Source organism: Numenius arquata, chromosome 11, assembly GCF_964106895.1.
Source record: "Numenius arquata chromosome 11, bNumArq3.hap1.1, whole genome shotgun sequence".
Classification (NCBI taxonomy): domain Eukaryota; kingdom Metazoa; phylum Chordata; class Aves; order Charadriiformes; family Scolopacidae; genus Numenius; species Numenius arquata.
Genome location: NC_133586.1, coordinates 7,034,628 through 7,093,238, shown reverse-complemented (window position 1 = coordinate 7,093,238; position 58,611 = coordinate 7,034,628). Strand labels below are relative to the sequence as shown.

The 58,611-nt window shown below is 46.4% G+C and overlaps 1 protein-coding gene across 1 annotated transcript; it reads right to left on the bottom strand.

The window, feature by feature from the left end:
• Positions 1–21,172: 21,172 nt before the first annotated feature.
• Positions 21,173–40,857, bottom strand: FAM174B (family with sequence similarity 174 member B). The gene is made up of 3 exons (XM_074156403.1): positions 40,534–40,857; positions 31,986–32,117; positions 21,173–25,138 (listed from the first exon to the last, which is right to left on the bottom strand). Exons 1-3 carry the CDS (start codon positions 40,833–40,835, stop codon positions 25,135–25,137), a joined length of 438 nt encoding a protein of 145 aa, XP_074012504.1. The 5' UTR covers positions 40,836–40,857; the 3' UTR covers positions 21,173–25,134.
• Between the last annotated feature and the right edge of the window lie 17,754 nt (positions 40,858–58,611).

The window sequence follows — 58,611 nt, the reverse complement described above, 5'->3', positions numbered from 1 at the left end:
AAAACAGCCAGCCCGGCCATGAAACCACCGATGCTGCTGAGCATCACCGCACGCTCCCTCCCGTTCTCCTCTCCCCGTGATCACGCCGGTGGTTTTGGTCCCCGCTGAAGGAAGCTCGAGGAGGGAGCCTGTCATTACCGACCTGTCCAGGCTGAACGAGGAGCCTTCAGACGAGAAGTATAATTCGGCTCTCCCCACACTCGTTGCTCTGTGTGTGCGTTGCAGAGCCGTGCAGAGGAGGAATGCATTAGCACATCACTTTTGTTCTTCCTATAAATATATATACGTATGTAGTGATGTGACTGTTGCTCTTCTGGGGGAGAGCTTGCCCGTATCTTGCACTGGCAGAGTACAGCTCCTCTGGTCAAGCTGCAGAGTTCACAGGCTCCTCTACAATTCATTCCCACTCTGCCTGATTTAAAGCTGACTTGCGTGAGTTGCGGTGGCTCCTCTGAACAGCGGTGCGGGACCCCAGCTGCCTCCATCCCCCCCCCAGCCCCTCAGCCAGGCAAGGTTGGCAGAGGCACAGCATCCTTCCCAGCTACCGAGCGAGAGGGATGGAGAGGGACCATCACCTTCCTCTGGATGTTTCATCAGCCGGGGCTTGGGGCAGGGTCAATAACCAACCCTCTGTTTCCATCACAGCCCAGATAATTAGTGAACAAAGTGCAAATAGTCCTTGTGAACCAAATTACTTTTTTTTTAATATTTTTTCAAGCTGCCTGAGGGTTTTTTTCAGTGGTAGGATACAACTGAATCATCTTTCTTTTTTTTTTTTTTTGAGATACCAGTCTGAAGAAGACGAGAAAGACACAATAATTTATTTGTTTTGAAGGTATGATGAAAATTGTTTTCATTTTTACATTGCATTTTAGATACTGCTTGGGAATAACACTGAATACTGCGGACTTCAGTCAGTCTCACTTAAATGACATAAATGGTTTCAGTTGATCCCAATATGAATTCATTTTGAATTTTGTGCAAAATAGTCTCAAAAAGGTTGCACTATCTACAGATCTTAATATATAGATGTTATTTTTTGACCACCATGCCTTTTAAAAATTTAAACACTCTAATTTCATGCTAGAGAGGCTTGAAACTATGGAAATTGAAGCTTAAAGCTTTCAGAGCCCCACAGGGAACAGCAGGGAAGTGGTTTGCTCTAGAGTGCCCCTCAATGTCAGGAGGTGAAACCAGGCACATAACCACGGTCTCCAGTACAATACTTTGTTAAACCACACTTTTTTTTAACTCTTTTAGTGTTTTAGTTTCTTTATTTTTTAGGTTTCTCACATTTACGAGTGGTTTTTTAACACATATTTTCACCTCTAAATGGCACTCTATTGCCTTTGGCAGCAGATAGTGGAATTTCACTTTGGGGTCCCCGCTTTTGACCACATCAAGCTCTTTCTAGTTTTCCCTTTTCTCACCTCTACTGAATCTTATTTTTCCCTATGAAAACAACTGAACACCCACGAGCTGGCAAGTCTCCTCTGCAACTCCAGTACCGTCATGGGACGGCTGGCGTCCAAGCTCCACATTGGGTCATCTCCTCACTGTGGATACTACAGGACTCCCAGCTTAAGCTCCAGGTTGGAGAGGCCACCACCAGTGGGGAACAGACTACATGTCTTATTTCTCCACCCGCTAGACAGTTGCGTGTCTTGCATGTACGTGAAAAAAGACCTGGGACAGAGGCTTGAATGACAACCAAAAAAATTATCATCCTCTCCAGAGGATGGCCTTCTCTCCCACTATTAGCAACATCAAGGCATTCAGCAATAAGCTCCTTTTCCAGCTGGGAATAATTCCTGTTCAGCTCCATCAAACCTAGCCCGATGCAGAGCAAAGCCGTCACATGCCAATTACATTCACAATCCAGCTGAAGGCAGATGCATTTAGCTGCTTAACATCATCTCCAAGCAAATCTACAAGTGCTTCTACAAGAATCACAATCAGCACCCACCAACCCTTCCCACCATGATGCTCTCACGACCTTGTGCGTGAGCTGAGAATAAGCAGGAAGGTAACAGCATGGATGGAAATACCTCCCTCTCGGTTAGCGTAGGAATCCTCATCACCCAGCCAGCAGCAGCTGCCTCCAACCTTATTAAAAAGGCACAGGGCAGGAGAAGGACACTCACCCAGCTCTCCAGGGACAGCCAGGAAGGTGCCATCTTAAAGGAGATACCGACCTCTTTTAATATTGCACAGTGCAGGCACTGAATTTACTTCTCACATGCTCAAAACGGGACCGAGCTGTATCTATCTGTTGCATTGTATCGATGAGAAAAACAAGGAGTTTGAGCAAGGATTAGGCACCAGGACAAACTGCATCCTTGAATGCTGAAAAGCAGCTGGGGGTGTTGTCCCCCCGCAAAGCGCCTGGCCAGAACAAACCTGCCAGCGCTGCCGGGGGAGTGCAGCCAGCAGTAAAAATTAAGTCCCTCTGTGTTGAAATGGTGGCAGTCCATCTGATACTAATCCTGTGTGCCTCCAGCAAACAAAACCTCCCGGGCGTTGTGAAACATCCACAGCTATTTGCCGGTTTGGTTGCCTGGAGAAATTCCTCCAGCCGGGGCCGATGAAGCACTCCGTGTTCTTGCACGACCCCGGCAGCAAAGGTTAAAGCACATCGTAGGAATGTAATGGGGTTTTTAACTAGCATTCTGGAAGGCCTGACGCGCCGCTTTCTAGAAAATGTTGCAATTTAGGCTTCAGCAGGAACCACGGAGCAAGGAAAATATTACACTTGGACCATCAGTCTTGTAGTGTCTTGCTGCACGGGTTCCGGATGAACTTGCTTAACTCGGCTTGTGTCTGAAAATGACTTTGGATTTGCGATTGCTAGCAAAGAGGAGAAGAGGCATGCTCTATTCCTGGACTGCATATTAGTGTTCCATATGGGTGCAGAGCCAAAGCATATGGACCTCCATCTGTTAGGCAGGCCTGGCCTGGCCCCATGGATGGTTTATAATGCGCGTAGATTCATCCAGATTTGGGATTCCTCCAAAGCAAGAGGCGAGCCAATGACTCAAATATTGTGTAAAGCCATTGAATCTAATAGCACTAAACAACAGTCATTTGTCTCCTGTTTGATTTTACTTGCTGTAAAATAATGAATTAGTTACGGGGGTGGGTGAATGTTGTGTTATGGATGGAAGCTTTGAAAGAAACATGGTTAAAAGAAAACAAAACAGAAATCATCCTACTTATTCTGTATCAGCTTAGTGCAATGTATTACTCCCCAGAAAGTAAGCTGTGTCCTTCAATTTCAATAACAAGGCATTTATGTTCCATCTGTGACCAGATTTAAAGAGGTTTGCAAACATAATTCAGGAAATCTTCAATGACAAATTCAAGGAAGATGGAGAAAGGACCCTTGAAGTTCTTCCATAACTAAGACAACTCCAGGAAAAATGAACTTTGCACCTACAAGCTCTATATTAACCACAAGCCCTGGACTTGAGTGTTTGGTTTTTTCCTTTGAAACAAATAATGAGCCCAAACAGACTCCAAGTCTTAGCATGCAATGCTGTTCCTTCCATCGAGAAGCCAAGCATGTGGTGGGACAGGTCCTGACCTCTCCGAAGTCAAGAGGCAACTTCCACTGAGCCCAGCAGCACCACGATTTCACCTACTGCTTCAGAAGGTGACATCTCCGTTTGGAAGGATGGACCTCGGCAGCTCAATTTCAGGCACCATGCTGGAAAAATTTCTGCTGAATTTTCCTGCGGAATTGTGTGCGACACATGATTAAAGCCATGGGATGACCGCCAAGGAGATGGGCTATTGTGTCAGCCCCTGGGAGAGCTCATAGCAGAAAAAAAAAAAACCCTCTCTCCACTAAAAGAATTAATTACCATGCGTGTTAGCTCTGTGGTTTGGGGAAATTACTGTGGCTTGATTTCCTTCAGCGCTTTTATTCCTGGCTGGAGACCAGGGGAGTTGTTGAGGTTGCTGACTTAAGACACCGTAACAAATGCCTAGAAATGACTGGGCAGGAGTTATGATTTGTAACCTGTCTCCAGTCTCACCTGCCTCCAGTACGGGCTTCACGGCATCTTTTCTCAGGATTTTATGGATGGGGCAGATTTACAAGCCCGCCAGGCTGCTCCTGGGCTTTCCAGGAGAGACCAGGAAAGCACAAATTTCTTGGCCGAAAACCATCCGAGAAGCCAGGCAGCTCTGAACATCCTGTGCTTTACTTTTGGAAAGAAGTCATTTTGGTAATTGCACGTGTTCAATGAAATGCAATTAGGGCTGGAGAGAAGGTGTTACGTGTGTGTTGGAAGAGGAGCCAGCTCCCGGCCAAAGGGTCTGTTAAAACCATGGACCCCTGGAGTGTGCCTCAGGGCAAAGGGGGCAGAGAGGAGGTGCTGTAGGGGAGCACGGTTATTTATGAGTGTTTAATGTGAAACGGGGTATGGAAACACTTGCGTCTGTGATGTGTCTTTTACGGTCTTCCCAAGGTTTTAATTAAAAACCCAATAAAAGCACAACTATAGGAAACCAGGATGTTTTTAAAAAATCATCTGCTATAAATTGTTTTGTAGGGGAAGGGGAGAAAAATCAAAGAACAATTGTTTGTATAAAAGTGTTCAGGACACTGAGTTCACAAGGAGAAATAAACCCTTTGGGAAAGGTTTTCCTGTTAGGAAGCACGTGCTGCACAGGACAATAAAGCGCAGGGGGCTCCTGTGCCGCCACGGGGATCTGCCGAGCGGCTGTTTCCCCATCGGATACATCTGGCCACCAGAAACCCTGTGCCTGCCAGAGGATGGGGAGAGGGACCACGTGCCAGGAGATGGGATGCGGAGGAGGTTAGGATGATTTTTGGATGGCTCAGAGGGGTTTTAGCTGTAATTTCCGAGATGATACAGCACGATGCATTTTGTGCTCGGTGACAGACACCCTAAAACCATTTCGTGCGGCAACTCTGACAGAGTCCACAGCAGGGAAACACTGGCACATGATGGAAGGGAGGTAATGAGGCCTGGAGAGGCTGCCGCAGAGCATGCAGGCATCATCTCTGGCTGTTTTAAAGGGATTATATGAGGTTGGGGTAGTTCACAGTCTTGGAAGGGATCAGGGGTTTGTTGCCTCCTGCTGTGTGTGCCCAGTCGGTCTGGAGATAAATGCAGTGGACACCTCTGTGAGCTGGACCCCTTCCTCATGCCTGTGTGTATTCACCTCAGCGCTCCCTGGCTCTTTCTCCATCACTCCCATGACCTTGGCGCCTTTAGACCTGAGTTCTCACTGTGCGTGCTACTTGGCTTTTTGCAAGAAAAGAACTGCCTGAGCCCAGAAACGGTCCTTGTTGCTCCCGCAGAAGCATCCTGGATGGGTTTTCTCTCTGCCTTCCAGGTAAATTCAATGAAAGCCCACAACAGCCACGGCTCCAAGCAGCCCCAGAGGACCAAGATTCCCTGAGCTTGTAGTTTAAACGGAGATTAGCTTCTAAAATTTAACGAGGATCTCTGTGAAAACAGAGTCCCAAGGATAAAACAACAACCGAAAAAAAGAAGACCATTGAATACCCATCCAATTAGGGCTTCCAACTGATCCTCATTAAACATCCGCTCCTGACATTTGACAGCGCAGTTTAGATTAGAGCGGTGAAAAATCCCCTTGAAAAGGCAGATTGACATTTTGCAGAGGAGTGTTTTCATGGTAATACTAATGGCTTTAAACCCCCAGCTTTTACCCTAACATGAAAAAAAAAAAAAAAAAGCTTTGGGCTTGGCAAAGGAGTAAGGAATGGCCACGCTGGCTGGCAGGGAAACTCCTGGTGACCAAACTCCTCGCCGCAGTGAACCCCTGGCCTTGGCTCTCCACATGTAGGGTCGTCAAAAGGGAGCATTTAATAAGATACAGAAGCTGGATTTTTTTTGGCTGAGCTGAATATGAAATCGCCATGGCAACCTTTCTTCTGAGGTGATCCAAGTCAGGTAGCAACAGCAGAGATGAGTTAAAGGTCATCCCTGCAGAGGAAGATGGGCACTGATGAAGCACTTTAACAAGTCCCAGGGGAGGTGGCATTTAAAAGCCACCCGGAGGGCTCAGCCAGATTCGTGAAGGGAGAGAAATCCGAGAGCAGCAGTGATTTGGGATGCTCCTGGCTGAGAAGCCAGCAGCGTCTACCGGCCAGTCAGCCTAGAGGTCATTCCCATGGGGCACAGGGAGCCATGAGATGTGGGTCCAGTGCCAGGTATCCAGCACCTGGAGAAGGGCTCGCTTAGCAGCTGGGGAAAACCTTTGCAAGCGAATGCTCCTGCTCCAGAGTGAAAGCAATAGCCACGTGCAAAAAATGAGACCTCGCGCTCCACTAGGGAGATATAAGGGGAAAATAATTTCAAAAACCATCTAAGACTAATTGCAAACTGATTTTCAATGGGACTTACACTTCCAAATGCCTGAGGTTCTTCGAGAAACATCCATTCACGCCTCGAACGAAGGGCTCAAGATGATTCATAATGATGAGACGATGCTATTATCCTCACTCCACAGATAAGGAAAACAGAGGCATGAAGGGTTTTACCATCATCTCCATAGCTAAAGCCAGGCCCTTAAAAATATAGCTTGGTGTTCAGCGAAGGCAAGTGCCCTGTATTTCTGCAAACTTAGCCAAGTGCTCACACACGATGTTTTGGACATTTCAGGGTCAAGATGGCTTGGTCCAGGTGACCCACTGCAGATCAGACAGCAAGTTAGTGGCAGGACCAGAGACAAAACCCCAGGTTTCCTGGCTTCTGGTCCACTCCTTTTTTTACACAAAAATATCCTTTCCAGGTGGCAGCCACCAGACAGAGGCATGTGGCAGAGACAGCCCAGTCTCTGCCAGCCCTGGGCATGCTGCGTATCCGGGGACATTCACCTCCACCTTGGCTGGGTCATCACAACCCAGAGTAGGGGGTGGGAGGACAGTGCAAACACCCATGAAACACTCCTACCATTTTGGGATGCTTCTCTCTCCTCGGAAGGAAGTACAGGCTCTGGAGCTGATAACCCCTGACTTCAATCTTCCTCCCAAATCACAGAATTATTTCAGAATAATACCTGTGGGAATCTTTCTGTATGCCATCTATTTTTAATTTTGTTATGTTTCTCAGGGTCCTTTTTCAAGCTTTTTCCCTGTAACCGTGAGGGCTAGAAACTCACAGCTTTTGTTGTAGTAATGAAAGCTGAGCATCTCAAATAATCTCAAGTTCAAGAGCTGTGACTTCAAAAACCCCACGTATCATATGACCAGTGAAAAAAGTTGTGCAAGCTCACAGCACTCCTCTTCCCCATCGCTGCAGAGCTCAGCTTTCACCCGGAGCTCACATCACACTCTCAGCCATAACTTACTTTCATCTTTTCCATGGCTGCAGCGCTTGGGTCAGGACCTTCACTGTTAGGAATCAGGTAGGAAAATCTCCTCAGGATAAGCCCCATGACTGGGAGAGAAACCAGAGGTTCAGGAGACGTGAAGAGCTTGGTCTTGCTGCTGTAGTGCTGGGGGCAGAGACCTTGGGAGCCAGAGCCCCCAGCAGCAGTTTTAAACAAGCCCCAAATGGAAACTCCTACCACCTCCAGCCCTCAGTCTCCAAGCCCCTTTGCTTCCTGCACACATTCCAAAGCCTGCCTGCAGACGTTACCCCAGTGGATTTGTCCAATCCAATGCATATTTACTGCCAACAAAAATGTCTGCCTAGCTCTATTTTGGAGGAAGGAGATCAAGAAGAGGTGGGTCTGAAGTAAAGCCCAAAGAAAGGGCATTGGGGAGACCGTGGTCTACAAAACACGCAGAGGTTGCAACCTCCCCAGACCCCAGGAGTTTTGCTGGTTCTTGCTGAGATTTCTGCCTCTCTACCCAAAGCCACGTGCTTGCTGCTGGCCCCAGATCTCCTGGCTGCAAACCCATCTGAACACAGCATTGTACAACTGCTTTGTGCCTGTTCCTCTTCTCAGAAATCGGGACAAAATAAACCATTCTGCTCGGCTTGCGAGAAGGGTCAACCTGCACCTTGCTCAGCCATTAGAAGCTGGAGTTGCCATTCGACTTGTCATCAGAGCTGCTCTAATTTGAACTAATGACTGGGAAACTCATTGCTGATTACAGGGCACTGCCAGGCTCCTTGCTGCCAGTGTGCAACCACGACAAAAAAACAATCTCACACACACACACCCCCCGAGCTTAGTAGGATAATATTTCATAGCATTGCCAAAATGGACCTCAGCCATTTATTTTGACAGCTGTAGTTTTAATTATTTATGATAAGATTTTACAATGTGCTGGTAAATGGACTGCAAGGCGTTTCATAAAAAAAGAAAAAGGAAAGGAAAAAGGGAAAGGGAAAGGGAAAGGGAAAGGGAAAGGGAAAGGGAAAGGGAAAGGAAAAGAAAAAGGGAAAGGGAAAGGGAAAGAAAAAGGGAAAGAAAAAGGGAAAGAAAAAGAAAAAAGAAAAAGAAAAAGAAAAAGAAAAAGAAAAAAAAAGAAAAAGAAAAAGAAAAAGAAAAAGAAAAAGAAAAAGAAAAAGAAAAAGAAAAAGAAAAAGAAAAAGAAAAAGAAAAAGAAAAAGAAAAAGAAAAAGAAAAAGAAAAAGAAAAAGAAAAAGAAAAAGAATGAAGTCTTGCAGTGGGGTTGTCTCAGGGCTGTAATAAACCAGGAGGGAGACATGGGGAAAGGTTGTGCTGAAGGACCCGGAGTAGCGGTCTTCTACAGAGCACAAGGAAAAGCTGCTTTCCTCTGTAGTTATCATAAAGCTGAGCATGAGAACAGTTCAAAACTTTGAGGCAAGACACAACTTTACTCTTTTTTAAGAGCACAGACGCGTTGCAGGAGGGAGAGGACCTTTCAGCAGGAAAATCAGTGTGCTCCATTCCTCTCCAGCTTTAATCCCACCCTGCCCACCGGGCAGAAGAGCATTCCCACTGCAGTGTCTCAGCATCAGCTTCCTCGAGGAACGAAGACAAAAGCCACAATTTTCACAGAAGAGAAAGCTACTCAAACGCACACACACGAGGATTTAGAAAGACTAAAAAGCTTTCAGCCCGTCTGACATTCACCCGTGTCGCTGAAATGCCCCACTGGCATCACCATTTGGAAATAACATGCCCTGGTGCTCCTTTGCTAACCGCAACGTTTCACTGTGGGGCTGCAGGGTCCAGAAGACACCTCTGGGTTAGACAAACAGGCCTGAAATTTGCAGGTTGGATCATCTTGACGTGACTTGTTTTTTCCTCAGTCAAGGACAGCTGTAAAAATCACGTTGTTCCCATGGAAAACTTCAAGCACACAGAACTGAGAATTTTATCAGAAGTATATTTAACGGGATTTTTTTTTCCTGGTGGTACCAGGCAGGCCTTAAAATGTGTGAACTTGAGGAGATAATTTAGTATCTCTGCTGCAGCTCTTCATTTCCTAAAGGAGGAGAGAAACAGTAGCCCACCTTGTTAAAGTTCTTGGAGATAGATTGCTGGAGAACATTAAATAAAAGCTTACTGTTATACAAGGGGGCATTCGAGGTCTTGCCATTCTCTTGTGAGGTTGAATTTGCACCGTTAACTGGTGCTTGATTAATCTGTGCCCATCGCAAAGGTTGTCCCAGAGACCCTGCAATCATGACTTTAGTATTAGTCTGAGGGGACCCATCACTTCAGAGTTGATTATAAAGAGGCACATGAAATGATCTGAGACTTAACACCTGCACATCAGGAGAAGATAGACGTAAAAAATAAATCGGTATATCAGGCAGGAGGTCAGGCTAGTCACCTGCAGGTTCTGTTTGCTTGGGGGTGCTTCTAACACAGCAACCAGGCTAGATTTTGCCCGTGTTGAAAATAAAAGCAAGCTGGCATGTCTGAATCTTTGAGGCAGGATTGAGGAGAGATCCTTGCTCTGGCAAGTGCCTTCTGCCATGGTTTTTCTCGCATGAGATACCTCTTTGCAGCGAGACACGGCCATCCCCACGCCGAAGGACAGCAGCGACGTTCCAACTCCGAGCCGACCAGACTTCAATCGCTGGCTGAGCCACCCCTGATCGGTGTGTGCCCATCTCCGCTGGCCTCCATCTTCTGTGGTCAATTTACAGCAGTTCAAAGTCCCACCAGGTCATTTCCATGGCCATGTTGAATTGATATAAATGACTGCAGAATATGCAGGGCAGAGGAGACTCTGCCGACCGGCACTCGGCAAAGCGTTCTGCAAAGAGGATTAGCAGCTGTGGGGGGATGATTATTATCATTAATGATGTCAGAAGGGAGGCAAGCGGAGAGTTCAGTATTTAGTATTTTGACAAAAGCCACAGGGTCCAGATTTGCAGTCAAATTCCACAAATTGTTCTACCCTGAGGCTTAAAAAAACAAGGCAAAATGTTTATTATACTAATAATTCTTCAGTTAACGTCAAGACAGGTGAACAGGGTATCTAACACTTGATCCCCTACTAAGGTTTTGGCAATTGCAAAGTCTAAAAAAGACCGATGAGATTACACAGGTTGCACAGACGTAGCAGCACACAGGCTGCTGGGGATTCAAAAAGGGCTGCTAATTGCCCAAACCTGCCAAGAAACTCTTTGTGCTCTGGCTCTTGACCTCCACGCAGCCTGAAATCCAGCATGCTCCGTCTCTCCGACATCAAACACGCACCCAGGAGGATGCATTTGGACCGGGCACGGCAGCTCTGGATCCCGCACTGATGGCCTCAGCGTGCCTCTGCAGAAGACCGTGATCCTCCTCTGAGGCTCATATGGCTTCAAAGGTTTTCTTTTTTTTCCTGCAGCTCCAGCTCCTGAACCTGAGTCCATGCTCAGTTTTCATTTTCAAAACCTGAACTAGAAGACCTTGCAGATGGCAGGGTGCGTGGAGAAGTGTGCAAATGGGTGTCCACTGAGATAGTCTAATTAATTAGGAGACAAGCCTATATAAAACACAATAAAGTACCAATGAATAAGCAAATAAGCTTAATTTTGGATGTTTTCAAATCCTTTCAAGCTTTGGCTTTTGGGTGCTTGAGTGTCTGAGGAGGGGCAGGACCATCAGAAGTGCAGAACATGAGTCTGGAGGCAATGCGTGGAAGGGAAACAGAACTGAGTCAAAGAGGGGAGCAGGACTTGCCTAGAGAGGGATCCTGATTCACTTCTGTGCCCTGCTGGAAACCAACCTGCTTGACCTAGGGAAAGCCATTTAAGTTTTTCCATAGTAGTAAGCCTTGATTGTTGCTGGAAGGGTGACATGCATCTCCGACTGCCACCCCAGGCATCCTTGGTTCCTTACATGACAGCCACTCCAGGGTCCTCACAGCCCTTTCAGTGCGAGCACAACACTGGCTCACAAACTCTATTTCCAAGCCAGTCTAGTGCATCTCAATTTTCCCTAAAATAGGCCGTCTCTCCCCCTACTCTGGATCTTTGAGGCTGGTTTCCCTCACCTCGAGGAAAGTAGCAGGACGGTGGCAGGGCTCCAACGACTGTTACTTTATTCTGCAATTTCAAACCTGGGAAATGTAGGTCACTGATCTTCAGCGTGACCTACATTCACAGCTCCAAATAAGCCCGTTTTGCCAGTGTTGATGTTTCCTAGCTTCAGGTTGAGTCTGGAATACACACATGAATGCCCTGTTTGGCCTGGGTGTCCAAGGAGGGAAGTTGTGACCGTGCACAAGCAGATGCTGCCTAGACCAGCCGTGTCCTGCACACATGGCTGCAGTGATGCCCTGCCCAAGCCAACAGCAAACCCAGGTCCCTCTGTAAAGGTCTCCGCTCCCACAGGACTATGTGTATTTTTGCCTTACAAGAGAAGGATGGATAACAACAGGAATTTTATCATTCCTGTTATCTTTCTAATACATTCAATGGGGCTGGCAGGAGCAAACGAAGGTGCACCCACCGCATGGCAGCCCCTGGCAGAGGCAGATTCCAGCTGTGGCAACTGCAGCAGAGACGTCCTGGCTTGGCTGCCATCAGTGGTACTCCTGCTGTTGGCTTCTCTGGAGGCAAGTTTTCCTTCCAGGTTTCTTCTCTCATGTAGGGGAGGAAAAAAAAACCTGGCAGGTGCTTTTTGCGAATAAGGGAATTCTTCGTATGCTTCATCCATCTTTTACTGGAGCGCCATCTTCGCTGATCCCTTCAGACCTCATCTTCACTCCATCCATCATGTCATCTCAACACCTAGAGTATTTTTTGTCTTGAGAAAATAAGAATAATACTGACTGGATTTTGTGCACAGGGAAAAAGGAAAAGCCCTCATGCCTGCTACATTCCCTAGGTTTGGGAGAACGTTTGAAATGGTGCTAGACTATTGATAAGTAACCCCTTCCACAGGGGAAACAAGAAGAAAGAGGTAAAATAGTCTGAAGGAAAAGGAATGGGGTGAGAAGAGGATGGAAACAGAAAAGGGGGCATCCTTGTACATCCTTTACTGAAAGGGTTATCAGGCATTGGAATGGGCTGCCCAGGGAGGTGGTGGAGTCACCATCCCTGGAGGTATTTAAGAAACGTGTAGACATGGTTCTTCAGGGCATGCTCTAGTGTCCAAGATTACTGGTTTGTGGTGGGGTGCTGTGTGGGTGGGTGATGGTTTTTGGTTTGGTTGTTGTTGTTGTGTGTTCAGGTGGTGGGTGGTGGTTTTGTTTGTGGTGGGTTTTTTTGTTTGTTTTTTTTTGTTTGTTTGTTTTTTGTTTTTTTTTTTACTGTTGGTTGGACTCGATGGTCTCTGAGGTCCCTTCCAACCACTACGATTCTGATTCTGATTCTGATTTTGTATGCTCTGGGGACAAGGTATAGAAAAGCCATCATTCCTGGTGCCCACATGCCTTGGAGAAGGCATGTAATAGCTAACAGCAGCAGCCACCCAGGTCACCTAGTTGTGCTTGGTGGCCTTTGAGAGAGACAGTAACATCTGAAGGGAGAATGACGTTCACCCAAGGCATGTATCCAAACGTAGGTTAGCCTGGCATCAGGGACACAGCATGGCTTGAAGAGCTGGGGGAACGCAAATAGCCCAAGACTCAGGTGTGTTGGACAAATCACCACTGATGCTCGTCTTCTGTTCTTCCCATCAACAGCTTTCTGAGGCTGCCCAGAGAGCGCTGAATTTGTCACTGATTTCATCTTGTTATCAGCTGGCAGGAAACAGATCAGGCACCTCAGTTTGATTTAGGACCAGCACACTCAGTGCATCACTGATCCCAGCACCAAGGGCCCGGCTCCGACCAGCGCAGCCTCCAGAGCCTCCCCAGGAGCCACACACCACTCCTACCCTTCCCCAACTCTTCCATCATGTCTTGTTTACGTTTGGTCCCATAATATATCATGTACAAATGTAGGTCGTAGCAAAGACCGTGTCTCAGCAAACTGTGAAATCTCAGCTTAGCCTCTCGTCTTGTGTGCAAGAGGATTTTCTCACCTCCTATTGCCCCGGGCTGCTGCTGCACTGAGTTCTTCCTTCTCAGTGAGTCCATGCTTCCTGGCAAGTGTCAGGAAAACTCATGGCAGCAGTGATGGGAAACACCCTCTGACAGTGTAAACATTGCAGGCTGCAGACCTCCTCGGGAAGAAAAGGAGGCCGAGCTGTGACAAACCCCAGCATCTCACGTGAATATCTTTCATGCACCCGCCTATCCACCATCCCCAGCGCCACGAAAACCTCTCTTTAGCGTGTCTCCTTTCCGTGCACTGGGGTGAAAAGAAAATCAGTCTGTCTTGTATACACGAGGCATCCATATTCTTGCAAGCAGTGCAGTAACTCCACATTTGCATCCGTGGGAGCAGGATCCATCCTTCTGGCTTTTTATTGCTGGGAGGGCAAAAGTCAAAAAAACAAAACAAAGTGTCCGCGTACTGAGGATGAAATAAGGGTTTGTCGGCGGGGAACTGGCAGCGCACGAAATCCACATCTATCTCGCCACTCTCTCAGCAGCACCGCAGCTGGATGGGCTGTATTTTTGGCAGGAAAGCCTTCCTCCTCCTTTCACTTGTGGTCCTACGCGCTTCACCGAAGTCTAATGCAGGTTGAATGGCACCAAGCTGTGACACCCCCGGGGCGCTCAGAGGTGCCACACCACATTTCCAAACGCCCCGCTGACGAGGGCCGGCCAGCGGGACGTGATGAAGAGAGAGATGGATCCATCGAATGAGATGATTTAATGTATTGGCCACATTAAACATGTAGTGGTGGGGTCTGAGCTGACCTCCAAGACGGCCAAGGCAGGGGGAACAGATTCTTCCCCCAGCTCTCCAAGCCATGCTGTGTCCCCTGCATCCTCCCACCTCCTAGCCAACAAGGCTTCTAAGCCAACCTCACATGGCTTGCTCTGTGCTAAATAAAGGTGGCTCCTATCAGGGGCTCTTGGTCTCTGACCCAGCAGCTCATGCATTTTTTGGGAGGGTCAAAGACGTGGGGTGCAAAAGCCCATCGCTGCAGCACCACAACCACCGACTAACACCCCACCTGCTAAAAACTCGTTATTTGTATTCTGCATGCAGGTTTCCTTTGTTTGCACACATTTCTATTAGGCCTTAATAGGCTTCATTGAAGTATTTTCAGGTTCTGCCGAAAAACAAAATGCCAAAGGATGCCTAAAATGCTGGGTTCCTAATGTTCTTCCTCAGATTTCAGCTTTTTAGATAGCACATCAAAACAGAAACATAATGAAGCTGCTATTATTACTAATGCCTTCCACGTTATTCAAGTTGCAGGGAACAATTAAACGGCACAAACGACGTGCTGCTACACTTGGGTACGCTGCCAAACTGTGGCTCCCTTCACCTTCTCTCCTCTGCTTCTGCTCTTCCCCACCTGCTCCCTCTCAGAAGGCGAGGAGCAGCCGGTTTGCTCCGCTTCCTCTGAAATTCAAATCAAAGAAAACTCTGAGCTCCTTTCAGAAAAATAAGATAAAATGCGTGCGGAAAACGTCACCTTCCAGAGGCTTTTGCCCTGGAACAGCAGCAGCCCCTTGATGCCTCCCGCGCAGGGCAAATTGCACAGCAGCTCTCCGTGCCAGGACGAGACCCACCTTCTGCCTGGCTGCCTGTTCTGCTGCTGAAGACCCCGGCAGGTCTCCTCAGTTCTCTGGCCAAGCTTTTACGAGCCAGACTCATTAATCACCTTGTCCTTACCAAGAGAGACCTCGTTACACGCTCCCTGATTGCCAGCTCCGGATCAGAAAGGGAGGGATGCGGTTCCTGGGCTTTTGACCTGAGTTTTCTTGGAGCTTTAGGTTTTGCAGCCCCCTGTGAAGGATGGTTGTGTCCTGTCTGACCTGGGAAGCACCTGGTTAAGAGACGGAGCTCTGCGAGGTCTTTCCCTTGGTTCGGGCTGCACAGGTTGGCACGAGCTGCAAGCTCAGGCTCGCAGAAAGCCAGCCGGCCCTGCAGTGGGTAGCGATGCCAAGCCCAGCCGCACGGTTCAACGCCTGAATAACGCTGCCCTGGCACGGGGTACTGAGCGTCCTTCATTTTATGGCTGGAAGCAGCCAGGAGAAAGCATCTTTTAGGGCTAGGAAATGCACGCAACTCCACTGAAGCTGTTGGAGGGGTTTGACTTGTATCGTGAAGTTCTGGACATGTGGCTTCCAAAAATAACATGTTCCACCAGTGCCCCAGGGGAAGCATGGGGATACCCTCAGCATTCTTGGGGCATGATCTGGAGACTCTGCATAACTCAGGAACCTTCATCCCTCAACTACATCTTTACGCAAGCTGCCAACTCTGTTTTGGATCTGTAGCCTTATGCCTTCTTCATTGGGCTTCCTTCTCCACCTGGGTCTGACAGATGAAGACTGGGGTGGGAGGAGTATCTTTAGCAAGGAAGGCACCTGGCAGGCGTTGGGTCACTTGATGAGATGGGGGAAGGAGGGAGGAGTGGTCAAGACCAGAAAATTATAAAGGGCACAAGGTGAGTAAGCACCGCAAGTGGTAGAAGGTGGTTGGAAGATGATTTATTAGCAAAGAGCTCATGGACACCGGAGCTTGGCACTCTCAACAAGGATGGATCTCCAGGGGCTTCTTGCAGACAAGTAAGGTAGAAAAAGGAGATCAGAGGTTTTTTTCTGAGTGCCTAAAAAGTGTTTTGGTTTTATCTTTAAGTGAAGCAATGGTGGTATCAGAAACCTTACATGTACATATGTTTGTTTGTTCCTGGCTCCTGTCTCTGACTAGTTTGGTAGTGCTCTGGGTGGAAAAATCCAGCTTTGATAGTGGCAATTGGTGAGTGGTCTCTGACTTCCACCATTAGTGGGGTGGAATGCGGAGAGCTGATGGGAGACTTGTATCTGATCTTTAGGCTTAAATCCACCATGGAGGGCATCAGCACTTTCTTCAAAGCTCCTGAAGCTAAAAATACCTGGAGGTGGAGTGGCCGAGTGCAGTAATGGCAACTTGGAGAGCGGGGACATGGTGTGTTGAACCTGTGCTCTTGCACGGCTCTGGGGCTGCACTATGTTCTTGTGGGTTTATACCAAACAGAGCAGGGAATTGAAACATCTTGAGTGCCATATTCTGTGTTTGACATCTAATGTGGTTTTTTTAGCCTTCTTGTGTGCACATAGTCATTCTCAGAAAAGGCTCTTGCCTGTTTGCTTTAACACTAATGAGGTATTCTCCCTCATTTCTTTGTTACGCCAGCTCTAATTTCCAACTCTTTGACATGAGCAACCATTTTTCTCTGAAAGGCTGAGATCACATGGCAGGATTATAAATTTACTCCTGAAATGTCCCATTAATAAATAATAAAGTGTTTATAAATATGCAAAACAGATTATTAGTCAATTCTACAAAATCTTGGCTACAGGAGCATAAAAGTGTGCCCTGCAGCTTGTATATCTATTATAAAAAAGAGGAAGAAACTAGAAAGAAATTTAGATTCCTTTTTTAACTTCCAAGCAGCAAATGCTGAATAACTTACTTCTGATGGTGATTATGTTAAAAGCAAATCATTTGTTTCCTTGAACAGTAGAAAACAACGTGCTGCAAATATGTGATTTTAAAAATATTAAGTTTACGCAGAGGGAGAAGAGTAAGTTGTTCGTTTGAACAGCTCATTAAATAGCAGCTCTTCAGCAAAAACCTTGCCCTGTCTGCAAGTATCCTGAGAGGTATTATTGTTTTATTTAAGCTTAGTGAGCTTCAGGAATGCTAATACCACTCGAATAGAACTGAGTCTTGGCTACAGGAGCCCGGACTGGAACTTTGAATTAAGTCACACTGAAGTTTCCTCTTTACCAGGCGGTCCTGGCCAAAGGATGGTCCATGGTCGTGCAAGAGGAGAAGCGAGTGATGACTTAGGACCATGCTCATTGGGGTGCACAGACCATGGCAAATGTCACCTCTGAGTGTTTCCATTTACGGTGTAGCACAGCCTCTGCGTTCCCCACCTGCTGTACCCAAGCCTGTGGTGGTTTTAGGGATGGGTTTAGAGCTGGAGCACCAAATGGTTGACCTCCGCCAGGGGATAGATATTCATTGCTGGGGCTTCGAGCAACCTGGTCTAGTGGGAGGTGTCCCTGCCCATGGCAGGGGCGCCGGAACTTGATGACCTTTAAGGTCCCTTCCAACCCAAACCATTCTATGATTGCTGCTGTACAGGCTGGGCACGTGCCTTTTATTAGCTGGTGGGTTTGTGTCGTTGAGTCAGTCTTGGGAAATAGTGGGTCCTGAGGATCCTCTGGCCAATGTCTGCTTTTCTAGCATGGCCCATCCCTGTCAGTAGGTTGTTGCAGCAACGTTTTGCCGCGTTTCTGAAAAAGAAACAGCCTTATTTGCCATAGATTTATCTATAAGGGCATCACTAATCTGTGGTAAACCACAATGACTGCGGGTGGGAGTAAGGTAACTGGGAAGGTGGTGGCAGGGATATCAGAGGAAGCTGGGTGGTGTTCACTTCTGAGCTCTGACAGCATTGCTTCACTGTCAACAGGAGGAATTGGTCCCACTCAACAACAAAATTTATCAGATCAAGGAAAGGAAACGGGAGAAACTGCCTAGATAGGCTGTTTTTTTTTCTGTTTATCTAAGAAACATCTTGATGCCACCGGGATCTGTACCACAGGGGTCCCTGCTCAAGGAGAGGGAGAGAGCTGGGTAATTCCAGACACAGTCCGAGAGGAGCTGCTGAGACAACTCTGCTGACAGACAGGCAGAAATGAAGTGGGGAAATGTCAAATGTGCTTGACCTGAGCTTGAACCTTTACGAATTGAGGGCAGGAGGAGAGGAAAAGTGTCTGTAAAGAAGAGCTTCTCTTCAGGTAAATATGTTTGTGTCAGGGCAGAGGCAGCCTGGAAACTCATGGCAGGGGGGTAACACCTGATGGGGGGGAGGCAAAGGCTTTATAAGAGATGTCTCAGGGAACTGATGATGATTTGAAGCATTTTATTTATTCTTTTTTTGCTCAGCAACAGCACAGTGATTATTCTGGGCTGGCATCAGAGCTGACGAGGACCAGCCACATCAAGCCAGGCCCTCTCGTATCTCCCCTAACAGAGTCCAGGCAGCAAAAAAACTTGTCACCTGGTGACAAAGGCGGCCCTGAAGCTCCCAGCTGAGGATTTACTGTGAGCAGGGCCAGCAAGTCTGGAGGAGAGAGTTTGGCTTCTGTGATGCTATAGCCCAGAGCGAGTGGCTCTCCCGCCTGTGTGTAAGTGGGAGTGCTGCCACGGTTATTTCACTGGCTTTTAGACCTGGTGGAGGAGTCCCCAGGGGTGTTCTGTGCTGCCTAACGCTGGTCAGAGAAGACGGCCAAACTGGCTCATTTGGGTTTTGGAACTGGTAAAGGTCCTGAGCAGGTATCTGTTGCTAAACTGCTGCTAGGCCAGGATAACAACATGGGCATTAGATTAAATTATCTAGAAAGTGCCAGTGGAAGAAGCCCAGAGGAGTCAGGAAGAGCTTTAAGTAGATGATGTGTTACCTTTCATAGAAAAGCCTTAAAATAAACCAAGCTGGCTGAAATGGCACAGTAGGTCATCTAATCTTTATCCCTCCTCATCTTTCAAACCAACAGTCCCCCACCGGCACAAACCCTGGCCAGGAAGTTCTAGTCCTTGCTTCACGTGTAGATCAGTGGGAGGGCAGCGACAGGCAACAACAAGTGTGTCCTCAAGCCAGGGCTGGCAGCCTTTAAAGGCTGGCGTTTAAGATTGCAATCTCTTCCAAAACAGAGATTGAACATGCTGCTTGAAGCTGCAAAGCAGCTGTTCAAGCCCCTCAGGACCTGCCTCCCCCTGCCTTGTCCACCTGCAGCCTAAGCAGGTTCTCCCCTTGGAGCCAGGAGGAGTTCCTCAACATGGAAGGATGCAATTGAACCAAATGGCTTATGAGAAACCAGCAGGGGGGGAGCAAAAAGTCTAGAAACCAGCTTTATGCCTCATGAGCCATCCAGAACTGCATCTGGATTTTTAAGATCCTTTGCTGCTTAGCTTTAAAAGCAATGCCCACCCCTTCCATACGGCTTTCTTGAACTGAAGAGTTGCTTTTCATGAGATAGAAGTGCTGTTTTAAATTACATTCAGCTTATTTAATATGCCATGAGCAAGCGGTCACTAGAGAAGCAAGCCAAGCGGGAGCTTAGTTGGCTGAGCTCTGAGGAGTAGGTGTCTGTTAGAAACCGGAGGAAGGGAGCAGAGTTTCTGGTCTTGTACAAATTGGTAATTGCCAGCTGATAGGGAGATGAACTATCTTCGATGATGTTTTTGTGCAGCCTAGTTACAGACTACTTGGTCTTAAGCAATTAGAGCTATTCCTGTTTCATACTCTTAATAGAGCTCATTGTCAGGCATAATTCAAATTATCCGGGTTAAGCTAACACCTCTCTGATAGCACTTGCCAAACGTCGCTGACAATTTTGCAGTTATCAGTATCAAGGCATCCAAAGATCACTGACATTAAGTCACTGACACAAGAAAGGCACCCCCTCCCTTTTCCAGAGTTATAAATGTCTTCGATAAATTTATTTAACCTCACAATTGTGCACAGACTTGCTAATAAGAGCAGCAGGTTGTATGGAGGTGGCAACAGCCATGTACAGGAGAGAATGGAAGTCATGCTATACCCTGGCCAAAGCAGAACTCATCTAGATATTGGAAAAATAACCCCTTAATAAGATCAATTTAAACAAATATGTATCTGAAGACTTGTCTGAGAAAATCTTTGTTGTGCAAAAGCTTAGTTGTAGCTTCATGCTTCCCCTGTCAAAATTCAGAAAGGGCTAAACTGAGCCTTGCCCTTTCTGCCCAGAGCCCCAGCTGCAATCAGCCTCATCAAGCTCTAGCTTTCCAGCTCTTAATTAGCTAATAATTTACACCAGATTTTTGGTCATTTGCTCATCTTCCACTTGAGATCTTATCACAAACGTAAGTACACCCAGAGATTGCAGCCATCACATGGCATCTTCACTTTTGCAGCCTATGCTAAGGGGGGGTCCTGTCCTGTTTAGCCACAGCTCCGTGTTTGGTTGGGGCTCACCTTGATGGGTCTTGGACTTCCTACACAAACCAGCTTTGTTGCACAACAGTTGGCTTGTGGTCCCATAGCATTTTGATAAGTCTTTTGAAATAGATTGAGCTTTACTCTATTGACAGAACATAATTTAAAAGGCGTTGGCTGGATAGTAGCTGCCTTCTCTCTAGAAGACCGAATTACTCTTAGACTCTTACTGAAGAGATGAAGACATCAAGGCAGGAGCAATCACATGGGAGAAAAGAGGGGCAGATTCATGTATGGGGTACTAGATCAGTCAACCTTGTAGCTGCTCCGGGGTCTAGGAGTGTCTGCAATCCTTGTGAAAATAGTGCAAGAGGGAAACAGTCTTCAGAGCACTGCTAAAATGGGCACAAAACAAACAAGTGAGCCTCAGATTGCCCTGGTCCTTATCTCCCGCATCTCAGCATCTCACCCTGCCCCGAAAGCCACAAGGCAAAATTGCTTCAGAGACAGGGAACTTGGTCAAGCAAGACCGAAGTGGAAGTCAGTCTGCTTAACGGCTGTGGTGTGACCTTGCCACCCCGGGAGGGGACATGGCTTGATTCACTCAACTGGCCTTGGAGCAGGTCTGCAGCTTGTGGGCTCCAAGGTACCAAAGCCTCCAAGGAGGGATCATGCAAGGCTCCCAAATTCACCAAACTTCAACAAGCAACTTCAACAATCCCTTTCCCATTCCCTCCCTAAACACAACAAACAAGACAAGGGAGATTTCAAGAACACGTTTAATGATGGCAGTTTCTGCTGAAACATCAGAAGTCCATTCAAACTAGTCTTACCATTTTTTTTCTTAAAAAGAAGCTTTGGTCACAATGACAAATTCTCTCAAACATTTTTAAACAAAGTTCAAGCAATTGCAGAAAACAAAATGCATGGTCCTGATACCTCCTCACACAAAAACTGCAGCAGCAGAAACTCATCTAACAGAAATAATAAAAAACCCTAATGAAAACCATAGTCTGTCACCCTGCAGAGATTATACCACGTACAGTGAATTAGAGGGAATGGTTACGAACAAAACATTCAAATGCATTCGTGCTTGTATGTTCCAGCTTCATTAGTGCTTGTAGAGCTCTAGAAGTTAGCTTGAGCTAGAGATAAGCACCAGGATAGCGAAAGTTAGTATGCTAAACGAGCATCTGCAGTCATCTCCACATCTTCCAGGGGGAAAAGGGGAAAAAAAGAAACACCCCAAAACCCAAATACAAAGTTATCTGTGCACTTCTGACTTCATTCTGCAGGCAAGCACAGCACAGCAACCGCTGGCTTCTCAAATGTGACCTCCAGTGACAGGGCTCTGGCGGGAGCAAAGAAGCTGCAATTCTGTGCAGAGTTTTCCCCCCACAGCACACACGAATAGGAAAGTCTCTAATTTCCTTGCTCCCTTTGACTCTGCTACCAGTGGGTGGATTTTGTAAGCAATGAGAAAGCTACAGGCAGACATCTGTAATAATGTTTCTCTTTTCATTTTCTGTAACAAAAAAAAATACGCATTTAAAAATGCTCTTGAACAAAGCAAGTTTGACTGCGCAACGCAAAACAGCAGCGGATACTAAGACACATTACAGTCACAATGAGATTAAATCTGCAGTGTAAGATACACAGAACATTAAGGTAAAACATTCATGTAGTGGTTAATGGCTATTTCTTCTCCAACGAGCTCCTAGAACTACCTGAACCAAACAGTCCAAATTATATAAACTATGTTTTAAACTAATTCCTACCATTAAAAAAATATTCATATATATATACACTATTAGATGAGTCACGTCAAGTGCTCTTAAAATCTTAACTAAATATAGCTATAGAATATTTAACCAGACACTTTAAATCACATACAGCAACTTTTGTAGAGGTAAACATTGCCTCACATTTGCAACAGCAACTGAGTATCAAACAAAGCATTCTGATTATTGTCAAGACCACAAGCAACTGGTGAGGTTGGCCTTTTATTTCCACCAAGCAGCTGCTGCTTCCCCATAAGCGCTTTTTAGCTTATGGCACACAGTTTGGGACCTTCCCCGAGGAGCCGGAGCATCCCAGCAGCAGTTGGGCACCTCCATCTTCAACGTCTTAAATACCTGGTCCCTGTCTACCATTGATGTTTTGCCACGTTATGGAAACAGGGGGAACTTTTAGCCCCAAGCAAGGAAAGCTGCTGGCTTTTGCGAGCCCAGCTCAACAAGTGACCTCAAGTTGGTGGAAGAACTTCCGATTTCAAGGACTGACTCACCCTTGGAAAGGAGAAGTGCCCTTTATCCACCTTTACCTCTCATCTATCTCCTACATAACTTGGTCTCTCCTTTCTTTTGTGCACAGAGAAGGCTTCATTCCCTCTCCACCACTCTTCCTTCCAGCATGGCTGGTGCTCAGTTTAATGAGTTTGGCAGAAGAGTGGACATGACCACGTTGCCATGGTGTCTGCTCAGCCAGGGCAGCCACCTCACTCCATCGCCTCCTTCCACAAACGCAAACAGAAGCTTTTAACCTCTCTCTCTCCTCTCAGCTTTGCCACTTCTCTGACTTCAAAAGGACTTGGTCTGCCTAAGAAGTTCAATTCCCGGTCTTCAAAGTACTTTAGTCCTGAAAAGACACAATATTTCCTTCAGAATCATCCAGCCTAAGTCTGAAACTTGTTTTACCTCGTCAGGGAAAGAGCTCGAGATCTTATCTCAACCCAGAGAATCATTCAGCTCACTGGTCCCTGCGATTCCCCACCAGGAACACAACCTGCTCGGCCCCATCCTCACCTCACAGGCGAAACGTTAAATATTGCTTAGTAACGGTAATACAGAATGACTCCAATTCATTCCATGAATGAAAATAACACAGCATTTTTATATTGCCTCGATGACTAATATTAACACAACAGTCTGCTGTGGGATTTTTTCCATCCGGGGCGAGTGGGCTGTTTGCAAAGCTTCTGCTGAGTCACGGTAAGGGAAAGCAAGCTGTGATACGGGAGCTGCTTTGAGGAAAGCACAATGCTGCTGGAAAGGAGGAAAAAAAAAGAAAAATATTCAAAAAATTCCCCTTCACCTCTTTTTACTGACTGCAGGGCCCAGGGGAACCGCGCAGAACTGCCGTAGGTTGTGGTATGATGACAAAGATGACAAAGCAGCTCAGTGTTCTCAGCAAGCCTCAAATCCCAATCGGCCTTCAAAAAAAAAAAAAAAAAACAAACCCCAAAACTGGCAGCTTGCTGCAAGGATGGTGCTTTGCCAGATACTCTGCGGTCTCCTTGAGGGGCTGTAACTGCAGGAGGCCAGTAGACGGTCAAGCAAACAGTGGGACAATCCTAAAAAATTGGAAAACATGCATTCCCCAAGAAAAGCAAGGTTCCAGCCAGCTTAAAAACCCAAAATAAAAGGTGTTAAGGGGTGCAGTAAACAGAGAATAAACACGTCAAAGAGAAGCCTGAACTGCATCTGTGGTTGCTTTAACGGAAAACCACAAAGTAAAGAAACTAAACCAGTTAGGTTTGCCCTTTCTAACGATGGCCTGGAAAGCGTACACGCTTGCGGTCTTCTAAACCCAATCCATCCAGACGCAGTAATCTAATTCTCATAGTGTCATCCCACAGCTCTGACCTCTGCAGCACAAAGGACAGCAGGGAGCGATGGTTAAAAATGCATCCTTGAGTTAAATGGGATTCATCAAGCAGGTGGTAGGGAAAAACTTCCAGTTTGATACAGATTAAGATCACTTACATGAAGCTTCCGTGAAAAATAAGAGGTGTTCTTTCTGCAATCTAATCATTCCACATGAGGCCTTATTTTGCTTAGAAAAAAGGTAATATAGATGAATTGTAGACAAGTTACAGTAAGCACAGGACAGTACAAAACGCTGTTTTTACTCCCTGTGGAAGGGCAGAAAATTACAAAAATATATCTTCTTTAATCCAAGATTGTTGTAGTTTAGGGCATGCCTGATTCTTCCTATTTCCCTGTGGTCTCATTTATTCAAGTTGGTCTGATCAGAGCTCCTTGGGACAATGAGAATGTCATCACAAAAGCTTAGTGCAATTGTTTTTTTTCAAAAAAAAAAAAAAAAATCAGTAGCAAGTCAAGAAAATTTTCTATGAGTCAATCTCTCACCCCCTCCCCCAAAAATCCTACACTATACCTACAGTGTGCCTTTTCAGCATGGCTTACATTTCTACCAACTAAAGTCATAAGTCGCCTCTGTAAGTCCCAAATAATACACATTTCATTTTTTTTAAACACATGATGTGTTTACAATGACCAAAGTTTAACAGTGACTGAAGCATTGAATTAGGATTTTAGAAAATAAGTCCTTGGGGCAGCTTGGTTCAATCTTCCTTTTTTTCTTCCTTCTTCAAAACTTATTTAGACCATGATGAGCTGCAAGTACATAGGGCTGCTTTTTGTCACGCTTTAGTGATGCCACAGCCCTCCTAAAGCAAGATAGAGCTGAGTTTGCAGAGAGGAACTCTGGTCATTCCAATACAGCAGTTTGGAAATCAGGGAACCGAATGGTGACGTTTTGGTCAGAATATCCATAGCCTGCTGTACAAACAGCACCTGGAGGAGATGAGGCTTAGTTTGGTCGTAATGCTGCAGAGATGAAAGCCTCCCCTTTCACAGTTATGGCTTCAGCAGGTCCCTCGACAGCAGAATGACATCTTGCAGGGTACCAATGCTCCATGGAGCCGCTTTACCTGGAAAGCAGGAAGAATTAGTACAGCTGTAGACTTGCAAGTAAATAGCTCACAGGCAGAGATGCAAAGTGGAAAAAAAAACCCAAAAAGCCAGAAAGCAAAAGGTAGCATTATTCACTGTGATTGCTATCAGTTCTCTCCAGCAGCTGATTTCCATGGTGACACTGGACACTGATGTGATGTTAACATTGTGCCAGGAGAAGCTAGACCAAGTGAAGTAAAAAACAGAGTTACATCAGACAAAACCCAGATGCTAAAAGATCCTGTGACCAGCCCCTGTGCAGACCAGAGAAAGGAGCATGCACAGGGCAGGCCTGCAATTTCACTGCACATGAAACAGCATCTTGGACCACACAGCTTTTTTTTTTTTTTTTCCTACACCAGTGCAGCCCCTTCCTAACCAGCACACATGGACGGCCCTCCTTGCTGTGGATTCTCCTCCTGATAGCCTACTGCTTTAACTGCTTCAGGGTTCAAATAAAAAATTCTTAATAGGAACTTGCTCTACTCCATGAAGGAGGCGAGAGCCCTCCTGTAGGACTGCACCACCAGTGTGTAATTGACTGAATGGGCCAGCAGAACGCAGTGCGCTCTGCAACAACTGTTACAGCCACATGAGGAAAAAACCTGGCCTTCAAAAACCAAACAAAAATTGCTTTTTCATCACCTCTTTCCTCCCTTGCTGCAGACCCATGGGAAATCCTTAACAGCAGCACCAAAGCTTTGGCAATTTGTTGTATTTATAGTAAGCAACTGACTGTGTTAGTCATTTGCACCCCCTTCAGATGAGGATAAATGATACCCCTCCATTTACACACAACTTGTCACTGCTGCCTGCTGGGAAAAAAAGAAAAATATATATATATAAATAAAGCTGCTACAAACCCCAGCGCAATTCACCTAGCATCATCCAGAATGGCCTGAGGCTTTCGCTGGCAAAAAAAAATAAATCCATTAAAGCTGCTCCCTTGAGAGTCAACACCTTGCTGTAAGAAGCAGACAATAGCACGCTCCATTCAGAACTGCACACACAGTCAGGATCTGGAAAGGCCGTATTCAAAGAGAAGACACCAATAGTGTAACTCATATTTTACAGAGACTCCCAAAAGACTCGAGCACATCAAAGGCTGAGCCCTGCAACTGTGATGAAGATGTTTCCACAGAGTTCAATGCTATGGGAACCTGAAAAAGGGATGAATCCAGAATCCAGCCTTTACATGTGGTGCGTCTTCCCTCTAAAACATCCTGCAAGCTCTCAAAAGCCCTTCAGTCCCACAGTGGTGGAATAAATGTTCCTCTTCCCTCTGCCTGCCACCACTCCTTACGCATAAATCTTCTCTGCTTTCAAGAGCACTTTGGAAGATGCATTCCTAAAATGCTTCTGCGTTTTACTGGTGCTGCCGCTGTTAGAGGGAAAACTGACAATCCATGTGGAAAACAAACTGAGGAATTTCACTTAGCCAACAGGAAGGACGGGGGCTTCAGTCAGCCCCAAGAAAAACTTGAGGCTTTTTTTCAGTATTTATTTAGAAGCCTGACATTGGGGTTGGGACAATTCCAACTCTAGCATTTAAATTCCAAGTTCTTCCTTGACCCCAGGGTCTCATGTATTACCCTGGACTGGAAACGCTCTGCGGGGACGGTTGTGAAATTCACCCAGCTGGGCTGGGCAAGCACAGCCGGAGCAGAAGGCTCTGCCTCCACCAGCTGCGAGTCAGCGGGGAGAGGAGACACTGCTGATATCCCAGATTACTGAAGTGCTTTGAAAGCCTTTCATGTGCAAGGCACCACAGAATTTATTCAGTACTTGTTTTCAGTTTTCTATTGAAGCTGACAAGAAATCCCCCAATGAGCTACGCTAGCGTTAATAAGCTTAATAAGCTAACAATTTTATTTACCTTTTCAAAAACTGGGTTTTTTTGCAGCTGTTTTAATCTCTTTTCTCTACTTACACAAAACAAGCAGAGTGCTCTGTGATGGGGGATGGCTGCTAACACCAGTTTGTTGGGGACATTTGCCCATAACCTACTCTACTTCAGTCCTCTCTCTTGAGTATCACCCAGTGCCAACTGTCTGGTGAATCAGTGACCTACCCCATCGAGTAGAAGATCATGAAACCTGTGCAACTTTCCCTTGCCTTCTTGGAAGAAAGTGCTAAAGTGGAAAAAGAGGAGAGGGAAACCTTAAAATCAAGATCTCTCAGCGGGATGAGAAAGAGTACACTTGGAAGATGGGATTTAGGTTTCCACTAACTCATTTTCCAAGATGCGCAGCAAGCGTAATCCCATATAAAACATGAAAAAGTATCTGTCATCTGGAAAATGATGATGAATACAGTTCATATGGTCCAAAAAAAAAAAAAAATCAATTGGACAGGGATACCTTTTGGCCTTCAGCAGCACAGATTGAACTGGCGATGAAGAAACAAACATCCTTCCATGTTCAGTTTGCTTTTTTCTGTAGCTCTATAATAATTTCAGAACAATTCTTGAACTTCTTATCCAAATGCCTCTTTCAATACCAGAGCAAATACACACAGAAAACCATCCTCCATATTAAAAAAAAAAAATCATTTCCACAAAGCTTTTCAAGGAGGTGTTAATGTCAGAGTGATGTGGCATCTTTGCTCTATGACAATCTTTGATTTAGTCTTTCAGCCTCTTGTCACACGGAAATTGTGCTTGCAGGATTAGAGAAGCCATCGACAGAACCGCTTCCCTGCTACTGAAATGAGATGGCAAAGGGGATATCTAATCCGGCACATGCACGGCTCTGCGTTTGTCAGAGGCAGGCAGTGGGTGGCTTTTGCATCCACAGAAAGGACCGTGTTTGGTTAAGATTTTGAAGCGGTCTCATTATCCTGCTTTACGGGAGGAAGGTGGTTATTTCTCATTGCTCCACCGCCCAAGGGAAGTCGGGGGTGGGATCTACCAGGAGACCAAAACCTTAAAGCCTCCTGAAAAAAAGTGTGGGGTTTTTTTTTTCAAAAAAAAAAGGAAGTAACAACCTTCATCCAACAGCCCGATTTACAGAGTCTGCTGTTCTTTGGTGCCGCATGTAAGACTGGAAACAAATACACACAAGGACAAAGCATTACAGGAAAGAAAATTAACTGCATGAGAACAATTGGAGAGGTATATGTCGCTTCTCCCCTGTTGCTGCTAGACACCAACTGCCTTTTAATTAGAGCACTGTTTGCATTACATGGGGGAGACGGCACAGAATCTCAATTACTCCCCCGAACACACATGCAAATGCCAGTATAGATCTTCCAAGGATGGGAGGGGACCTCAAACAAACCAGCCCAGAGCCTACCCACATACTGCTCAGCAAAGACTTATGCATAAACCCAAAACAAGACTCTATTTATGACCTGTATATCAGTCACAGTAGGTTAATATTGGGGTAATGAACTTAATATCGTGCACAGGAGATACCTAATGTCATGGTACTCCAGCCAGCTCTTCAGATTTCTCCTTACTGCCATGCTGGTGGTAACCCTAGGGACCTGAAAGCACAGGATGGTCTTACAGTACATGTAAGTAACACTTGAATTGAATAATGCTTATAGTCCATCACAGCCAACATGTCCCTACTCCGTTGCTCCTTGGAAAACTGGTTCCCTTTTCACTCTATTCTCACGTTTTCCCAGAAGCCTGTATTTTAAAAATATTTTTGGTGCCTTTCTAGTGGAAAGCACTGAGCAAACGCCATTGCAAATCATCACTTCATGAAGAATGGACCCTCTTCCCCCCTAGTTTCACAGCCTTTAAATCAAAAATGAACAGGACAAAAGATTCCAGCTAATTTCAATGTGATATTCAGGAGCCAAGGAGACTTTGAAAATTGTAGGTTTAAATGGCCGCATAAAGTTGGTTTCTGACGGCAGCATGTATGTTACAACAACGAATGATGGCCAGTCTGGCCCACAGGCAAATCTTTCGGTGCCAGCGTGTCACACAGAAATAAAGAATCAAGGAAATCAAAATAATGGCTCGTCAGCCATGGCACTGCACCAGTGGATCGTGCTGCAGCACGGGGCTGCACGAGGTTCAGCCTCTCAGAAAACAATCCCAGTCCTGGTACAGTCACCAAAGCAGCACCTGGTCAAAGTCCCCTTGCCAAGGCTTGGTAGCACAGACAGGCCAGAATTCTGTCATGCCATGAGCCAAGTCAGTGCCGCTGCTGGGAGGCTGCTTGAATAAACCCGAACAGCCGCCACAACTCATACTGACGGCTGGCAAGGATGCACCTTCATTTGAATTAAAAAACAAACAGAAGAGAGAGTGCAGAATATTCTAGCCCATGGGTACTCATCAGGAGACACCTGTCACTCCTCTGTCCCCACTGCAACTGCTTCCAGGTTGCCGCAACTCATGACATATTGCTTTAGTTGGCCAACAAGCTGAAAGAGCAGTATCACCCCTTTCTTTCCTTATGGATCAGCCCTAGTGATACCTCTGCAAGTTCACCTGATGCATCTGCACAACTTTTGGTTTTTTGAGGTAATGGAGAGGGGAAGTAGTTTTCCTGACTTAGCTATTAACAAAGGCTCTTTTAAAACCGTAGGCACTTGCTGAATATCCAAAACCTGTCTCTCCAGTTGTATGGCTACCTGCATGTATTTATAACTCCCATTAACGACAGAGAAGGATAAAGTTACCTCTCCTTACCCTGTTTTCCTGGAATCTGCGCCCAGCTGCAAAAAACAACAGAAGCCTTAGATGACACAAGGCAACTATTGCCTGAATGCCAGTTCTGGGGGCGGAGGGACACTGGGGAAGGAACCCCAACAGAAGACCTGGCAGAAGTTCACTGACTTACTGTGGGCATGTCAGAGGTGCCCCTTCTGCAGTTCTAGACCTCTCTTCCCATCTGAACACAAGCACCCATGAAGGACCTCCTGACTGGTTTAATGGGGATGTCAATGGTCAAACTCAGCAATTCACATTTGCAAAGAAGTGTCTTTACCGGTGACAGGAGATAGGAACTGTTTGGGGATGTAGTCTCTGAGCTGCACAAAGGACACTGAGAGCTTGATACCTTTTACAGAAAATGTATCCTCAAAGAAGCTTTCCCAAAATCACTACTGCTGAGGGCTTGGCTGTAAGATGATCTCCCCCTCTAAACTGAGGCAGCTCTGTTTGACCTAAACAAATGTATGCCTGAAACAGCATGGACTTGAGAAAGTGTGGAATTTAATAACTGTTACACTGTGGCAGAAAGGAATCATTCCCACAGCTGAAGAAAGGACTAGTTGGCTAAGAACCAAAAACCCCTACGGTCTCTGAACAGAGCATCACACAAGGTGAAGAGCCATTTGTACTGTGGAGGAAGCCAAGAAGACCAAATACCTTTCATGAAAGCATCAGCACAGTGTGTGCTCCAGGGAAGCAATGTCAGATAACACAACTACAGCTCTCATGAGTCAGATGGTTTCCAGCAAGCTCTCTTCTTTGTGTATCTAGTATTTTACTATTAAACATCTTATCCTGAAGCACTGCCTTGATGGAGAATCTTCTGTTCCCACTCTTCGGAAAACCCCTCTGGTCTCGCTACCGAAAGTTCACAGAGAAAGTACTCAGTTAAGAGCAAGAGGGGCAGGAGACATGGACTGTTAAAGCAGCCATGGTGAGACAGATCTCTGCACTCTGGGTTTAACCGAGCTCGATCCCAAAGTAAAAACCGCCTAAGCTGAAACTACTAGAGCAAACACAGGGCAACGACAGACAATGGCAACAGTCAGGCAAGAACTGACAGGAGTCTTCTAATTCAAGAATTAATTATTTACACATAAAGGCACGACTCACACCCTTCATTGTTTCACGGCTCCAACGACTGCTTGACTTTTACAGAGAAATAACGTTGTTATTTTGAAAACAACCAGCAGAGCATGTGGTGGTATGTGTTTTAGATGCTGGCACACATGTGCTTAGAGAAAATGTGTTGTCCCCTTCCAAAGTTAGGACACGGGCAACACGAGTAAAGTCTGTAAAGTCTCCAGTTAGGAGTTGTCAAGATCTGTGGTTTTATAATTATGAGAGCTTATTTCAGCCAAAGTGAGACAGATTTTAGAGTAGGCCTTATTTGGATGAGAATGCAACTCAAATGCGGTGGATGGCTTGATGCAAACAAAAACAAGAGATGCATATATCCCGATGCCATAAATCAATGCACATCATCTTCATGTGCTGAGTGGTTGCTATAAATCTCAGACCCAGGATAGGCACCAAAAGTTTTGGGTTGTCACACCGCTTCTTTTTCAAAAAGGGAAACACTTTTAAAGAAAGTTTGTTGTTAAGGGATAACCGCTAACAACATCAGCGAGGGACCGCAGTCCTCTCTCAGTCACAGAACAACATGAGAGTACTCTGGTACAAACCCAGGGACTAGTGGAGACTCACCATCCCTTCCCTCCCAGGCTCAGGGCAACAGCAGCGCCTGGGAAAGCAGCCCTTGATCCACAGCCCTCCATCCAGCATGCGTGGAGGCTGAGAGCGCACAGGAACGACTGCCAGCAGCTGCCCGAGAGGGGAAGTTCAGTCTGTTAAACCTTATTAGCTATTTGGGGCATATGTATCCCCTTGTGCTGCTCCGCAGAGCAAAGAGGAGGGCAGACAGCCCTAGGGGTAGCACTGGGGTTATTACAAGAGCAGGAGAGTACAGGAACGTGTGCTGAGAACAGGCAGAGGGGCTGTAACGGAGAGTGATTGTGCTTACACTAAGCGAAAGGGAGGTTGCGACTGCCTCATCTCTGCCAAGCTGGCCCAGCAGAGGAAAGAAAAGAGCTGTCTTCACTAATAAGTACTCAGAGATCAAACCTAACCAGACGGGCTGGCAGCAGTACCTGTATTTCACATCAAACACTGTTGAGTCTTCATCCTCATCGTCTTCTTCATTCAGAGGAGCCATTTCTACCCGCTCGGCTGGAGTGGTGATTATGTCGTACTTCCTGGTCTTCTTAATCCTCTTGCCAGACCTGAAACACAGAGATGGGAAGGGAAGGATGGTCGTTATACAGTATTTCTTGGAGAGGCTGAAGCTGTTCCCACCAACACTGAACCACTGCCCTGCGTAATTCAGATCCCCCCACGTGAAGGCCGTGGAGCCAGCCTGCGTCCCCTCCCGCTGCCTTTCCAAGGCCACCATTTGTCCCCGTCAGTGTAGAGCAGTTTCTTGTCAGCTGCAATCCAGATCAACGTCAGTCTTTTGGCCGCTGACAAATCGGAGATCCTCGGGCACCCCGGGCAGGCATATGAGTACCGCAGCCCACTGCATCCTCCTGCTGCCATGCTCAATAAGCGAGACGTGGGCTTAATCAGCTGAAGCAGCCAAGGGTTTAGTTTTAGATTAGGAAGCCCAGGTTAAGCCCTGCTGAGACAAGGGAATGTTCTAGGTAGGATTATAAGGAGCAAAGGGGTGGCGATGTTTGGGTACAAACAGCCTGCTCTTTTTTCTTGCCATCAGGCCAAGTTCAGGACTCCCAGAGCAACAACCTTGAGCCTTGTCTGAGAATTTTCATGCTCCATGCTGTGTAAGTGCTATGAAAAATTATCAACTATCATTCAAAGCTAACTGTACCTACCACCTCTCCTCCTACAGATGCCAGCCTTACTTTCCTTTGGAGAGGCTCAAGCGCCTGCATGTCCCACGGTTTTGAGAGATCTATTTTCTATCACTTACTTTCAATTAACAAACAATTGGGCATGGCTTTTCAACGAATTTCCTGCCTCTAGCTTGAATTGTGCGAGTCCTTTCTATTTCACCCACTCCTTTCATGCATATTAGGAGGGTCACACTGCTCATGCATGAATCCAGTTTGTGATTATACATTAACGAAGGGGCTGATGCGTATAGCTAGACTTCAGGGAGAAAACTGGATGGTTTTGGTTAACAAACTGCAGAATTTTCCCCTTCACCTTTTATAAAACAAAACTGGCAACTGCCAAGCATGGGAAGGGAGCTGGTGCAGGCACAAGCAAGCAGCCCCTAAATTTTGGTACTCACAACTACTGCTCCAAGCAGACAGCACGTCATGAGTACACTTTCACCCTCAAGAATTCTTGCCTTGGCACATCACACAAGGTGTGCCAGATTCAACACTCCCATTTTTGCATCAAGAATGCAACCTTTTAAAGAGTTACACAGCAGCAAGAACCGAGGTGTGAGCATCACAGAGAGACTGGGACTCAAGCCCTGTGTTTGCATCTCCACCGCAATGGTGTCTCCCAGGCTGAAAGTAAAGAAAATTTAAACCAGTGACCAGCTCAGACGTGGAAGTCTCAGTGCCTCTGCCCAGCATTGCTTTTGGGCAGTTGTCCAAGGCTGAACAAACACGTCCCAGCCCTTGGGATGCAGCAGTTTGCATTTCCTCCCCGCTCTGAAGGCTAAGGTCGCATCAGGAGCGAGAAGAAAGACGTCTCCTGTCGTCTAATCTTTATAGCAATCTCTGCCGCTGTGTCACGTAGAGCACAGGGTGGTTCGTTCTATTACTGCTGTTGTTGAAACAAGCAATTTTATATCCAATACAGTAGGACTCAACCCAAACACTTGAAAATCCTTTTGAAAACACTTCTCTGTATTATTCTGCTTCTCAGCCAAGACCTAGCAGCAAAGTGATGCAGGGAGGTCTCATCTTACAAGTAATGCATTGCTTTTACAAGAAACATTTACTCATGCTGTGAAGCCCAAACACAGACCAAACCTAACCTGTGTCTACCTGTCAGAACAAACCACGCACAACTTCACTTACCACTCTGCCTTTCATGTACAGCCCGCAAGGGGTTTCCAGAGGTTCACTCATTTAAGACCTTACCTCCGTATCAGGCCCACTTTATTGAGAGATACCCTCCCTCGTTCCCTCCATTAGGAACCATAACTTATTCTATGGAGTTCAGTTAATTTACAGGAATTCAGTTAACTTACAACAGTTAATTTTGGAGTATTTGAAGCAATTACTGCAGAATAGGTATTTTTAGAAATCGGAAACTAGAACCCTTTACCCTCCAGCCATTAATTAGTCTATTTGGGCTACATTTTAAAGAGGACCTCGAGCAGAACTTGCTGCACGGTGATCTATTAATCCTCCACAACCCTCCCTTAACCACAGTGCTCAATTAGAAAAGGGAGAAGGCCCATTTTGCTGCTGGGTTTTGGCTAAGCCACTGCTATCAGTTGTTTGCCATTGGGAGAGAAAAGGGTCTTTCCTTGCCTCCTCATCCTCAATTAATTCTACACGAGATTACCTAGCTAATTTGTCAATAATCTGCACTTTTCAGTGGTCCATTTTCTCACACTTGCTCATTTGAATGACCCCCATAGGCTTCATATACACTAGAAGAACCACTTGAGCTCAGTTTAAAGGAAAGCCTTGGGAGCGTCCACACACACACGCAAAACAAGCTGGCCATCAGGAAACCACTGCACATCAAAACTCCCGAACCTCAGTAGGATCCCTGTAATTATCAGTGACAACAACACAAAAGGAAAAGCACTTTATCTAGAGGGTGGGAAGAGGCCGTATCTTTTGTTTGCAGACAGAGAGCAGAGTCAGCACAGGGCAGGAACTACAGAATACAAATGTTTCCTGAACTTTGGAGACCTCCTGGACAGGATCAGGACAGGCGAGCCCTCATGGGCAAAGAGAGGATCCCCTTTCCAGCCATGTTCATTTTTCTTGGGGGTTTTTTAAAGCAAACAAGAAGCGTGCTGGAAGCTGTGGTCAGAAGAGTATGCCCCTTGCACAACGACATACTGAAATGCTCTCCGAGTGGTTTAGCCAGGGTAGAAGTGGGACTGGGTATTTCAGCACAGAAAACTGTCTTCCACTTAAAAAAAAAAAAAAAAAAAAATTTAAAAAAATCACATTGCTTCTGCTGTCTGACTTCAGCCACCCCCTGTAATTAGAAGGGGCTGCTACAGGTCTTGCACTGAATCATCATGAGGAAGAAAAAAAAACCAATTTAACTGCTGCCGGGATTATTAACCTTTCACTTTAGACCCAGTGCTGCTCCCACCAAAACAAACTCACTGGTGTTAGCAGAAGGCAGGTGCAGCGAGCACAGCGCTTCACCGAGAGAAGATTTAGAATACTTTATTGGAGGTGGGGGCCTGTTTCCAGTTCCTCCTGAGCTGTTTGGCCGCAGTGATGTTCGTACACTGGTACTGCCCTTGGGCTCGAATGCCTGCAGCACCGCGTACCACGCTAGGATTGGGTCCATTAGAAATCATATGGACCCCTTCCCTTCCACTGCGCCGTGCAGGGAGGGACAACACATGGAGACGGGCTGGAGCAGAACGCTGACTTTGTGTCTCTGTGTTTTGACCAGGGGCTATTTTGATCAAGCACCAGTCATGTGCAGTACTTCATCCTCCTTTCCGAGGCATCATGTGGTGGAGTAAATGCTCAAGTCAACTCACTAGTTCACTATATTATTTATGCCTCTCATCTATTTTAGTCAACAAGCCTGATATTCAAAGATAATGCTTTTCTTGACCCAGAGAGAGAGGTCTCTGCATTTCTAATCTAGCATTAACGCTTCCTGCCAAAAGATGCAGAGAGAGGGGACCTGGAAGAAAAGAAAAACAAACAAACAAAAGAAAAAACCCTATCCCTTCTTAGCAGTGCTTATTAGAAGTTTAATTAAGCCAGCAACAACCTTCCTCTTAGAACTGCAGCATTGTTATATTGGGAATGGAATCGGGACTGGTTTATTTGCTGTTAATGGGGTCCCTTAGCCATTTAAAAAAAAAGTTATGGAAATATAAACCTGGGGAAACTCCAGGCTTATTACCAGCTGATGAATTAGATCTGCAATATTCCCCTACTGTTGATCTGTCTGGGTATCCCTGCTGTCTGGATGGTGCTGTATATAACAAAGTTAAACCATGAAGCTAAGTCCTCACGTGTTTTCTGGATATACATCTTGCTGTAGCAAACTGAAGGTGCTGCGTTTTCTAACAACCAACTCCTTAAGGTGGAATATATGCGACCACAAAGAGCTGAAGCGTCCTCTTGTTTAACTGTGCTGCTAATAGGAGGGATGGATCAGAGACTGCTACTGGGAATAACTTCAGAAACACCTAAATGGGATATTGTTGTGGTTCAATGAAGCAGTGATGCCTGTATAATTAAAACACAGCCACTCACATCTGGTGGTCAGTACCAGTGCCAGCCTGTACTTCCAAACATTACAGCACAGTCAGACCAATATCATCTGAGGTGTGCTCAAGAAGTATCCTTCGTTTATACAACAGAGCACCAGAAACTTTTGTGATTTACCCAAACTCTTCAAGGCAGCACATCCTACATGAAGAAACAGCATTCATCCTCTGTTGTGACTGCTCACATCAGAGCTGTAAAGAGCCCAGGACAGTATGAGACAGCGATTCCCTCTCCCTTCCTTCTGCCACTTTGCTGTCACGTTCACACCAAGACCAGTCTTCCCAAAGATGGGACCTCTGAGACCCAGGACTAGTGTCCCATCTGTCATTCTTTGTGGCCCTAACTAAACTACTTGCAGCTTAAATTTAGCTTTCAACATAGGTCACAAATATATGCTTCAGGGCTCATTGCTTTATTGGGGTTTTCTTCTTCTCCATTTAAGGTCATTTTAATGGTGAGTTTTTCTTTCCTGTTCCTGGCAGAGGTCTTGTCACTGCTGGAGTACTCTAAATGGTTATAATACAATTAATTATAAATCAGTCAAACTCTCTGGGGTTAAGCCTTGGATGGCCCGGAGCTACTGCCCAGCTCATAGAACAATGGGTCTTGTATCCTATGATCATATGTTTGAACCTCTCTCCTCAATTTCAGTAATTTATATCAGTTTTGCAATTACTGGAAAACTAAGCTTAAAGTGGTATTTGAGGAAGAAATCAAAACTGAACAACAATAAATGTAACAAAGCAATGAGATACAACATAAACAGGTAGCTTCTCTCTAAAAATCGAGATAAATAGCAGCCTTTTCCAGCCTGGATTCTGTTCATTCAAGGACAGGTCAAGACACGCAGCAAACACTTATTGCACACAGTTTTCTGCAACTAAAGCTTTGGGCTGCTTTCAGCTGGCCCATTTGAGCAGAAATAACTTATGCAGTTTCCCTAGAAGGCATATAGTCTACCAGCAAGAGATAGCCCCATCTGAAAAAATCATGTTTCCTGGGAGATGATCCCAAGAATTGCATTGCAACGAAATGAACTGAGCTGCATCAGGAGAGAGAAATAGGGCAGAACATGGGGGTAGAAAGGCAAAAATCAAAAACACAGATCAAAGACTGAATTCAGCCACATGAACTGTTCATAAGCTGTTGCAAGACGCTGCATTTCTTGGTAATGCAACTTACTCAACTATTTGACTGAGAATAACACGAAATTTGGTCTGCTGTGGAAACGGTTTTGGGTTGGGAACACGCAGTGCCCAGGGGTATAGGAAAGAAAGCAAGCCCAGAAATGAGCTTGCCAAATAAAAAAAATAAAAATACTATGGCAAATTAGGCCTTCACACATTTTGCCAAGTAGCAAAGTCTTGGCTGACCTCCATAATCCCTAGTAGCCACAGAGAGAAAGGAAATTCAGACCACTTTGGGTAACACCACATTCTGAATCACAGGACCATCAGATGGATTCAGAGCATAACATTCCCAAAGGAACGAAGAGGAATCTCTGTTGCCTTAAAAACAGAGCTGGAAAGTTGGAGAAATATATCCATCCCTGCTTGAACAAAAAACTGAAAATAATATTTACCTAAAAATACATAAAAATGAGATGTATCAAAAAAATAAAGTGTACAACAAAACAAATCCAATGCCTGTGACAAGAATATCTGGCCACTCACTAGTTCATTTCATCTCTACAATCCATATCTAAAATGATAATTTACTTCCAGCAACCCAGAGCAATTTCACAGTGAAGGTTTAATCAAAGATTGGATTCCAGCAAAATCTCTTTAATAGGAATCCATGACACTTCAGAAAAAAAAACGCAATGTTTTTGACTAAGCATGAACAAAGCTCTTATTCTGAGGGAGAAAAGCTTTACATTTATTGAGGGTAAATCCCTTATCTCTTCTGCAACAGAATCTCCTCCAATCTATGTTGTCAGCTACAAGTGCGACACTGTACAAACATACCTGTTGGCATTCTTGTCTCATTTGCAGCTGGAATAACTGTTTACAAACAAATGCTCTGACCGATAAGGAAATGCATTCAGAAGCTGAAAGCTTCATTTTCCTTGCAGGTTCTCTTAAAGTTATATGAGAGATCTCAGACGGATTATTTTTTTTTTTTAACATCTTTAATGCTGCATTAACTCTGACCAGTTGCATAACGACAACTTTGGCATGGGAGAATTAATCCATCATTCCCAAGGTGACTTTAACCTGGACCCGAGTTTGCTGACTATGGTATAAGGAAAGGTCTTTAGAGGCTATCAGTTTGCTTTCTTTGGCTAGAAATGTTCAGCTTTATGCCAGGTCTCCTTGACACAAGGTCTTGCTTTATACCCAGAAGAAACCGAGGCAAAGGAAATAAACCCTCTAACATCAGAGAGAACTAGGAGTAAAAACTTAAGCTTTTCATTCTGCACTTAGTTATAGACTTCCTAATTCTAGCTCATATACCTACTATCAATTTTGCTGTGTTCATCCATGAAAACTTTATACAGCGGCAAAGTGGTTATATTGATTTAAAAAAAAAAAAAAAAAAAGCCTTCAATATTTTACTGGGTTCTTTCGAACCATCTTACTTTAACAAGCAAATTTATTTGCATTGTCTTTCGCCAGCTGCTGCAACACCTAAGAAGAATTTAGTTAGACGTCAGTTTCTTTAGGAAATATCAGTTCTTATCATTTCGGTCCTTAAGACCACACTTTGTAATACTGCTGTTGTGAACGCTGCCCTTTCTACACGGAATTAATTCAGAAGCAGGAGAAGCAGAGCATTCAGCTGCAGCCATCATGCAAATACAAAGGACCTGCTTGAAGACAGAACAAGGAAGAATTCACCATCTCCACTCGTTCAACTACTTCTGTCACCTGAGACGTGGCACACACCTCCTCCCTGCCACCAAGCGCCAGCTGCTCCGCAATCCGGCATCTTTCCTGCTGCCCCTACCTAGAAGTCAGACAATTGTTAACTACAGAAAGTTTGCGATCTCCCCTGGCAAAGCTGGGCACAAACACACAACAACTTTTTATTTGTAGACTGCATGAGACAAGGACAGCCTCAAGTGCACCACGGGGACTCTGGCCACTACCCTGAGAGAAATAATAATTAACACTAACAGTGCCAAATGGGGCTTTAATACTTGCTTTTCTTCTGCTCTGGCAACAAGCCGAGAGGAAAACTGGCTTTCTAAAGGGACTGAGTTTAATTTGCTCATGTCCCTTGCAGCAGGAGACATTACACAAGTTTCAAGGGCTGCCTGGATAACTCAAGCACGCGCCAGCGCCAACCCACTTCAGCAGTGTGAAGGGCAGCAAATGAACTGGCTTGCACTGGTTATGCCACGATAAATGCACGAGATATGAGCACCAAGCAGATGCAAACCCCTGCCCAGCTTCCTTCTGCTCACCAGCACTTCTCCCAGCTCCATGAGTGACCAGGAGCATCTTCCCTTCTGTGCTAGGAGCAGGAGCTTGCATCCATCAGCAACCTACCCCATTGAAACATCGGGGAGTTAGGTTATGCCTCACAGTGCTAGTTAAATACAGGCCGTGGTCTAAACCAACATCGACTTTTGGTTATGGACCTCCTCAAGCCTATCTTCATTAAAAGGAAAAAGAAAGATTTGTCTTTTTTACCCAGCAGGAGTTGCTACAGTGGTGGCATCTGCATTATCCCATGGTGTGCACCACGCACATAGATGAGACCTCTCAAGATCAAGGAGGTCCACCCGGAGCCAGCCGTCCCTTGGGCTTTGAGTATCTCCAGGGATGACTTCCCTGGGCCACCTACCCCAGGAACCCACCATCCTCACCCCAAAAAACCACCCCCCACGTTTTCATATGTTCAGGTGGAGTTTCCCGTGTTGCAGTTTGTCCCCAGCCATCGCTGAGTGGGGACCCGTGTACCCCACACCTGAAAAAAAGGCACCCAAACCCCATCCCCTGCCCTGTTTTTCTACAGAAGTGGGGGAAGACGCAGATTTGTGAGGCCGGTGCCACCCCTACAGCTCCCCAGCAGTTTCATCAGCCGTTTACACACGCCTTGCTGGAAGTCGGGCTCTAAAAACCATCATCAAAAGGCGAGGAGCTCCACATCGCCCGGGGCGGGGAGGCTGAGCCCGCCCGACCCCCGGCCTCCCCGCTCCTCCTCGGCCGGGGGCAAGCGGAGCCCCGCGGCCTCGGCCCGGCACCTGCCGGGGAGGGCGCGGCGCGGCCCGGCCGGGCCCTACCTGAAGACGCGGAGCAGGAGGCAGGCGATGAGGGCGGCCGTGAGGGCGCAGGCCCCGATGACGGCGGCCTTGAGAGCGGAGAGGTCTCGGAGCAGCGCGGGCACGGGGCTGAGCTGGGCCCCGCTGTGGTTGCCGGGGGCTCCGGCCGGCTCGGCGGGCAACCGGCTGCCGTTCACCGCCGCCACCGCCGCCGGGCCCGCCGCCGCCTCCTGGCTGCCGCGGGCGCCAGGCACGGCCGGCAGCAACAGCGGCGGCAACAGCAGGCAGGCCCAGAACAGCAGCAACGGGGCGGCGGAGCGCATCCTGCCCGGCTCCAGCCGCCGCCGTGCCGAGCCCCGGAAGGCAGCGCCGGCCCGGCTCGGCTCGGCCCGGCCCGCCCCCCCGAGAGGCGCCGCCTCCCGCCGCCGGGCCCGCCGGTGGGTGGGGGGGCGGCCGGTACCGCGGCCTTCAGCGCCGCCTCTGCCTCCCCGCCGGTCGCCCCGGGCTCCTCAGGGCCCCGGCGAGGCCCACGGCGTTTCCTCGCCGGTAAACGAGTGTTCTTAATGACAACGGGCAGCATCTGCCCCCACGCACAGTGGTCAAATGCCCACCGAACGTGGCGCAGGCCTCCCCGTGCTGCGGGGCCGCCACGGCGTGGCTGCTCAAATCAAGAATTCCTAGATCGGATTTGCCATTTTTTTTGCCTTTCCACTGGCCGCCTGGGCTGTGCTTGCGGGTTGATTTCCTTACCGATATTTCACATCTCCAAAATCTTAAAAATCGTAAGATTCGTGGAAATCGTGGCCACAGTTCTGCGAACCGTCCCGGGTGCGCGGAGCAGAGCCATCGGCCAGGCCAGACAGGGAGAACAAACGGGGGATCCCACACCAGGATACGGCCAAGGCACAACTTGGTTTTGCTCTCCATGTTTTGTATTCGCATAAGCTTCACCCTGGAAAATAACTTGTGTCCGGGGAGAGGACGCGTTGCCACCAACATGAAGTGAATCGGGGAAAGGAGGGAAAGAAGAGCGAGCCCATTTCCTTCCTATGAAACCCAATGCTTCAGGGCTGGCGTGGCAGGGAATAATCTACACAAACGTGTGACTAAACTGTGAAAAAAGATGGCGGAGATGGAGATGTATTCCTTCTGGTGGTGTCCCATTGGAAAGGTGGCGGCGAAATGACACGCGGCTCATCGGCTTCCCCAGCCAATTGGGATGCTGTATCCAATGCCACCCACTCGGGAATAAAAGCATCCTGTGTTTTTCTGCAGGAAGTTCTTTGGGATGGGGAAACTTTGACGTGGATGATGTGCAGAAGGCCCCCTAGACGGTCTGAATTGGTCATTGTTCCAGCTTTATTTCATTGCTTACTTCTGTGTAGTGTCCCAGTTTCCAACGTGGGGCCCCAGTTTATTTCTGTTCAGGGAAAAAAAAAAAAAAAAATATCCAGCTGGGCAGGAGATCAAATTGGTGATGCAGACTCTTTCCCAAACATCGGTGTGAGTGCTGCTCTCATGATTTATTATTTGTAAACACTGAACCCGAATGCAGGCCCTGCCTGCTCTGAGATGTTTGCCAGCTGCGGCTCAGCCTCTATCAGATTTCCCTGGGTCACACCCTGCCGTTCCCCATGCAGTGCAGAGCTTTTCCATTGGGGGAAGGAAGAGGTGTAAGGAGCCTCCAAAGCAAGAGGCACCTCCAGCTGGTCACAGTCCAAATCTACATCAACTGTTCGCCATTGCCTGTGTGTTGAAATCAGAGTTCCATCGTGCCGGGTACTGGGCACATACCTGTTCGAAGACACACTTCACCCACAAAAAATAATACTCACATCTTCCCGTATGGGAATCCAGAGTGAATCCACTCAGGATTCTGCCTTCAGTGCTCAGCCGTTAGATAGGAGCGATGGGCAAACACTCGATGATGTCCCACGCTGATCCCTACATCGGTTCCTTTGGTATTCCCTGGGCAAGACGAGATGAAGGGCAAAGACTCCTTGCTAAGCGCCGAGTGCTGACAGCTTTGCCGTGGGGTGAGGCAGGATGGGTGGACAGCACAAAACCCTTCGTGAGCGTGAAAAATGGGCATTGCTGGACCTATAATTTTCCCACGATCGTCTTTGATCTGATCTCGGTGTTGCTGCTGCAGTGCTGGATTGGCAAAGGGGCACTGTAGGTTTTGCAAGCCAAGTCGTTCTGTTTCACATCCATTTTTTAATAGAGCCAGACTTATTCCTGAAATAAATATTCTGCAAATTTGCAAGAGGGTTTGCTGTATTGTGTGAGCGTATCAGTGTAATTTCCTCTGAAAGGCACAGCCTGAAACATCTGTTACTTGACTTGCATAAACTGGGCAGTGCTAGATGCTGGATCTGGCACTTTTGTTTGACTTTTATTACTACTTTGGCTTTTTTTGATGTACCCGTGGCAGATATTTCAGTCTACTAAGATTTAGGCTGAAAGCCAGCAGAGGGAATTAATATTTATTGTCACTACAGAGTTCTTCTGCTTGACAAGGTGCAATTGTACCAGCATGCGCGGTGTCAAACATATTCCAAACAGTCTAGAAATGATAAAGCTCAGGATTCTTCTGGCTTGTTTCTGATCCCCCTAAGAAGTAGGCTCATGCCGTTGGGATTTTTGGTGCTCAGGTGAGAAGCTGCACAGCAGAAGGAAGAAAAGGAAGGTGTGATCCATGTGCAAAGTGCAGTTAATTCCATTTTTACCCTTGCTCTGTCCCCTGCCTTCTAAGGATCTTATTTATGCTGCCTTCTGCCTGGGTCTGAACATAATTAGGTTTAACCAGCCTCTCTGTGACGGTGGCTAACGATTTGGATGCTTTTTATTGCATTACGTGCATTCGGTTAGGTTCTGATCAGCAATGTCTAGACACATCTGGGAGTAGAGGCGTGACTCTGTTTGGAAATTAAACCTGTGGAGTGGGGGGGTCCCATCATCCGTACCTCTGTGTACCTCTTCCACGAACCCTGCATCACTAGAAGATGGAGACCGACAGATGTCTCCATCTCTGGAGACACTCAAAACCCACCTGGACACATTCCTGTGCAACCTGCTCTAAGTGGACCTGCTCTGGCAGGGGGATTGGACTAGATGATCTCCAGAGGTCCCCTCCAACCCCACATCATTCTGTGATTCTGTGAAGATGACAGAGAAATGCAGACGTGACTAACCGCAGAGTGTTTCAGGAAGCTGGTGCTGAGATTGTACTTCAGCGGAGCTTGGAACCACCTCTGAAGCTCTCTGAAAGAAAGAGGAATCTTCCTCTTGGCTTAGAGGAGACTTCCATCAGACTCTGTGCTGCTCTGAGGAGTTGAGCCTGTGCCTGGAAGCGTCTGCGACCTGTGAGGAGGAGTGGAGCCGCTGGCTGGCAGTCTGCCACGTTAGTCCTGTGGCTCACTGAGTGAACTGTAGAGAATGTCCCCTTCATGGGGACAATGTGGGGTGGGTGCATGGATGTGTAGCACCCAGTGATTCTGCTGCTCATTTTGGTAAAGGGTTGCCTCCTCCTGTGGCTGCCTTTAAACATTGTACTTGTGGCCTGGAGGACCTAGATTTGTTCCATGGTGTCTCCATTCTGCAATGCAATGAGACTTTATATTCCACCACGTTGTGCGGGCTGCTGAGGAGCTGCTCGATTACGATTTAATTTGGTTTTGTTCTTTAATTAGGCCAGACTGGGCTTTGTTCCCATCTGTTCAATAGAAATCTCAAGTGACTGATTCTTAAGAATCAGAAGCTCTGATCCATTTTTTTCTGAACTATACAAGGTACTTAGCGTAGTCTCTTCCCCTTCATATGTTAAAATGGCTGAACCAGTGGAAAATGGCTGAACTTGCTTGAGAATGAGGCATAAAGCCCCGGGAGGTAGTGTATCTCCTGAGCACTTCCATCATCTCAGCTAATGTTAAACAACATAACCGACCCAGCTGTCTTTGCTGTCTGAACTTCCTTTGGAGCCAGAAGAGGGAAATTTTACCCCAGAAGGGCAAATACGAAGCCAACCTCAAGAAATGCCATCCTGGAAAGGAATCCCAAAACCATAACGGAGGGGAAAAAGGGCCCTCATCTCAGCAGTGATCATGGAGTAGGGTCTTCCAGGTTTTCAACCCGGCAACAACCTCCAGCCATTCAAAGACTCAGCTTTCAGAATAACATTATACTTGCTCTTAATATTAACATTCAAACAAGTAAATAGGCTTTTGGAGTGGAGGAATCTTGGAAGCTTTTTTTACAGTCTCACCCCTAAAAATGTCATTAAAGTGGGGAGCAAGACATCCAAAATCTCTGTCAAACAGCAGTATTCAAAGGAAATATTTGCAGATTGTTGCTATATAAATATTATGTAAATATTGCTCCCAAATTTTAAATGAACATTGCAATCCTAGCTCCATATTCTCAAGATACTGAGGACTTTTTGAGTAAATGTATTTGAAGTGAAGAGTCGATAATGTGATGGTTTTGGAGAACATAATTTGTTTCATGTGGCTTCAGGGGTTTTTTGGTTTAGTTTGGTTTTTCTTGTGTGTGTATGTGTGTTTAATTTTTTTCCTTGTAGATGCTTTACTGATATTTCACATGTCATTTGCCTAATTTGGGAATCATTCCTGGTTCCCGGTCTGGAATGTGGGATTTCGCAACTCTGTTCTTCAATGACATCATGTGGTTTGTTCTCAACAGAGCAGTAACAAATAAGAGCAAGGGGAGTTTACCAGCCCTTCTATAATAAACATTTTATCTGAGTAGTCATCTTTTGGGGATCTGAGCTAATTTGCGGGGGTTAGATTTTACCTAGTAAGTCACGTTTTCCATGTATATGGGACAAAGAGTCCCACTTGGATAACAAGGAATCTGCATCTTGGTTTCATCTCCCCCTGAGCAGTGGTTTCTGAGAAAGCCTGCACTCCCAAGAGCTTTGGGAGAAGAACAGGACTTTGAGAAGCCGAGAGGAAATTCACAGTCGGTGAAAAATGCAGAAAGTGTTTGGTTTCCTTTCTGACGAGAGCTTGCTTTTCTCTCCCGTTGCAAACACGAACCTGGAGGAAAAGGGTTTGCTGATTGCCGGGGTGGGAGCCGGTGTGGCTTTTCTCCCCGCGGAGCTCTTCTTCCAGCTTACACCTGTTCGGTATCATTATGAGTTTGAGATCTCACCAGCAATTGCACTTTCTGTAGAAAAGTCTGGTGCTGGCTAAATAGAACGAGCGAGAGTGTTTCTGTATGCAATTGCTTCTGGGAATGGCAGATTTCTGTATTTATGGATGCCTGTTAGGAGAGCATCCCCATTTGTGGGGAAGGCTCTTCATGCCTTGCTTAGCAATGCATATGAAGCTCGGGCTGCCCTTCCCTTTGTGCTCTCTGATGGCCTCCAGGCAGCACCCAGATGTATTTTTAGCTCTCGGAGTAGGGGAGAATTTGCAAGAAATTGTGCAGAGAAGAAATAAGCAAAAGAGTTGAAGCTGGCTCAATTGTTGGATTTAGGCAAGCTGGATTTGCGGGAATGAATACGTGTTTCTGTGTGAGAAATGAAATGTATACAAAATGAGGCAAACCACCTTCCCAAGGATTTTCTGCAGAAGTAATACACTTTCTGGACAACGACCAGCGTTCCAGTAAGGAAGGAAATAAACTTTAACATGTAAGGGATCAGTGCTACACAAGCATACCTCTGACATCTCAAAACTAAAAACCCGGGCTACTCTCAGAGATATAAATTCAAGGAGCGACCAGGTCTCCATCAGAGAGTCTTTGAGCTTGGATGTCAGACAAGAGAGCGCATGGTAATTGCAAGGATTAATCATTCTTCCAGTGACTATCGATAGATAGCCTCCACCAGCAGCGCAGTAAAACTGCAATGCCTCATCTATCACGAGCGGTCTGAGGGCTGCTGTGAAGTCCTAGTGCTAATTAAAGCCCAGTGATCTAGAGCAAGCAGCAGCTTCAGATACACTTGGACAAGTCTGACTCCTTCGCGCGTTCCTAGTTAGCACATTATATTAGACTGTTATTCCTGTAACCCTGTAAAGAATTTATGGCTTTTTACAGACACTTAAAAGCCAGTGTTATTGCTGCAAAAGGCTTGCAATTTAAGTCTATGATAAGCAGCAGATTTCTTTTGAACAAAGGTTGGTGCAGTCATTAAGCTGGGGAGCAGAGATTATCTCTTGAGCAGGTTCCTACAATATCGCTAATATACACAGTGTCGCAGGGTAGCAGTTAATCTGAAAAAAAAACAGGGGAAGGAAGGACACCAGTAAACCACAGATCTTTGTTTAGTTTGGATAACAATAATCAAAGAACGCAAAAGCCGATTATGACTTTGCCTCCCGCTGCTTCGCTGCCTATTCATGCAGTACGTCCTGGCTGGCCCGCTGAAGTGCAACCTGGAGGAAGCCAACAAATAATTCAAGTAATTTTTTATTTTTTTTTTTAAGATAATTTGTAGATTGTGTCGTTAGACTCTTTTTCTTCATCTCAGCTGCATAAAATAAACTCATCGGGGTGGTAGCTGCTAATCTCGCAGCCTCAGATGGTTTTGGAGGTTTATTGATGATGCTAAAGTGACTGCCAAGTAGCAGGACTCTGTCCAGAATTACAAGTGACCTGAATGTGAAAAAATAGAATTGGATTTTAACCCCTACTGATACTATCTCCTGGTCCAGCTGAACTGTCATCGCCCACAGTCATGGCACTTATTTTGTCATCACAGGAGAGAGAAGTCTCAGGTCAAAGGAGCTATATGTGTGCTGTAATGCTATTTCTCATCCATCAGTACCTGCTCACCTATGTCTTAAAGGTCCTGCAGAGGTATAAGAAGCAGGGAAGCCACCTGAGCCCTTCTAGGATGCCAAACTAACACATCATGGTCATTGCCACTTTGAAAGCAACTCTGGGGTGTCTGCGCCCCGTTTGTCAGGCAGACATCCCTTTGGGGTGTGTCGCTGCTCTCCAGAAAGCCTGAAGCTCAGAGAGTTGCTGTGTGACTTCCCTGTCCATCCCGTGGTGGAACATCTCACTCTGATGGTGCCTTTGAAGAGGTGCACTCTCCCCATGCCGCCCCGTGCCTGTGGATCGCAGTGACCCCCTGATCCTGGGTGCTCTTCTGTAAAGCATGTACCATGTCCAAGTGCTATGGAGAAGCTAGTTACTGAGAGCCACACACCTGGCCAAACATCTGCCTTTATTTCACAGGAATCCTGACACCCGATGGAGTAGGGATGAGGCAAACTGCCTCCTGGCTCTACTGAAACATTCTCCGTTAACCAGCAGCAGACTTTAATTCTGGTTTAATGGAGCAACACCTGTAACTGTCATCCCAGCACTGGCCCATCCCCTGAAATGACACTGATCTTGAGTTGCCTTGAATACCTCTCCGGGTGGAGCGGCTCCCCTGGAAGCTGTGAGATTAAACCCTTGTGGCATCTCATTACAGGAATCAGCGGACAGAGGATTATAGATGTGCAAGTGGCACCCGCTCTCTGGGGAAGGAAGGGAAACATCTCTTAACATCTGCTTCCCAATCCGCCGTGTGACCCAGACCCAAGACTGTTTCATGGCAAGACGGATACCAGGAGGAGGACACCCTGAAAGGTGTTCTGACAGGGGAAAGTCCACAAGCTCTTGGTACGGTTGGTTGCTTTCAAAAAGGGCTGAACGCCTTGGCTCGTTAGTGGAGGTTTTGTTTGGTTGCTTTTGCTGTGATTTCCAGAGAGGGATTTCTCTGTTTTTCCTTTAGAAATATGAAACCTTATCTTTGTTTGGCTGGAGGGTCTCTAAGGATGAGTGGAGAAATAGTAGGATTATGACCTTACTAGATCAAAAGATAAAAGATAAGCAATCAGGAAAGGAAGGATTATTTCTTAAATTGCAGGAAACTCACTGTTGCTTGTTATCATCTATTTAATTCAAACATCAGAAAGACACCTGGGGTAAGAATCTAGATGTTCAGAAGATTCGGGCATCTCATCACTTTAAAAAAACCTCACAGCTACTTTCCACTCTGCTTAAGAAGCGAAGCAGAAAGGGAAAATGTCTTGCTAGTTCCCAAATAACAAACACATTTTTTCAACTAAATTTTTAAGCCTGTTACACATGAAGAGTAGGTGTAAAATATATGTTTCCTTTACAGAGCACCTTTAAATCAACTAAATAAATGTCGCTTCCCACTACACAAATTGTCACTTAAGCCAGCCTTTGTGAGCTGCTATTTCTACCCATCTCTTGTTTTTGCTGCCTGAAACACCATTAAAAATATTTCCAGCATCCCCCCAAATACAGCTGACGATTTTTGGAAGCAAACACTTCAAATAAGGCTGGCTGTAAAGAATTTGCCTGGCACTAAACATGAGCTGTCAGTGCTGTTATCAGCACAGTGCCACAAACCCTTCCTCACCTGTGGGATGCTAATGGGTTTATTGCAGTTGAGATGAAAGATGTCTGGTCCATAAGCCTATCCTGTTTCTCCCCGTTTTCTTTCCCCAATCAAAACACCTGTGAAAGAATGTAGTGTTTAGGAAGGTAGGAGTCTAATAGCACTGTTTGGAGCCAGGTGTAGCATACAATCCTCCCTAAGGAGGCTAATTCACCGTGGTCCTAGCTACGAGGATTTGCTAGTCTCGCCTCCTCTCCAACTCTTGTCCCCTGCCAAATCTGTGGTGCCTCTAAATCCTGAGCACCGAGACCCCTGCAAGCACTTCTGAGCCAGATGATCTTATTGTCTTCCAGTGTGCCATAAACTTCATCTCAAATCAAGCCCCTTGAAATTTCAGTCCTAAACTTCGAGTACAGCTCTACCCAGTGAATCCTTACTGGGAGGGTGAACCTTGTTAGAGCATTAAACCTCACGCAGTCCAGGCAACAGCACGCCCATTCTTTAGAAGAAGGGCTGACAGAAAAATCAACTCATTTGAATTCAGCTTGGAAAAATTTCCACTTTATGTCATGCTTCCTGCCAGCAGAATGCAAAGCCTTTTTATCAGACTAAACCTCCTCCAAATCCCTGGGTAGTGGGTAATAATGTCTACTTCTATAGTGTACTTCAAAGCGTTTCATCAAAGCCTTCACTACCTGCCCAACGCCATAATGACCTTTATTTTGCAGAGAGATAAAGCCGCGCTCAGGAGCAGTGAAGGGCGATGGAGTAAGGTGCAATGGCACGGTGTGCTCCGTATGCGCATCTGTACCTATTGCTTTGGCTGAGCGAGGCGAGTGGTAAATTGGGAAGTGCTTCTAGGTCACAGCAAAATGGTATCATGCAGACAGTTGCTCCGCAGGCTACTGGGCATCAGCTGATGCCAGACAGGGTGGGGTGAACCTGCAGGCAAAGATCATTCCTCTGCTCCCACCTAATACAAATCCCTTAGCATCGGGTGCTCTGGGGGCACCTAAAGCCATCTGGCGTTGGGTTCTCTTGCTCCAGTTCCTTGGCTGCACTGCTCCATCCTGCCATTCCTCCAGAACATCCTTCCCTGGCTACTGGTGTAGACGCTTGAAAGGAGGGATGCTACAGCATGGCAGGGAAACCTGCACAGAAGCGTTGCTCTGCACTGGCTAAATTTGCCCTGTTTCCAATTTTGTTGACAGTGTCCCTAGGAGTCCTCTGGCTGCTCCTAGTCCCATTCTCCTCCAGCCAAGAGGTGCAGGGCAACGGGTTCAGGCAACTGCAGACTGCCTGCACGCCACAGCAGATTCCAAGTCCTAAACCCTGTTTGGGTTCTCTAGAAGCCCTCCCTAAATAGAGATTGTAAGCTCAAATCCAGCCCCAAACACCTAAGCCAAAGAGAAGACAAGAGACGTTTTCACTTGTGAATTTTCATCTGCCAGCAGAGGAGTGAGTGTAGATTTGAGAGAAATAAGAGAGAGTTAGTTACGCTTCCTTGAATAATCCACTCCTGTCAACAGAGGTGGCTAATAGAGGTTCTGCCTGGGCATTTGGATGGAAATTAATGCATTGAGGAGACAAAGCCTTGTGCAGTTTGCAGACATGACACCAGCTCAGTGAACGGAAATGATACATCGAGTTTTATTATAGAAGATTCTTGGTAGTCCTGTTTATTAAATGGCTTTCCTGCCAAAAGTGCTAAAGGATTCTCTGCTGTTTTCCTTCTGGCTTGTTGTATCACATATCTCTAGGGCTTCAGATAGAGCATCTCCCCATACGCTGCACTTCTTAGGGTTTTCCCTCCATGGCACGATCTTAATGAGCATCACCTTTAAAGCCTATAGGCATCAGCAGATACGAGACTTCCAATCTGCCCAGCTCTGACATTCATTGCACTGAGATATCTTCACTCTGAGTTTCCAATCTATCCAGATTCCTTTGCATTATCTCTCTGGTTTCCCTGGTGTTTGTGATGCCTTTCAACTTCATGTCACTTTTGTGAATGCCTGTCATCCTTTTGTTCAATCCTTCTTTGGAGCCATCAATAAAAATGTCAAAAAAGACCAAAGACCTGATCTCTGTGATGCCCTAATAAACATAATTCTGTAACACAATAACTCCCTGTTTAGTATTCCTCTTTGTTTACAGCCACTCAGCTGTGATTCGGTCCATGGACTATTGCATTCAGATCATCCAAAGAGCTAAATTTTATGATATGATATCAAATGCTTTATGAAATCCAAACGTGCTCACAGATTTTTAAGATCAGAAAGAAGCACGAGAGCATCAAATCCGCTCCTTTCAGTCCTCGGTTGAGCGTGCTAATGGGTATCACTAAAGCAGCTCTTCCGGAATGTCGGGAGTTAAAGACCCCAGGAGATGGGAAATCAAATATTTTGCTTCATTAATCACACATATTGCTTTTTTTGTTTTAAATAACTTATTGTTAAATTTAATCAGGCTTTACCTTCTAGACATTGTTTTTGTGTCTTTTTTTTCTCTAGATTAAAGATTGTCTAGTACCCGGTTGTTTCTCGCTGTGCTTATTGATGTTTCATGCAGTGATCTTTTGGGTGCTTTTTCTTCTTTTTCTTACTGACGCTGCTCTTGATTCTGCAAACTCTTCTTTTCATACACACCTGCGTGTAGAAGTCAGTCAGTCGCTGTGATGAGGAGGATCTGCTTTCACGGGGCAATTTGCAGACTTTGAACTAGAGTTTCTAATTCTACTCATAAGCAGATACCTGTCAGCTCTGGCGAGGCTCCCTTTCCAGCGCATCTTGGTATCGTTTGTAGGTTCCCTGGTGTACTTTAATTTTCATCTCTCCATACATAACTCCTTTTCAGTCATTTAAAAGCTCAGGTAAGGTTCAAGACCACCATTAAACAATGGTCCTGAGTCCCTGCTGACTCAAATGTGGGCAAATGCAGAGTAACTGCTTTGAAGTCAGCGATGGAAAACAGGTATAAATGTCAGGGGAGACAGACACAATCTCTTTTGATATCTCCAGAGCAGGTCATGCAGAATAGCATCCCAAACAATATCTATGACCAGCTGTTCATCCTGTGCCTCCAGTCATTCTCCACATACCTCAGATCCCATCTCCCAGCGGACAGGAAAATCAACTAATCCAAAAATGGAATTACCTAATTTTCTTCCCCGTTATCTGAGGCTCATAATAGAAATGTGAAACGACCTGCTGTATTTCAGCAGTGGAACTGAAGATGCTAGTTGACTCTCGGGTCTCAATTCTCACTACATCATATTTCCATTTGCAAAGGTCAGGGTCAAGCCTGGTGGGGTTTTTCTGTTCAGGAAAAGCTCCCTACAGATAAAGTGGGATTCTTTCAGAGTTAAAGAGGGAAGGGGGAAAAAAAGGAAAGAAAGAGCTGCAGGATTTAGTTAATGGAAAAAGCCTGCTTCTCAGGTAGTGTAATTGAGGGCAGTTCTGCTGGCTTATACCGGTTGAAGACTGGGAGCACCTCCTGCTCCATAACTTCACCCCATAACTTGTGGCCAGGATGATCAAGGCTTCACTCTGTCCTTTCATTGCAGCCAACAAGGGTCACGTCATGACTTTCTCTGTGGGAAAAATCGTGACTCACCTGCCGTGATGTGGATTCGCAGATTCCCCAGAGCCATGGGTGGAGGAGAGACAGGCAGCTCTCTCCTCACACTCCCACCTCCTAATCCCACAGGCAGAGAATCGAGCGGATGGAGAGATATTTAAACATTTGCTTTACTTGCTCTACCTCTGAGTCCAAATATATGGGTTTCTAGGTCTGGGCTTCAGCTGGAGAGCTGTAAATAAGGACCTCTAAGCCATCCTAAGCTTGTAAATCTCCCCGTCATCCTGCAAAACCAACTGACATCATCAGTCAGACCCGCCAGAGCACACACTTCATTACGCTTATTAGTCGGGGTCGAAAGCAAACTCCAGGGCAGCCCGCAGAGCTCAGACCTCACAGAGCGAAGAGAAAGCAGGGCAAGCACAGCACCTGTAAGTATCTCAAGGACTTGGTGTCACCACCACGGCACTCGGCAGAGCTGAGGTGTTTCCTCTCCTGGGCTGTGGCATGAGATGGACGTGGCCAGCAGCCGGCTGTGACCGTGCAGAGACGCGGTGTGATCCGTTCCCTGGCATCGAGGTTGCCAAGGAAGCAAAGTCGCCAGATGTCTTCCGTGACCATCTGCCTCGTAAGGCATCAAACACATCAAGGAGATTTCTCCCCTGGGCCATCATCTAGATGTGTTTGAATTGCATGGTAGTGAAACGCCTCAAAGTTAAATGAATTATTCCAAAATTGGAGAAAGTGAAAAAGCTCTCCCATCAGCTCGGTGCCACAGCAGTAGGAAATTATTTTGCTTTTGGTTTCAGACTTCACAGTGTCAGGAAGGCCCACATTTTATATCTCAGCACCAGAGCTAGATCTCCTTATTCATGTGCCTTAATAAGTGTGAGCCCCGGGCTAGGAATTTAGGCTACACTGTGTGTGCCGGGACCCTGCAACAGCTCTTCATAACGTGCTGCTCTTGGACATGGCTTCCCATGCATGGTCCAGCTTCATAGGCATGGAGGACCCACCTGTGGGTCAGTAAGGAGAGTCGTAAGGACATCCTTTCGTCCCTGGCCATCTTTTCGCAGCAGAGGGACTGTAGAAGCACAGGTTTCTCTGAAGACAGTGAAGCCGGAGAGATGAAAGGGAGCAGCTTCTGTGAAGTGAGGAAGGGGGAGAATGGGTCAGGCAGGGGCACTGATCCACGTCCCACACCGTGACGCTGCTCTACAGCACATCGGGGGCTTTTCGGAGAGAGAGGCCAAGCCCTGGCTGGCAAAGCTACATCCAGACAGTTGTGGTGATGAACGGGATGTGATTCATGTAGCAAATGTGATCCCTTGATGGAAATTGCTTTGCTGGAGAATTGATGATGCTCAGCACAGATCAGTTCATCTCTCCCGGTTCCCTGTCCCTCTGCCCTAGATCCTGCAGGACACAGAGACCACAGCTGACCCTCCATCAGCCCCAAGCATCCCTCAGGTCGTAAGAGTGACTGAAGGCGTCTCTGGGGGGTTGGCTCTAGTGGAAGATTGAGTGGTTGTCCAGACTCACGTGTGGGCAGCTGAGGGATGTAGCCTGGCTGAGAACTGCTTTGCAGCCCCCACTGAAAAGCTGCCCATGGCTGCAGGGAGGCTGCAGTGACCTCATGCCACAGGCCATGCAGCCTGGGTGAGATAAGCAGATTGCGAGGGAGCAAAGGGGTGTAGAAGGGGGTGTTTCTCGGTTCGGACTGCAAATAAGAGTGGAAGTTGCAACAGGGCAAATCCTTGGTGGGAAACAGCTGGAGGAATGAAAGCTGGAAACTTCTGTGCTACCACATGAAATGGTTTTTGGGACCCCAGGGATAAGAGTGCCCTTTCAAGCTCCTATTTCATTCAGCATCAGGGTGCCACCAATAAACAATGTGGGAACAGTGATATGACCTGGGGACAGGTCTCCAGTTCTCAGTGAATAAGAGGTTAAATCCAAGCAATTTTGTAACTTTCTTTTTCCCAAGTTCAGGAACATCTTGCTGAACCCTCGGGGATAACAGAAGGAAATTTTCCTCCTTGTTGGAAGCATCATTGCCCTGCGATGCGGGCAGGCTGGGAAGAACCGGGGAGCCGCGTGTGGTGGAAGAACAATGCCAGGCTGCCTCGGAGAGTGGTGTAGCTGCAGCTTTCTCTCCTGCTGTATTTCAAGAGGATTTTAGTAACTCTTGGGTCCTCTTAAAACAAATTGTCTGATTCTTGGCAGTATATTTTGAGCGCCCAATTTGTTTCATGGCACAGAAGCGTTTCTGGACCACGATGTTTCTATGTCAACACGTGCTTGAGGAGGTAATTTTTTCAGCAGAAGTGGCAGGTGTTAGAATCCAGATCAGCGCTCTCTCCGCATCTCCACATATTTTTAGTAGAGGACTTTTTTAATAAGACATGTTGATATGTTTTCTCTATGTGGGATTAAAAGCACTTTAGGCTCATGCACGGAATTTCGCTTTATAAATCTGTGGGAGTGCAGATTTTCTCCGCTCTTGTCCACTCTTGTTATATTACCTTTGTGAAATGGGAATAATAAACCTTGTCTGCCTCCTGAAGGGGCAGAGAATTAACTCTTTGAAGTTTGTAAGACCATATAAATGTCTTGCTATTATTAAAGTTACTACTACTCGGGGCTTTTAAACAGCTGCCACATTTCACTTCAGAGGAGGTTGCCTTGAACTGGTAGGTGAAGAGAACACAGTATATCAGGGTGTTACGCTGAAAAAAAGCTTCAGCATCTGTTAGGTTGAAAGGCACTATATAAATATGAGTTATTTGTAGAAATGGATTTTATAACCCTATCATTCTCCTCTGGTGTACCTCTTAATCTAAGGGTTTCAGTATCCTTTATGAACACTTAACAAGACCTATATTAAGCTTCAAGCCTCTTCAGTGCACATATTTTACATTTACATCGAGTCAATGCAGCGGGGACAGATCCATTTTTTTGCCCAGCTCGCACAGCAGGTCAGCGATGGACCTGACGGGCCTGCTTTGGTAATTAATAATTCATAATGACCCGCTGCACAGAAAATGGCAAGAGAAATGCAGTAGCTTTAGGAAGAGGTGGCCTCTCAATGCTGTCATGGTTTGGGAAGATTCCCTGCCGTCCTTGCAGCTTTCCTAGGAATAGCTGGAGACTGATGGTCTCATTTAACAAATGTGGGCTCCAAAACCACTGCACTAAGTGGTTTTGGGTGACAGGCACAAGGGCCAGGCTCCGCGCCTGCTGTCTGTGTTTGATCTGCACACACCCCTTCCCATGCCTTTCATAAATACCAGGATAAGAATAATAAATGAAAGCCTGTGAGTGTCCCAATTAATGCAGTTATGGAGGCACAATGGGTAAATTGTACAGACTGGGAAATTAAGGCGATGAGCTGGTATTTCAGAAAATTCAGTATTCAGAGTGCCAGACTTTTGACTGCTAGAAGATGTAGGATCTAGGCCCAGATAAGCATTTCTTGAAGGACGATGCTGAGGACTTCACGATTCCTAATCCCTGCATTTCTGCACTGGGAACCTTTTGAGTCTGCCTTGAATCTTTGTCAACAGAGCAAAAACATTTTTTCTAACTCTGATTCACTATTTCTGCTTGAGGAGGAAAGAATCACAATTTGATCCACAATACTTCAGCAGTGCAGAACGACGCTGATGGACAGGAGCTGTTTCAGCCTGCGGCTGGTAACTCTCCCTGGGCTTTCAAAGCCACAGAGCAACAACAGGGCAGTGTAGCTCTCTGGCCTCTTCTCAGACACAGGCTCTTCTCCTGATGTCCTCAAGAATGGGAAGGCAGCAGTGTGTTAACGTGGAGTGGAGGGAAACCAAGAAATTAGTTGCTTGATTTTTCAGTGTCAAGCCTAGACCAAGTTCTGTAAGCCAATAAAGTCCATGGGGACGCACGGACAAGCCCATGGCCCTTCTCTGGGCACAAGGCTGCAGGGAGGTTCTCCATCACTCGGAGACCCATCCCCTTTCCGCGGGAAGCTTCGAGCTCCTTGTGCTGGAACAAGGTCTGTGTGCACTGTCTGTCAGGGTACGGAAAGCGACAGGGTCAGAGTCCATCCAGTCATCTCTGCAACCAACTTCCCTCTTTGAAAAAGAGCAAACATTAGGTTTCCCCTGTGCTTGTTAATGAAGCTCCTGTCCTTGGCCATACCAGATGGTAAATGTGTCCAGTCTTAGCTCCAGTATCTCAAGAGTGTTATGGTTTGAGAAACCCACAACAATTTATTGTCATTTAGACAATTATTCTATCACCCGATGACCCCTCCCCACCTGGAAAGGGGAATCGGGGCTGAGGTTTGAAATATAAATAGATTTAATAGGATAAGACTAAATAATTAACATTAATAATACTGAAGAACCAGTAGTGATCCCGATACCAATATGATATACCCAGCCCATTCTCTCAGCAGAAAGCTGTGCACTCCCAGCAGGGGACAACAAATGTGGGACACTGTGAGTGCTACGGCTTTGGGAGGAAAGGAAGGATTTGAGGGTCCGGTACCAGGGCAAGAAGTTCTCTGGACCACCACCATCAGGGAAGAGAGAGAACTTCACAGTAAACTTTCTAATTTATATTGAATGTGGTGTTCATGGTATGAAATAATCCTGTTGGCAGCTTGAGTCAAGTGCCCAGATCTTGCTTCTATTCATCCCTGCACCTGGAGAGCTCGAAAACATGGAGACCTTGAAACCCACATACCATAGCTGGCTATGAAGCAAATATTTTCATAAATTTAGACACTAGAGTCTTCTTAAAGTGCAGTTTTCCCAAGCATTAGAAGATAAATCAGTCCTGTGTCACTCAAACCAGGACAAAGGGGTACATGCAAACCACAAATTGCTATGTGCAAAGGAGATGTTATTGCAGGGACCGGACTCTAACCCTCCTCACCGGGAAGGCTCAAAGCAGGTGGTCAGGAGAGCAGGGGGCAGCCTCTACAAGCTCCCAGGAACCTCCACGGGAGGTGCCACCCTGCCCACCTCCTCTTTCTCCTGAGTGGGAACCGCACAGGCAGCAGGATGCTGATGACTGACAGGGTTGTGTTTGGATCCCTCAGCCGTGGTCTGAAGGGACCTTATCCGTGGCCAAGGGGAGAGTTCAGTTAACGAGTCAGTTTAATCACGGACAGCTTTTTATTTTGCTTGTGAAGTCTCCGCTGGCTGCTAAATTACACATCAGGCAGCCGCAGACTGGCTCACTCTTGAATCGCAGCCATAGCCACCGGTTCTGATGTGATGCCCAGGTCTGGGACAGTGTTTTAGCACTGAATATCTCTTGCTCCTCCAGCTACTTCCCAGGAGCCCGAACCATTCACTCTGCCTCTGTCCTTCTGTTGTGCCGACTAAAACTTTTCCCACGGCGCTGGCTCACAACTGCTACACGCTGCGTCCGCTGCCTGGAAAGGAGAAACTGCTTGAGGCAGGGAAAACCATGAGCCAGCCGGGGCTCCCGGAGTGATCCACCCGCCCCTCGCAAGCCCAGACAGCTTCAGGGCATGAACGGTCTGATGAGCCTCTTCCCCTGTCTGGGAGAACTGCTGCTGCTGTCGAATTTATTACCCGTGTAGCAGAAGGCTGTACCAACACATCCTTTATCCGGCTGCACGCAGCAGTGGGCACATCTCCAGGGTTACACGCATGGACATGTGTGTCCTCCGCTGTGGGTCAGGACCAGGACATGGGTATCCAAGTCCCTGTGTTCTTCCACGCCATCCGGGTCCCGTCACTAGTGTCTTTGCCAAGAATCTATTGATTTCAGGCACACTGAACACAGCCCTTTAAATGCATTTGTTGCTTTATGTCTTCAAAGTACTCAACAAGCATTAGCTAATTAATCTTTCTAGTGTGGCCTGTAAAACAGGTAAATATTATTCTTGCTCTGGAGCCAGGGAAGTGAAAACAAGAAGATACAGTGGCTCCAACAAGAAAATTGTGTTAAGGCCAGTAGTGAAGACTCCTGACTGCTAATGGCAGCCATCATCTGTGCTGCCACGGGCATACGTACATGTGGCATCCTTTTCTAGAGGAATTACCGGTACAGACCTCATTTGTCATCACGGTGATATGCCGAGATGCAGCACGAATTCTGATTTCTAGCCCTGTAACCCACAT

Excerpts from the sequence above, each read along its gene's own strand:
- FAM174B (XM_074156403.1), bottom strand. The coding sequence starts at position 40,835 with ATGCGCTCCGCCGCCCCGTTGCTGCTGTTCTGGGCCTGCCTGCTGTTG. Across the intron at positions 32,118-40,533 it reads CTCCTGCTCCGCGTCTTCAG|GTCTGGCAAGAGGATTAAGA; the intron begins GTAGGGCCCGGC and ends TCTGTGTTTCAG.